Source organism: Lathyrus oleraceus, chromosome 7 (genome assembly GCF_024323335.1).
Source record: "Lathyrus oleraceus cultivar Zhongwan6 chromosome 7, CAAS_Psat_ZW6_1.0, whole genome shotgun sequence".
Classification (NCBI taxonomy): Eukaryota; Viridiplantae; Streptophyta; class Magnoliopsida; order Fabales; family Fabaceae; genus Lathyrus; species Lathyrus oleraceus.
In genome coordinates, this window is record NC_066585.1 from 16,999,445 (window position 1) to 17,071,533 (window position 72,089).

The following is a 72,089-nucleotide window of genomic DNA, read 5'->3' on the forward strand; positions in this document are numbered from 1 at the left end:
ACAATGACTTTAAATGGAAGGTTTGTGATCACATGAAGAAGTTTGTTTTCCTAACTGGTACAACTGTGAAGCCCATTGAGCTTGACAGTATTCCCATGATAACACCGAAAAACATAGTTTACTTTGACTCGATTTGCACATGTTTTATTATTATTTTATTTCATTTTATAGTGTTATGTTGGTAATTTATGCATATTTCAGGTTCTTTACGAGTAAGAGTCAGTTTATGAAGAAACCGGGCGAAAATGGCGAAAATAGAGAAAACTGGCAAAATACACATGTGGCCACCTACATGGTGTCCGCCATGACTAGGAAGGAGTGGAACCCATCAGAGAGGAAAAAGGAAGGTTGAAGACGAAATCCAAGGCTTGTGGTGACCGCCAAATGCCTCATGGCGTTCGCCATGCACATCAGAAAAGGCCAGAAGCATGTTTTGCACTTGTGGTGACCGCCACAAGCTTCATAGAGACCGCCATGAAGTTTGGTTCCTGAAAAAATGCCACAGAAGGAATCAGTCCTTCCCCATTCCCCCACATTTCTATCCCACGAAGTCTACACGACCTAGACTCAGTTCAGTACTTATTTTTACTATAAAATGTTAGTTTTTAGCAGTTTTTGGCATCCAAGTTTGTACGCATACATTTTAGTTCTTAGTTTTAAGTAGAAAATACATTGAAAATGATAGAGTTCTCGCATTAGGGAACTATCACACCTAACTTTTAGGATATATTATTGTAATCTTGGATCAAAGTTGTCGGCATTTAAACTTATTTCCATTCAGTTCAGTTTACTCGAAGTATTCCCGCGTTTAATTCTTGTTACAGGTTATTTATAATTGCTTTAATTTAATTTTATTTGTTTGCCATTTATTTACATACAATGATGTTGTCAATTTCTGCTATATGCTAGATCAGGCCTTGTGTGACAAAGGTATCGAAGTGATCCAATGAGACTTCTGCATTGCGTTGGATCCACGTCATTTTCATTTGTGTCTTTCGACAGTTGCAATCTGGGCTCAGCTAGAGTCGAAGTTGGGTTGCAATCTTGCATCTCAAATCTCTTGAGTATTTCGCCTGCATATCTTCTTTAATGCATCATTAATCCTCTATTACTCTTGTAGAATTCGATGTCAAGGAAGTATGAGAGATTTCTTAAGTCTTGCATTTCAAATTCATCACTTAGGTCATATTTAAAGTCTTCGATCTCCTTCTTGCAACTTCCTGTTATCTACAGGTCGTCGACATAGAGACATAGTAAAGAAACCCACTATTATTTTTCTTACATACACTTCGTGCTCAATTGTTCCCTTCACAAATCTCTTCTCCTTTAGGAAACTGTTTATCTTCTTATTTCAAACTCTTGGGACTTGCTTAAGTCAATACATGACTTTATGCCTCATATATACCTTACTTTCTTCACTATGTTTCACAAATCCAACTGGTTGTGAAACATAAACTTCTTCATCTAAGAGGTCATTCAAGAATGCATATTTCACATCCATCATATATTTGTTCCAGTTGTTCATGTTTGCTAGACCAACAACCAACCTGATTGTTTCGATTCTAGCATCAGGTGTAAAAACATCATCGAAGTCGATTCCTTCCTTCTGAAGAAATCCTTCCACCACAAGTCTTGCCATATTTCGAGTTACTTCCCCTTTGGGATTTAACTTCACCTTGTATACCAACTTCACATCGATTGCCTTCTTTCCTTAAGGCAATTCAACAATTCAATAATATATATTCCCTCATATATTGAATATAACCGAGGGGAAAAGTATTCCTTAACATGCTCTATATCACAACAAAAGCAGTTTAAGTGTTATTTCTTTTATTTTATTTTTTATTTTTTAATTAATTGATATATTCCTTCATTTTCTTTAATAATCGAGGGATTAGCTACTCAGTTAACCAACAACGAATATATGTCATACGTTCATAAAGTGACAACGCCTAACATATTTTCAACACATCAATGCACCATAAATCCTCTATATCCAATAAGAACGCGAACATCGCCACTATATATCTTGGACGTTATCTTATGAAACTCAAATACTTATAATGAAAGTGTTTTCCATTAAACATTATTAATGAAAGCTTGGAATAGATCTTGAGGATTGATTGCAAGTGTAGGAAAAAAAACTGTCACAAAGTTGGTGTTGTTACATAATATCTTATCTTTTTACTTGACTTTTATGTTATGTATCTAATTTTTTTATGTTATATCAGAAATTGGAAGCGGTCAAACCATTAAGTTTGAAAAACATTGGGTAAATTTGGATTTATTCAAAGTGATGATGATGTATCAAATTTGTCAAAAATGTATACTTCCAGATTGAAACCAAAACAATGTAACATTAGAAACTTTGAAATTAATATTGTGTGTAATTTAATTATTTTGAGTAAACAATATAATTTAATATTTATTGTAAACGGTACAATTTAATATTTAGTGTAAACAATTGAATTTGTATTTAAAAAAATTCTCTTTGATTTTTGACAAAAATCGAGAGGTATGTGGAAGTGGTTTTGAAAATATAAATATGTTGATGTTGGGAATCGAACCCTTGATCATTTCAACTACCCTCTCAATTATTCTGAAATTGAGGAGTATAATGGAAAGTTTTCATGATGTCCTTCGTTAACTCATTTGTGTAATTAAGGTTATATCCTCTTTGTGTTCCGAGGTGAAATACGGGTTTATTTGTAGTAGTGATGTATGTTTTTATATATTATTCATATAATTAGTCCAAAATGTTGTCCTGCTTGCTACTATCCCACTATCTCATTTTTGGGGTTGGTCGCTCAACTTTAATATTTGAGATTAATAACTCTGGTATGAGCCTAGGTTTCGAATGCTCACTCTCTACTGTGATCGACTCATCCTATTTTTTGACATGCATGCACATTTATCACTCCTAAGTAGAATCACCTTAAATATGAAGAAAAAAAATGCTTCTTCAAGATATGACACACTCAAAATACCTCATTGATGGTAGCTGACTTGCAACTTATGCCAAATCTCAGTTAAGAATTCCAAATAAAGAACGTTTGGAGTAGCTTTGTGGTCGGATGAATTATTTAGTTAAGATACCACCATGTTATTAGATCGGTCTCATACAAGATATAAATAGACCTTAATTGTTAGGGAGTTATACGATTCTAAGAGTAAAATTCACTTTATTCTTAGATCAGAGTGTAACTAGCATAGATCTTGACCAAAAATGAAAATAAAAATTATCAAGAGAGAATTAACACACAAAAAAAAAACAATTTTGAGATATTTACTAGAATGCATGACATAACGATCCAACACGTTATGTTGATAATTTTGATTAGGGTTGATAGAAGAAAAATCAAGATGGTTAGAATCGGAAGAATTGTTCTCAAAATCCAACTAGAAATATGAAGAAAATAGAAATTTAAAAAAAAAAACAAGAAAAAAGAATGGAACTAAAGATATAAAAAAAAAACACATTAAAAATAAAGTGTTATGTGTTTAATATATAATAAACATTAGCAATATTTTTCTTTGCGCTAAATATGACACAAAACACTGCAAATTTTTACACCCAATATCTTTTTGAAAAAACGATAACAAATCACACTTATTTCAGACACTAATAGTATTATATTCGAGATGAACACAAAGACTATCAACACACTTGTCTCAATAACAACTACATATACATATGATATAAGTCTTGAGTCACTTCAACGACTCATGCCCAATTCGACCGTTGGGGCAGTAGTCGTAGCTGCAGCTGAAGCCATCACTATTCCTCGAGTCCGTTGCTCCACATTTCCATGCCACCCTAACCATTCCAACATCCATCAAACACGTAAACATAAGAAATCAAAAAGACAACAAAGATTTATGGTTCAAATGATATTTCGTAACATACCGATAACCATGTTAAATCCACGGTGTTCGAGCTCACGATATTCTTGACACAAGGCGCAAGCCTCGCAGAAACAATGAATGATACAATCCGTACAATCATTTCCTTTCAAGCCATATTGTTGTCTCATCTTTGAACGGTAGAAGCAAGAATACAAACAACCACACCCAATCACACAACATATCAACGTGTACAATGCCCCACTAGCACCACATGCTGCAAACAAAATCACACAAGTTAATGTTTTAGTAGATCTAACTTCTTCAAAGTAAACAATTCATTTTATATTCTCATTTTAGTCAACTCATCCATTTATCATTATTTATTGAATTTGTTATGAAAAGTGAAAGGTTGACTTACAAGTGGATCCCTTGTCAATGATTTCCGCAACTTGCCCAAAAGTAATACATGGACACCAGAATGTTATGCAACCTGAAACAAATTAATAGATATAATAGATATTTATTGTATCGTCGACACCAATAATAATTAAAAATTAATTAATTAATTAAACGTAATCACATACATACGTCAGTATTAAGATCGGAGACACAGGGAATTGGGAGACTTACTTTTTCCGGGGTCAGAACAGCAATCACAAAGACCGGTGGACCACTCAACTATTGGCTTGGGTGGAGGAGGAGGTGGCGGCTGGTAGTTGGAGGATGGGTTGTCGGAGTATATGGATGGATCGCTGTCGAAGATGACCGGGAAACCTGTGGCAGCGGCTGGTTGTGGCTTATTGTAGGATGGCTTTCCTTGCTGTGGTGGATGCATTTTTGGAAAGTCAGGTGTTGTCAATATGTGAATGAATGAATTTTGGTCGCATTTATAATTGTGGAAAATTTGTGTGAGTGGGAATGGTTCAATGTTGGAGGATTCTATAAGCGCGTCTTCTTCTTCTACAACTTGTTCGTTCGTTACTTCCACTATTATTATTTTTATTAAACAAAAGAAAAACAAAATGTTTCTAATACACCACCTATTTTATACACCTCATTAATCGGATACAATAATAATTAATTTAGTTGATAAGTTACTTAATTTTATTCGGATAGAATTAAAATAGATTAATTTATAAAATTAAATTAATTAAATTAATTATATCTTTTACACGTGATTAAATCATGTATTTGTATAGGGGTGTTAATGGATACAGGTCGATCCACGATCCTGTTGACCCAATCTAACTCAACCCATAAATTATCCGAACTCATTTGTTTACGAGTATTAGGGCTGGAAATGAGTCGAGTCGAGTCGAACTCGTCGTCAGCTCGACTCGACTCGATAAGAATTGGTTTGTCTCGAAACTCGACTCGAGTTCGACACGAACTTTTTTTTAAGCTCGAACTCGACTCGTTTTAAGTTCTTGAACAACTCGGTTCAACTCGTTAGGTTCAGTTCGTTAGATTCAGTTTGTTTACTTCACGGACTAAAAAGTCATTTTTTAAAGTTTAAATTCTTTTATTATATTTGACATTTTAAATTATTCTTTTTAAAGGAAAAATATTAAAACAAAATAAAGCTTTCAAGAGATAAATTTAAAAGTTTAATTCAAAAACTATTCTTTTTGAGTTTAAGTTTGTCTCAAAAACTATTACAAATATAATAAAATAGTACAACAAAAACTATTAGAAATTGATACATTCTCATCCCAAAATGATTATTCAACTTCAATCTTCATTACACCAACTGTCAACTGATTTACTGTCATAGCTAGTAAGGAAAGGATAACCTGCAAGATGGAAGAGGATAATTTTTAAGCAAATTAAATTCATATATCAGAATACTAACGCAACATGATCATGGTATTCACTTTTTTGAAGTGATCCCAAACTAGAGAAGTTTTCTTCCTCTTGGACTTTTGAATAACAATGTCACTGCTCTCAACATTTTCTTCATTCACAACTTCATTTGTCGGTGTTGATTCATTTGTTAGTGGTTCTTCATTAGTATTTGCATTTAAATCAATGATATGATTCAATACAGTTAAACACTATTCTCCATCTTTTGATGGTGATTGTGAATCTCCCAATTATTCAAGTGAGGTACTTTATGACATATCTACAATAGAAAAATAAATAAAACCACAAGTTTCATTAAAAAATCATTAAAATTTTTAAATAGAACATAATAAAAAAAATTCTCATAACAGAGTTATATATTTAGTTCAAAGAACATATACAAAACAAAGAAAATAAATAAAATCCTCATAACAGAGTTATAATTCATTATATACAGGAAGAACATATTCAACATATTCAGAACACAGTAAAAAATGACAAAGCTACTAAAACAATCAGATGATGAGAATAATAATATTTACCTCTATTGAAAAAAATTGTTGAATCTAAAAAGGAATACTAAAGATTTTGCTTTTGGAAAATGCAATACTAATAAATGGGCATATTTAAAATCTTAAAAATAGTTAATAATAATAAAGTCAAAAATAATATAAAAGGATACAAATTAAATCATATAAATGGTACAATATTTAAAAAACGTTATTTTTAAAGTGGTAGTTTAAAAAACAAATTTAAAAGTAGTTTAAAATGCACTTTAAAATTAAAAGTCATGGTGCATTATGTTTTGTTTTAGTTAGAAGTATTTTACTTTGTATAAAAAAATATCACAAGTATTTTTTAAAATATTTAATTTGATAAATTAAAAGGTTAAAATCTATACATTATTTTTTTAAATGATACTATTGAGATATATGATTTAATATATATAAATATATATATATGAACCTAACGAGTCGAACTATACATAGCTCAAGTTCAGCTCATTTATTTTACGAACTTAGTTTTGAGCTCAAGTTCGACTCATTTGGTTCATGAACCAAGTCCAACGAATTAATTATCGAATCGAGTTTCGAACTATTTTCGAGTTGGTTTGGTTCATTTCCAGCCCTAACAGGTATACTCAATCCAACCCAACTCAATCCGTATAGTTTTGGTTCGGGTATCAGATTTGAGTTTTATATGGATTTGAGTTTTATAACCCACAGATCCATTGACACAATCCATTGACGTGACTTTAATAATTTTTTATTATTTTTATTATTATTTTAAATAAAAATATAAAATTAATATCTCACTAATAACTACTACCTCCGTTTTTTATTATACGTCACTTTAGAAAAATATTTTGTACCACAATATAAGTCGTTTTATAATATTAATGAATCATTAATGTTATTTTTTCTATTTTACCCTTAAATATTTATTATTCTCTCTTCTTTCAATTATATCAATTTGTCTTTCCAATACAATTAATGAAGGATAATTTTGTAAAATCATTCATAATTTATCTTTTTCATACCATAATTATTACATTTCTTAATACGTGTGAAAAGTCAAAAACGACTTATAATAAAAAACGGAAGGAGTATAATTTTTTCAAAAAAAATTATTTTCCATTAATAATACTATTAGACCAATGAATTTATGTAATTATAAAATTAAATATTTTTTCTTATTTTCTTTTGTATCATTTTCAACTTATGTATTTTATGAAAATAACGTATCTTTTGAACTTTATACTATTATAAACTATTATGTCGTGTTTATGAATTTTATTAGATATTATATGACGTTTTTCATTGAATTTGAGTGTTATAAATTATTATGATTGTATTGAGTTGTGTTATATTTTTTTAAAACCGACAAAAAGAATTATGAAAAAAATATATTTTTTATTTAAAACACAACCCACGAACTCAACTCAACCCAACCCAACTCATTAATGAACGGATCGGTTCGGGTCAATTTTGACAATAAAATTACGGATTGGACGCGGACCCAACCCATTAAAATTTGAATGGATTGGATAACGGATTAGGTTGAACTCGATACAACTTAACCCGGATGCCCTCTTATATATCTTATATATGTACAAGTTAGTTGTGTGTTTGTATATATCGCTATCCAAAATAAAATGGTTTCTTCCTATAAGTGGGTAGGGTATTTATAACTTTGTATCACATGGTGCCACTCTGGATTGAAAGAAAATATCATAACTGCATATACATTTTTGTAACCAACATTACATTGTTGTCGTATCTCATTAAAGGTAGTCATCTAAATCTTTTGATGTAAAACAGTTATTGATGAATTCGGTTAATACTTCACAAAATTTAATAAAATGTGAAGAAAAAAAAAGGAATACAATTATTCATTTCAAAAGCTTTGTAAAATTATTAAGACAGCAAAAGATAGAAAATGTGAAATCAAAAAACTTTTTCACAAAAACGAGCTTTATTTGATCACTTTTAGATTTTATTTAATATAAGTTGACACGCCATAATTATTAGAAAATGTATACAGACTGTATTACTTAATTTATATAAGCGTTGATAACGATAGTTGTATTGACCGCACGACTCTGGCTTGATGAGAAGTGTAACTTACAAACGCGCGCGTTGTAGAATTAACAAAATTAGTGAAAGGTTTATCTTGCATTCTTGTGGATTGACTTTGGAAGTTGGCACAACATATAAAACTAACAAACAAAAGACTTTTGGGTTGGCTCCTTTCGGGTATTGTCTCACTTACACGATACTAAAATAAATCAAAACTAATATTCATTAAAATTAGTTATCTAGATTTTATTGATTTACACCGTTTACTAATATTCATTAAAATTAGTTATCTAGATTTTATTGATTTACACCGTTTACGTAAGAGTTTATACACTATCAAGGGTTTAAGGATTCAAAGAAAAAAAATTATTTGTTTAATAGTTTCTTTGTCTCTATAAGTATCAGATCAATTGGCGTTTACCCTTAATTTTAAAGAATGAGCGTCAATTGAATTGACTACAGCACATGGTGCTGTCAATCTGATTGTCGCACATGTGTATAAAGTAAGAGGAGGCGCCAATTGGTCTGACGCCTCTGTGTATCGTGTAATTCTTTTTTTTTTATAAATAGATGTGTTGGATGATTCAGTTTTCCACATCTCTTTTCATTATATTGCAAATATGTTTCGTCTTCGTCGTCACTATGGAAAAATGATTTATTCGAGAGACAAGCCTCCGATGGAGATGATGTTTTGGAACATCTGTCGTTTCGAACAACTAAAGAGGGAGTGGGTTTGTTGGTTAGATGGAAACATACCTGAAGGGGGAAAATTAGAAGTATTGAGAGAGTCGATGGCGTAAGTGGTTGGATGCGAGTAAAAAATGATAAGGATACTAGGGAAGTGATGTTTGGACCAAATGACATCAGTTTGATTGTTGTAATCAGTTAGAAATGTTGTTTTTAAATGTTGTCGTTAAGTATTTTCATCTATTTTGATAATTGTTGTTTGTGTTATTTATTTAGACTTGTTCGGTTTTAAGTGTATTTAAGTTGGAGTGATGTTTGTTAACCTTGTTGTAACAGAAAATTATTAATATATCAAAATCAAAGGTTACAAAAATTGAAAGGAGGTACTAAATTATGATGTAGAGGTTGCTACTAGATCGGGACTTTTTTTATTGTGTCCGGGTTGACGACATATACAACATAATCTTATCATTTTATCAACCGTATCCATTTCTGTTCTAATACGTGTGTTATTTGGCAGTCATTTTTTCTTTCTTCGTATCTCATCGTTGTGCCAAACTATGTCCCCTTCATTTGGAGGTCAGTATTCCTCCATTGCTAGCACTAAGAAGCCTTCGTTATAAGCACTCATGACGGTAATGGTCTTGTAAACATCAGATAGATGGTTGTAAGCGTCCTGACGAGTATGTGCGCATTTCGCAATGACATGGGAGCAAGGAATACGAAAGACCCGAAACTTTCCACAGTCGCACCAACTTCTGTTTAGTCTGACAATATATGATAAATTTTGTCTCCCCTCATTGTGGTCCATTATTTTCCTATACACTGAAATTTTGCCTATGACGGTCAAAGATTGTAACCGCGTGTGTGCTACCTTTGATAGTTTCCTCTTTCATCACCTTCATACAACATTCACTGAATAATTGACCTGGCATTAACACTGCACTTCATCTTTCACCTCTGGTTGCAAAGGTAGACGCCAACCTAAAATAGGTTGTTCTGACCAATGCAGTTATTGATAGATTTTTAATACCTTTGAATACGTCGTTCAACCATGGGGTTGGTCCATACTACCGTCCTTAAGGCTTGTCAACCACAACTCGTTCACATTCTCGTACGCACAAAAGTAAATTCTTAATAATGGACTATATTTACTTACTTTAACGATTATTATCTCTAAATAATGTATTTACTTTTATGGTGCAGATGGTCGGCACCTAATATGAGTTACAATAGATGTCCTAGACACTGTATTACTTAGTATCGCAATCTCTTGGATCACCTTCACCAACAGATATATTGCCATTAACCTAATTAATTCGTAATAATTTGTTAATTTTTTCTAACAAATTTATAATCTAATATATGTTCGCATTTCAATTCATTTGGCGTCCATATCTAAACTTGGATCATGACCATGAAATCAACGAACAAGACGCAGCCGTTTGGACTACATGCACACCGATCATAAGATTCACCACTGTGGAGATGCACCATAGTGATCGTGTTAAATTGCAATTCGATATGCTTCAACATATCCCAGATCTCCGACAAACCTCAGAGAATGGCATATACGAAAAGTTAACAACCAATGAAACTTTAACCCTTGACAAAGCTTCGCTAGATCTGAGTGTCGAAAATGGAAGCACCGACAAGACAATGTATTAACCGACGTTGTGATGCCAACCGAAGAAAAACCAACTCGTAATTATATGGCTTGGTACATACCGGTTGGATTTGAGTTCCTCGCCAAGGATATGTACCTATACAACCCACGCCATGTAACTTACACACAAGAAGGTTCAACATGTAACCCCCAACAGCATTGTCAGACCGGTAACTCACAACTCATATCTATCAAAATTTTCGGTCCACAAACACACAAATCTATGACCCTAACATGCCAAACACTCAACCACAATACCAAAATCATACCTCGTACCACCACCAACAAGTAGATCATCATCAAGACACCCAACATCGTTATGCATCCAACACATCGCCCTACCATAGCCACCTTAGCCAAAACACTCAGCGATCATTTAACATGAACTGTCCCTCCTCCTACTATAGCCAAGAAGCTCAAACATCACAAAACCAAAACATGCAACAATCATATGGCTACCAAACACCACAATAATCATTTCAATCTTTTCTCGACGCGTCATTTACACCAATGTCGCCCTTTAATCGTCATAGTTGCCCTCTAATAACTCAAACACGGCTCAACTACTCTGACATGGATCACAAACTCAGCTATGACGGTAACGCTTCATTGCATACATAGAACTACGCGAATTTTTCTGAATATCTTAGGCAATCTCCTGCAGGTGGTGGTGATGTTCCTAAGCCCTCAAATACTCAAACACCTGGGATGAATAATCAATGTGGATTAGGGTCACACGTTCGGGTAGGGGATGTGGGACCGAAAGTAGGTTAGGTCATCCCAAACAACGACAATAGTCTTTTTGATTAACGTATGTAAACGCATATTAATATTAATATCAATTGATGCAATTTTGACTTTTATCTAAAATGTATATTATTTTTCAAAAAAAATTACGAAACACACATAGATGTCAGACCAATTGGAACGTTCTATATAATCTAACACACAAGGGGCAATTGGATTAAAAGCACTAAGTGAACAAGTCAATCCAATTTACGTCACCTCTTTAACTTAGAGAGCAAACGTCAATTCATTTGATGCCACCTCTTCAAAGTTGAATAATTTGATAAATAATCTAAAAAGTGGGTTATTTGGGGGGAAATTGAAAAAGTGGATTATTTGGGTTAAAAATTTCAATAGCAATTTACAAAAAAATCCGAAAAAAACATAGAGATTTTAAATTCAAAAAAAAATTCTCAAGAAACCTACCGATTTTGATTTCAAAGACTAAAACTAAAAATATTTAATATTCAAAGATTATTTAAAAACTAAAAATAAAAATACACAAACTTATAAAAACAAAGAGACTATTTAAGCAAAAAAATATTTTATAGAAAAATTAATTATATCTATTTCAAATGCATTAAGGACGCACGTTTTAAAAAAAACTTATTATTTTAATACCTTAAAGAGTGCCACCGGAGCATTCACTTGTCAATTGTTAAACTATGAGTCAATGTTACATTCTGACCATATAAAAATTTTACATTATCAGTGTAAAAATTTATTTCTAATACATATAAACAAGCTCACAACTTTGAATAATTGAATCATTTGGACAGGACTTGCAAGATCAAGTTCTGTTGCAACATATGCATCTGCAGATTAACTAGCATAAGCTTTTATTCGTAAGGACTAGATAAAAGTTTGTATTCAAAACCATCTCAATTTCAAGCCGCACTGGAGAGTAGTTATGGGAATGTGATTAAGATGACGATCATACTAAGAAAACACTAGTAAGTAGTATAACTGCCTGAGGTGAAAGAAGATTAATAAGTTAAGAGTTTATTTTTATTTTTTAAAATCAGTTAAGAATTTCCAAATCAGATCAATAATGACGAGGGTGCACATCATATTTCACTTTCAATGATACTAGTGTGCCACATTTTTGTAGAAAGGAAATTATATCTAGCACGAAAAACATTCAGTTGATTTTCAGATTTTTCATGATATATACTTGAATGAACTTTTTCAACACAACGGGCTCAAAACCACGGAGAGCGCAAAAGGAAAACAGCAACAACCAAAATTGTCATCACATTATAATTACATTACAAACAAATGGAGGGGTGGGAGTGTGAATGTTATTGCCGTCATCAAGGGCTGAATCTAGCCATACTTCAACTGCTAGCAGTCTAATCAGTTGAAACTTGTGGTAAAATTGAGCATCTGCACCGGCTTGTTGCATCATCATTTTTCAGAAACAAGAATCAGAAATCTAATTATAGCGAGCACCCCAATTGTCCAAAACAAACTCTGGCATATTAACATGGAACACACTACAAGGATAATATTTCAGACACTCGTTCATGTGCATCGGGAGGAATCTCCCTACCAGGAACGAGAACATTCAGAAGGTTGGTATACCTGTGCAAATAAAATGTCAATATCATTCCATAAAAGGGTATTAATAACTAAAATTTGTGTATTAACTCACTCTGCAGCAGTAAACAAGTCTACATGTTCTGTAATGAAGGCAAGCAAGGCCTGTGACAGGAATAGGAATACCAAGATAAGATGACTTGAGAAAAGTTACATAAAACACAAAGTAGTTAGGTCAGTTGACTTACCTCGAATGGCATGTTTAAGAGTTCATAGTAGGTGCGGACTCGATCCAATCTTTGTTGCACTATTTCGCTGTTTATGGATGGAATAGCAGCCAACGCCTGTAACACAATCCAAAATTGTTATGCTTCTAAAATTTCATCAAGCACTTTTTTATCTTCATTCTTAATATTCTCTAATTATTCAAAATTATATGCAACAGGCAAAATCCACACACACGGGGGTGTATCTAGTTAGATTAGCTTTTTTATGAAAATAAGAAAAGCAAATAGTAAACATACTCTTAGAATTTGAGTTGGACCTAACCCAATCTTTCGAAACCAGCTTGTAACCTTGTAAGTTGTAAGGTAAGGATTCCCTCCATTTATAAACATATATTCAGGACATTATGTCATAGAACGTGGGAATCTTAGAACACACTCTCACGCCCAGCACTATTGGACTTGATGCATGGACATAAATGGTGGGCGGCAAGATAGTGGAAACCTAATTGTGGGTGACCCGGCAGATTCTGGAAAGGCTCTGAAACCATCTTAGAATTTGGATTGGCCTAACTTCAATCTTCCAAAGCCGGCTTATAAGTTGAGGATTCTTAACACATACAACCATGGCATATGGTCAAAATTTAAAACTATTTGTCATGCATAATTTAATCTAAACCATTATTGGTTGGATCTAGTGGTTAAAATCAAATCCTTAAGTTGTGTTTGGAGTTCAGAGCAGAGGGGAGGGCAGTCTCAACTTGTTTTGGATGTATTAGAAATGGATGATGAGAGGGAGCCCAAAGGGGCGAGTGGGGAGGAGCTCTAATCAATGGGTCGAACGGGACGACAACTAACCTGGATGATATCACGCCCTAACCAAAAACGTATAAGCTTTCAGATATATCGGTATCCACACTTATATTATATTTTACTTAACCTCTTCAGCTTGAGAGAAACTTTCACAACTCCAAATTTCATTTTACAACAAAGCTCCCTTCAAGTGTCTTCATGTTGCTATGCTCCCCATCAAGCAGAAGTCTTGCCGAGTTTACAGGATTACTAACAAACAGATGGAGCAAGCCCGAACATTTATCACCGCTCACAAAGGGAGAGCTTATCATAAACCCTCCCTTCCCCTCCACTCCCAAACCCCCTTCAAAACTAAGTCTTACAGACAGATAAAATATAAATGGACCTCTCACTAGATACATCTCCTACGGACATACACAATATTAGTTACCTGTTCCAATGCAATAGTGTTTCGACATATTTGCTGAACACCAAAAAGATTGATAGACTTCATATCTGCCAAAGCCTGTAAGCAAAATGACCCCCTCTTGTTAGCAGTGAAGAAAAAGGAAAGTACACCTTCAAACATATACAACTAAGGGTCTTGCTAACGAGTGCCCCAGAGGCACTCTTAAAGGATTCCAAATAAAGAAAATATTTTATAGAAAAGTTAACCATTTCAATTTCCAATGCATTCAATACGCACTTTTTCAAAAAAAAACTTGCTATTTTAAGGCCTTAAAGAGTGTCCCCGGGACACTCTTAGCATTTCCCAATAATTAAAAGCCTTTCTATAAAAACAAAACTGTAAAGAAATGTAGACATTCGCACCTTAACAGACACCTTTGCTGCAACCCCACAAATTCCACCAAATATGTAATTCCGCTTTGCATTTGAAATAAAAGGGGCCATTTCCTCATCTCTTCGAGTTATCTGGAGATTTCATTAAAATAGTAAACATAAATAGTCTGACTTACATAAGCTTATTATACATCTGAGACACTAAACAGGAAGATCCAACTTTTTTGAAATTCATCATTTTGGCCATCGGCTGTTTACTTTCAATATTGTGGTTGATAGAAGCATTACATTGTTTTTATCAAATCAGATAACTCGGAATCGTTTGACTGGGAAGTTTTTACTAAGATGCCATTCAATTTACAATTTAATTTAGTTTGACTGGTAAGTTTACTCGGAATCTTGATGAGTGTATGGTGCTTTTTAGTTTAGTATTAGAAGTCTAATCCTATAGAATCTCATAAGGAAAACCTCACAGGACAATTTTGCAAAGTCTGCATATGGTAAAGCATTTTTAATAGTGATTACTGATTACATTTATAAATCCATTCACCAAAAATACAATTGTCTTTATCACATGCACAGTCAAACCCTCCTGAGCATGATTCCTTTGGCTAGTTTTATCTCCATAATCCAAAGTTTCTAAGAGAGCATCCGAATAAATAGCATAATTAAACAATGGTCATATAGTACATATTTAAGAATAAGCTATGTCTGCCATAAAAAAAATGATGGAACTGTGCACAAGCTCTTTATGTACTATTCTTGGGAAATTCTGAAAATAGCTTCTAAATACACATACAAATGAGATCTTATAAATGCCCCCAAAATAGTATTTCCTTTTAATTAATAGCTTGGCCAGACCACAATCTAATTCCAAAGATGGATCTTAAACAACCACATCAATATTAATATTACATCAAATCATCAATAAATTCAGAAAGACGGGTCTTATGAAACCCCAATCTACGAATTGGACCTGGATAGAGGCTGAAATTGAAAGCACCAGTTTATGAACTAGGTTGGATTATTGAAGGTGTTGCAGCCAAATTAGGTGATCTATGCCTCTAACCAAAGTTTATATTCCAAGCTTCCATTAATAATGTAAATCGTCCTAAGCTTCTCTAACATAGAAAGGGATATCACAAGTTCTGCGTATGTGCGGAGTATAATCTTTACGAAGGATCCAACTAGGAATCTTTACAAAGATAACATACAAAGAAAGAATGACACACCTGTGCAGTGAGAGAAATGACGAAGTCATCTGGTTCTTCAGCATCTTGGTCATCTATGTATTCTGTATTTGTCATTTCCTGCACAAAATAGTGTTTCTCGGATAAGTTTGGCGACAATTAAATTATCAAATTCTTATTCCTTCAACAACCTGATAAAAATAACACCACATTAGACAAACCTGCATATGAAATAGTGTCTCCAACTGCATTTCTATACGTAAAACCTTAAGGCAATCGATTGCTAATTTCCTATAATCTTGAGAAAATGATGCTAGACTCCTTGTAGGTGCACTGTCTGAATGACTATGATGCTTTCCTCCAGTATGATTTGATGGTCTTTGAGTAGTCTGTCCAAGCCTGCCAATTTTCACAAGAATTTTTTATGAACCAAAAACCCAAACCCAACACTGTACTGCTCACCAACATCATTGGGATGTCAGTCCCATTAACGTTAGAAGTTATGAAAATATCCCATTAATCATAGGGTAATTTCGATCATCTATTAGGGATGGTTTCAATATTTCCTTATGTATCGAAGTTTGTTTCCACTTTAATTAGACTTATTATAGGCTCATCAGGAAGGTGTATAAAAGGAAAGGGAAGAAAGGAAAGGGAGATGGAGAATGAGAAAAAGGGAGTAATAGGCCTCAAGAGCAAGGTAGGAGAAGGAAGCAAGTGGGGCCAGGAAGGAAGGAAAGAGATAGCGGATGTGGTAATCACTGTGAGGGTGGGTATCAGACGTGTGAAATGAGAACTATGGGGTGCTGGGAATAGGAGCTGGTCCTAACTCAGAAAGGAGAACTTTCTATTCTGTTTCTTTCAAATATACTACCATCACAGATTGTAAGAGGCTTGCTCCAGCCATTGTTCTAGCTCATTTAATAGTTTCCTTCATTTTCACATTGTAACAGAACACTACTTCTGATTTTACTTGACTTACACCATAAATACCAATTCTAATTCATGTTTTTGTTGATACTGTGATTTTTGTAATATCATATCATCCAGCATATTATTCAAATAAATATATCCATAAAATTTTATTGAGCATTTGTTTTCCTGACACTAGACCTTTACCAAAAACTTTCAGATGATTTTAAGGTATACAATAACCTCATTTATAGGGTCAGGGTCGTATATGATACACAAGCTTTAGTCGAAGAATACTGTCCTAGAAGAGTACGCAAGGTTTATCAGGAGAGTACCCTACAAAGAGGAGCACTCTAGGATATTCGCCCTACATCATAAGCACTCTGCTCTGCTATATCACTCAAAAACCAGACAAGGTTTGTTGTTAAAGTTATTGATTCTGCCACCCAATAAGGGAGATACACATATGTAAAATCTGAGGGAGATTGTAACAACAATATTTTACCTACAATATAAATTGTACTGAAGAATACAGGCATAATATACACAAACACATAAAATAAAACAAGTTAACGTAATAATATTAATAATGTGGAGATCTCTTCCCTGATTTACTTTGTATATATCTTCCCAATTGTAATCATAATTAGATATACACGGGCTTTTGTTCTTATAGTTATAATCAAGGGATGCTGTTTGTAACCCTATAGTAATCTATTTAGATAGATATATATTTTGGTAATCTCTATAAAGGGTTAATCTATCAAGCAATTCAAATCAATCTTGATCCCAATGTCAATTTGGTATCAGAGCTCACATCACGAGGGCATGATAAAACCCTAAAAGGTCCCAATAAATCCAAAGCAGGGTAACCGAATAAAAGAAACAGCTGAGTCCTAGCTCAAATCCAGGTCTATCACCAAACCCTCACAAACAACTCAGACACTGTCAAACTAAACCAGTCGGCACAGAGGCCACTGACATGGGTTATAGACTCGCAGCAAGCAGAGTTGCATGAACCAATCTCACCCAAGGGAAACATAGACCTAAGAAGACGAGCACGAAACAAGTTTCACCCAAAGGAATCTCGTGCAAATATATTCACACTTGGGAAGAAGCAATGATGAGTGATTGCTAGGTGGGAAACTCCATATTTTTTCCCTCACGCCATCAGATTCTCAATACCCAAAAATTATGGTTTGTGAATGATTGGTGGTATTGCACACATTCTACTGATCTTACGAAATCCCATCAAAACAAGTTTCTTTCAGGGGGATGGGGATGCAATTGCCACGGCCTGCAATTTAAAGAGTCGTGAACTCTACAATTTGAATTGCAATTCTGGCAGTATCACGTTTTTACTTGCTTTATATACAGTATGTATGTAATGCAACATAACTAGACTGCACAGCATGGGCATATAGGAAACACACCTTTCAATAGAGTCTGCAACGTACTCCAATGAGTCACTAAGGGATGCCAACAAAATAAGTTTATTTTCATCGTGGATTAGGTTTTCCTGAAAAAGAAAAAAAATACAATTAAGTCACAGGAAAAGCATAATAAATAAGTGAGAGCCGTGGGATTTTAGCAAGAATGCATAAAATCGAAAAGTTAATTATTGTAGGTCAGTACTATTAAACACTCAAAGAAAAATACATCAATAATGAAGCATAGTAACTCATAAGCATAAACAGATATGAAAACCTGTTTAATAGGACGCAAGTTTAGCAATAATTCGCTTAGTTCTAGTTCAGCCTCAACTGTTTCAGCATCATAGGAATTGCTTTCTAAATTAAAAGGATCTTGCAGATTTGGTAAATATGCACTTGAGGGGTCAAGTCTCATCAATTTCTCAATATCATGCCTCCCAATAAGCATGTAGCTCTGCTTTTCTAGAACAGCCTGAAATATAATTAACAAAAATATCAAAAAACAGTAACACTGGAAGGATACTATTCAAGAAAACTATTTATAGGAATGTCAACCACGGAACCACCAAGGCATCTAAATGGCCCATGGAGTAATCAACAGGTCCATCAGCAGCAATAGCGCATGTGGTCTATATACTTTTTGCTGAAACTTGATTGAATTAATAAATAAAAGGACTGAAGCAGCAGCAAGAATCTAATTCATGTGCAATATGTGCTTCTTTATGGTCTATGATGCACCGATTTGCATAAATGGCCACCGGTATGGCAGCAACATGGCTGCGAGCTTATGCTCTTCATGAATTTACATGTCCCCCACTGAGATGCATATATGGCTCAATCTTTCTCAATTGAGTCTCAATAATCAATCAACACAACAGTTATGGCATAACCCATTCATCTCAGATACATGTATCATGCCCACTCTATATGATTGAATCATTCAAACTTACCCACTCAGTCAATCTTCTGATGATTTCTCACCCACCTATTAAATTGGACCCTTCATGTGCATAATATCCTTCACCAAGTCTCTCGGCCTTTACCCATTTACTTTGGAAATTTTGAATTAAAATAATATATTTCAATTTTTTGTATATATTTACCATATCCTATTTTTCAAAAATGTTGTATCACCGCATCGTATCCGGTACTCATATTGTGTCCATGCATAGTAGTTATGGTGGTTAACCAGGGGTTGCGTCAAATAAATGACCTTTTCAGGTACCTTAAGGATTTGGCAATCTATATTTCCTGTTTTTATTTACTGGAAGTTATTTATAGAAAAAAAAAATACCTCCATGTACGAAGTCCGGCATCTTTCATATGTCCTCTCCAGAAAAGTTTGCACATACTTCACAAGATCATTAGCGAATTTTGGCATTGCTTGTGCCCAGCCAAGCACCTGCAGTAAATTTGATGCAAAAGTCTCAAAGGGAAAACAACCATGTTCTTTAACTATCAAACAAACTAAATGTCAAGTATAGTGAATGGAATAATGTCTAAACTCCAATAATTACTAGTCCAGGTATCATATCATCTTATGTACAATATAGAAAAGTAAAAATAAAAAAATAAAAAAAAATTGAACCTGACGAATTGTATTGAGATTATTATTGAAGCTAAAATTTACCTCCTTAGTCAAGTAATCAATAGCCAATAAGCCTTGTAATACAGGTCGACCCTTCTCAATTGACGGGGTATAAGTAGTGACCACATGTGCTCTTGGACGAAATGCAGCCGGACCTAAAAATTTGTAAGAGAACAACAACATTCACTTCCATTTTTCAATACAATAGAATTATTATTGACCCAAAATTATAATATTTTTCCAGTGCATTATATGCCCATAAGCCTAATAAGCTATGCTTTCGCATCATGTTGGTGCAACTTCTTTAGCTTATATTTGCAGATTGAAATGTTCTGTAAACGTTATGAACAGTGATCATACAAATTAGGATCAAACTATGCATTTTATTTTACAAAAGAAGGGATCTAAGATCATTTGATTACTTACGCTGCAACACGTTTATCTATTCCTATTTTGTAAAGAAGTTTACAAATTGATCCCTTGTTTAAAATCCCAATGAGTAAACGTGTATGAGCAGGTACACTTTCAAGAATATGAACACTATGAACAACTCTAACAATTGAAAAACTCCAAAAACACAGAAATGCATGCTCTGTTTTCTGTGGAACTGTAAAGGATACCTTAGTGAGGGAATGAGTCTTGGGTTACTGACTCCCAGAACTATGGCCAGTACAAATTCAAAATTACGTAACTCCCATAGTACCAACTACTTTAAACTATGATATATATATATATATATATATATATATATATATATATATATATATATATATATATATATATATATATATAAATTTTCATGGAAACCAAATTTACTTCAGACCATTGTGTTTTGGGGTGACCGGTAGTCATCACTCAAGTACTTGTCAGTAAGACCTCCGATAAAGAATGGGACTTGCATCGAACATTTCAGACAAAGCTAACTTAAAAATTCTTTACTCAGATGTTTCAAAACAAATTAAGGTTCACAAAAGATCAGACTGAGCGCCAAGCAGGGATTTTAAAATAAGAGATACTAAGAGAAATGGCGATAACAGTTTAAAAGACTTGCTTGATATGGCTTGTTGTACGCCTTTTCGGTAGTCCACAAACATAGTTGGTAAAAAGTGATCCTTTACAAAATTCTCCACAAAAGCTAGCAACCCGTCATTGCTGCAATTCACAAAGTTGACAACACCATAAGCTAATATTAATGAGCTAGAAAAGCCACAAAAATTGTGCGTGAAAATAAATTTTGCTATATTTTAGGAATCAATAAGAGATTGTCTTAAAAATATATATTATACAATTATGATTAGTCAAAACCATATAAAATTGAACAAAAACTAGCTGAAAAGAGTGACAAGCAATCAAACTTATAGCTTACATTTTCATTGTGTTTTCTTGTATTCCTTACTATACAAAGCATAGACGTAAGTTACTTTGTATTTTACACACATTAGGTAAGTCCAATGTCACATTATTCACAGCCTCCACTCTAAGGGTATGTTTCGATTAATGCTATGAGATGGAATAGAGTTGAAAGAATTTGATATAAGCTAGGTTCCATTGTTTTGGTTTTAAAAATAAGGATGGATTGAATGAGATCTAAGGGTATCTGTTCCATTCAATTCCATTACTTACCAGTTACCACTATTTTTCACTCTCCCCGAATTGGATGGAATGGGATATAATCACATCTGGACATACTTTTATAATTTAAAACTACTGTTTCATCCAAGTAAAATTAAATGAAGAGTATCATGTAGGACAAGAACGTTGTGCTTGCCATACAGCTGGGACTGATGACTTTTCTCTGGCCAGTGCAGGCAAACAATTGCAGAGCCGAAAGAGGCATAATTTTATCCATATCAATGGCTGAACACTGGGTATAGGATTAACGCTATTAAATTGGGAATTGAGCCCACTTCACTTTTATTTTTATTTTGTTATTGAAATCGTGAGGTTACAGAAAAACCAACTACCAAACTAGTAATGTTTGACTTATTTTGTATTTTACTTTACATCGATATTAGGATTTTATTAACATACAAGTTTTTGACTTTTTGTACTTTTATCTTGTGACTCATTGTATTTTTGTTAACGCTGTTATTTTTACATTTCATGTGCTTCACAAATCTAGCATCTGATTGTTAAATTTTAACCAGTATTTATTTTCTAGATTGTATAAAAATAAAATATTTTTTAAACCAAGAGTAAAAGGGGAATAAAAAATCAATAGCCCATTCCCTTTCGCTCACTTCACAAACACATACAATAGGGAGGAAATTACATTTGAGGTTTAAAGGACATTCCATGCCCTAGTCCCTCTAAAGATTTTTGTTGGAATTATAAAATTTAGAGTAAGAAAAGAGATTGAACAAAGACGGCTAACAATGCATTCAGTACATAATCAATAGAACCTAACCTAATAGCCCTATTTATGTTGAGTTCTATAATCAACATACTTGAACAATTTGTGTTTTACTTTGACATTGATAAGAAAAATGACTTGTTACATTTTAACACATTCTTGGTTCATGTTCTGCGTCACTTACAAAAAAGTAATGTTCAGAAAACTAGACTAGCCAATTAAATCGATTAGCTGGGAACAAGACCATGTAATAAATTAACAGTTTGCTTAACATTAACATCTCTGCCCCACATCTACCTACACTCTTCATCGTTAAAAGCTACTCTAAAAACAATAAGTTTCTTCAAAATTTTACCTCAACAAATACTCGATTCATTATACTCTTAGAACCTGGTTTTTCAAGCATACTTAGCAGTAAATACATTATACATATTAGCACTAAATATTCAATGCAGAATGACAATGTGTCCTGATATCAATATGTAAGTTAAAGTAAAAGGAACATATGTGCTTAACTCAGCACTAAATACTGAAAGCCACGTTTTATTCACATTTTTTTCCATAACAAAAAAAGTGAACAATAATGTAGCATTTTATTTTACATGTAAGAAATCAAAGAATCATTTTAAAAAATATTGAGGAAAAAAAAACTGTGCAATGTTTTTAAGCTCACCTAAGTTGAGAATACTTTGTTGGTAGCATTGAAGCAATTTTATCTGTGAACTGCACAAAGAACCAGGTCAGGAACAAAACATATTGAACATGATCAAAACTTTACAGCAGGTATATAGTAGTTCTAGAAGCAACACCTGTAGCACAGGTCGGTATATTGATGCTGCTAAATATATGCCCTCCTCGGGTAAAACCGCCGCAGAACCATAACCTTCCTGCAGCACATTGGGACCCTTCCTATTCCATCCTTGGCGAACAATATCAACTCCTGAATATTAATACAACCAGCAATAAATGTTGTAATTGGGAAAAGAAATTAGAAGCTTGATAAACAAGAAAACGATAAAGACAAAATGCTATAAACTAAGATGTTCAGCAGTAAGATATTGTTCAGAATCAAGTAAAACTACTAGTATTTATAAAGAATCAAGTAAAAGGATGACATTATCAGCACAGCATGCTAACAGCTACCAGATATGCAGTGTCTAATATCAATTAAGTATCTAATACACTACATAAAGTGGCCAACTGGTTCTTTTTCTATGCTAGCCACACACTCTTCCCATGACAAGCTCTCATATTGGATGAAATTCAAACGCATATAAGTTTACGTTTACTCCTTTATTAGAAATTCTTATGTGTGAAATTTTCACGAGTTATGCAAGGTTCATCAAAATTTCATAAGCATATCTTAACAGCGTCCCATGTATTCCAACAGCAACATGATTTTAAAATGTATAAGCAGAAAAGTTTAACTCCACTCCTTCAATTTGATAGAATTTATCATACCTTGATTAGGAAGAGATATTGTAGCATCAGTAAAGCGAAATGCAAAGGTGAGACCATTTTCTGATCCATCCCTGTAATCAATAAGAAACATTAATCATTAATTAATTTAATATTGTATTGGCATAGAAAATTAAAATTCCTTAATTATTTTCTCCTGGCAGTTGTGAACCTGAATCATCTTTTTATCTGTATCTATTATGTAAATATCATCTTGTTATCCTAATTTTCTTAATTTTTAATATTCAATTCTATTTTGATTTGTCATACAGTAAATTATGAAAGACACTTGTATTTTTGTTTGTTAAATATTATTATAGTTAAGAACGACATTGCTTTATATATTTTTAATGTACTTGTACCTTTGTTTTTTCTTAAAGTTACATATCCCGTACCCGTATCCATGCAACTTAGAATGTTGTATAAAAGAGCCAAATAAATACAACTCACTTGCCTTTTCTCTTTCGAAGGGGTTTTGTTTGCAAGTCTAGCTGTTTGCACAGCAGCATCAGCAGATGCAGCTTCTGGAGTAGCCCGCAGAATTTCACATATCAGTTGTTGGCATTCACTCTAAAAATAAAGGGTGAAAAGATATTATAAGCTGAAAGAAAAAATAAAAGGGATTACAACCAACATGCACATTCTGAGTACATATTTTAGGATAACTTTCCTCCGTAACACAGTTTCTCCATGTTTACACAGATTAAACAATATACATCAGGCCCCGTCAGCTTCATATAAACTAGATTTCTTTGCCATTAACTTAAAATAAACTGTGTATCACAAATGGGCAAGTGAAACACGACAACACAGGATGCTACAAACCTTACATTCCAGTCAACAACAAAATCATCTTTTAATATAATCAAATAAAACATCACAGAAAGATTGACTGTCTTTGATTTATTTAAAGTAGAGAGAAAATATAAGTGTACTTCTATCTATATCCAATAACCAAAGACTCATGCATATCATCAAGACACGGTGTGTATCCTAGACCGAGACACTAACCATATCTTAGCATATTAAAATAAGTACAGGTTATGTCTTTAAATTCTATTAACAAATTTCTTTGAGAAAAGTTGGTAATTGAAAGCATTTGATTTATTTAAAGAATATATGAAAATATAAGTGTACTACAATACAACTTCTATTTAGTATTCAATAACAAAAACTTTTATGTATGTCAACATTAGGTTCGTATCCTAGACCAGAGATATGTCCTCAAATTCTATTATTAAATATCTTGCAACTGAATGACCCTTGGATATAGATTACCTGTAACACTGTCAAGGAGAAACCTATGCTGTAACCTCCTGTGACCTGAGATGTTTCTGAATCAGGGTTCCAACTCACATCTCCTGGAACTGATTTTGGTGTGTTCATGTCAACATGCAGACTGACTTTTGCTTCCAACAACTCCCCAACAACAACATGGTTCTCTATAGAGTGACACATAAGATGACAAATTTATTAGGAAGAAAAATAACCAACATAGAAAGCAGACAACAACAACAACAAAAACATCTTGTCGCTAGGTGGGGTTGACTACATGGATCAAACAATGCAATATTATCTTATAATAAACCATGTCTGATGATACACAGCATAGTCACATAATTCGCTACTGTAGCTAACGAACCGCGAATTGGTTCGCACGTGCCAATTTGCGGTACTTCTTTGAATTGGTTCATACAAATTCGAAAGAATTTCGCAGCAGTAAGCATACCCATTTTTAATTCAAAATATTAAACTGCGTTGAATATTGGATCATACTGACTGACAATGCTTAAAAGCTCATCCCTTAATTACGGATGTCAAAGCCTTTAAAAAGTGCGTGGTCAGTAAACCCCTGCAAGTTTCTAATGGGATGCCTAGACATTTATTTATAATGACTTCACTTCTTCATATTTGTTATATTCATATTTGTTATACCCAACGATGTGGGACTTCAAGTATATTTTTCTCAGTGTCAAACCTTATTTATTAAGTTGTCTTCTTTTCTTTTTTCTTCTGAGTTTTCTTTAAATTTGTATTTTTATTAACAATATTAATATAACTAAATAATTATTTTTATTCCTAACGTACCCACTAATATAATAGTACATACCACAAATCGAAATGACGTACCGACTATGTATACCCCCTAATCGCGTACTCGAATTCGCACCACGTACCGAAGCGAATTGCGAACTCGGTGACTATGATACACTGTTTAAATCAAATCTCTGATAAGGTTTGGTCTACAATTTTCCTTGGCCTCTTATAACATAACTTAGAAGTGAGAGTTATCTAGTCTCCCTAGTTTTAATTGGTGTGTGATAATTGAGTGATTAGTCTTAGTTTGAAGTAATAGTGGTCATAAGGCTAGTTCGGGTCAAGCACATAATGTGCTCTCATTTGTTAGATTTCTTCATTTCTACCCAGAGAAGACTAAAGCAAAGTGTTGCATCACTTTGAAGCACAGGTGGCTGAGGGATCACTTGTTCTATTGGTAATTTTTTCTTAGGTTATTTATCTTTCACTCATTATTGTAGGTTATTTATCTTTCTTAGGTTATTTTTTCTTAAGTTCATTGCTCGTGTTTCCTATCCTGCTCACTATGAGCTAAATCATGTGTTGGATTATGTGACATTTTATTATAACCTAGTTAGGTGCCAATGTGATTGTCTAGTGGTGTTTATGCATCTTTAGCACTTGCATGTTTATTGTCATATATTTATTGAGTTTGATAAACTTATGTAGTGGAACCGTTTAAATTTAATGGATGGAACTCAAGTTGCTGATATGATAGTTTAGTTAATGGACACATTGAACAAACCTAAATGCTCAGACATAAGATTTTGAACCATAAAGTGAATGAACTTATTTTAGCATCAGTAGAATGGATTATAGGAATAAGGAACCTTATTTCCATTCTATTTACTAATGTTTCTGAAAAAGCACAATAGGTTACTTTTGCACTTTAGTATTGCAGCACCACGAAGCATCACTAAGTAACTAAGAAGTTTCAAAGGAAGCATAGTTCAACTTCTTCTCCAATCAGAACTCAACTTTTTTACTTAACACTTGTTAAATCTTTTTTTTTGTTACATGATATATTTGTTACTTGTTTCTTCTCACTAACTAAAACGATTAATGTAAGATTTATGGAAATTGCTAAACCAATCCTCATGAAAACGATCTCTATTTACCACTCTATAACTTGTTTTTGACTGTGTAGGCCTGCATCCCATTTTGCACAACAGTCTCTCTTTACCTTCAATTATTTGACTGTCCTCTATCTGGTTTATTAGTATTACCCTCCTCACCCTTGCTTTTACGTGTTCAAAAATATAGGAAGTGCATGAAAGTGGGGAGAGTAATTTGATTGATGTGTATTAGAGTATATCAAATAGCAACCGATTACGTTCTTGCGCTGCCAGCTGTCCATAACAGCTAGTTTTCAATTAGGCCTAACTGGTTCACCTGCGCACAGGATTAGTGTCAGTTGAGGATTGTAGACTGTTCTAGAATATGTTAGTTAGAGTCAAATGAGAATTGTTCTAGAATCTGTTAGTTTTAACATGTGCACTGTAGCACAGGATTAGAGTTAGTCAGAGGGAAATTCCAAATTCTATTACACTTAACCTGTGCATAGTGCAAAGAATTAGGTCCCTATATAAACTGTAATCATTTCTCTATGAAATTAATGAAAACCGAACATTCCAAAATAGTTTTTAAATATGAATTCTCTGAAATTCAACAACGCGTCTCAACAGAGTTGATTACAGTGTAGCAATGTGTTTACTGTTTATTCATAGTTAGCTGTAGCAATTCTGTTACAACAGAAACTAATGGGTTTGAAGCCCAAGTAGGATTGGGAACTAGCCCACACTAAAGGCAGTGCAAATACTGAAGATGTAACCATATATCTCTAATACTATGGCTCTTCTCTATCATGCATTATCAAACCACCAACACAAGCCTCTAACTCAACTGTCTTGTCTACATTAGGTGCTTACCCAACTTTCTCCCTAGCACTTTTATTCATAACCCAATCATATTTTGTGTGACCATTTATTTATATGAACATTCTCTTCGCTGTAACATTAAGCGCCCCATTAACCTAGAAAGAAGAATGAATAATAAAATTATTGTGGCTCACCAAATATTCGAACAACAGCATCCAAAATTGAATCAAGAAGCTCCTTTGCAGCAACTTGTGCTTTCCCGCCAGGAGCCATGAGAGGGGAAACGGGGCTCACAGCCAACACAGTCCCAGCAATAGATATTCCATTCTTACGTTTCTGTTTTGGCAACTGGTAGCTTTCCAGTTGACCTTTAATGAAGTGTAGATCACTTGTTCCAGTTCGGGAACCCTGACCAATGCTAGACCTTGATGAATTCAAAAGGTCTGCATGGGCTTTAATCTTGGAAGTAATGGTTTCATGAATTGTTGGCCGTAACCTTTGACTGGTAAACAATAAAGCCAGTATAACTTACAAATTATCATCAAAATCAAATATATAAAAAATTGATAATAATGAAATGTGGTAAGACCTACACGACAACCACACCTGGAAAACACAAATGATAATAACGAGAAAGAAATTATAGAAGAAAAAAAGTATCACATTTCAAATATCATGATTCATTTTGGCAACATGATAATCACAACAATATTTAGAATATATCACTAACAGTCAGTTCAAGTTGTCATTACAACATGCATTTAGAATACATCACTAATAGTTAGTTCAAGTTGTCATTACAACATGCTTTTCTTGTTCAGGAGGATTCACTTCCAGAGTTCACTACACTACAGAAAAATAAGGCCACCTCCAACAGGAGGTTCGTGGGCAGATTTTCAAGCGGCTAACTGAAATTCTGGTCAGTTTATTATTGGAGTATTCCGCACTGGAGTACCATTACATGCTGAAGCAAAGTTTCTGGTCAACACTTACCATTTGTTTTATAAAACTGTCCACAATAAAGTATTTGATCATTTAAAATATATATTCAATTTTTATCTCACAATTTCATCTCTTTAATCACCTAAAATTTACACTATTTTATCCCATAATTTCATCTTTTTAAGCTTCAATAGCCAATATTTTAATTCAATTTTTCATCTTAATACTTAAAAATCATTTCTTGTGTGTCAAATTGATCCCAATTAGTATAATTTTCAACTAAATTTATTTTATGCAAAATTATCAACATCATAATTAGAAAAAAAAAATACTCAATTTATTCTTGAGAGTCAAGATCAAGCTAGCAACCGTGTGTGAAAGTTATTGTAAAGAGAAGAAGCTTATTGAAAAAAAGAAAATCAAAACCTTCAAAGAGATAAAGAAGCATAGAGTTTTATCAAAAAGAATAAAATATTATTAAGATAACTTACCAAATCACAGCACCAGCAGCTGACACTTTTCCGAGCATACAAAGACACTCAACCATGGTCTGAAGATACTTCACATGAAGTGGAGAATCACTCTTTCTAATTATTTCCTGCACAAGAAACTCGGAACTTCAGTTGGAAGACTGAAAATCGACAAAAGTTTGAGAAGGATTATGAATATGAATTTAATACAAACTATACAACTAAGTGGTTCATACAAGAAATTCATCAGGTGTCGAATTCGAAAGCCATGTTGGCATTTGACGAAGAGCACCACTGGCATCCTTTGTGACATCACTGCCATTGACTTTCGTGTTTGCCATATTCCCGTCTAAAGTGGCTTCTTCACTTGAATCCAGAGTGCCTTCCTCATCATGGCCATCAAAAGAACTGAAACACACATTTGATGGTATTTAATATACTATATTCCGCAAGCACAATCCAAACTACAGCAAATATGTACCGAAACAATCAAGCTTTATCACACGTAGGGGGGAGGTCGACTACATGGATCAAACGACACACTAATATGACACTGGAAAAGATTGGAGATTGCTTTTTCAAATCTGTTATATCCTTAGATTAATCAATACTAGTGAAGAGGCACAATCCAAAATACACATTAGGAAAAAGGGAAGCTACATCACATCAACCTAAGAAAGCAACGAACTAGGAAAAAAAACATCACCAAAGCTAGCATGGAGTAGTATTACCGTTGCTCCAAATAACAATTAATAAAATCACACTATCAAATATTCTCATCATCACACTATAAACAACATAGTCCATGGTCCATTCTTTACAAAGAAAACAATACGAGAGGAATTTGCTAATTTTGAATATCTAGTTATCTTCTATGAAAGCAATCCTCCCCCAGTCATCAATGAAACAATGTGTAACAGTAAAACTGTATGAAACTTCAATAGGAGATAAGAAATTATTTATGCAGTTTAGAACTAGGAGGAAAATAGCAGAAACAGTCAAAAGTTCAATTGACCAGTATTACCCATCAATCTGGAGGCTTGTCTGATTGTCACCTTTGAGTGACTTTGTTCTTCGAGACCGAGATTGAGAACTATGTGCAGTAAGTGCAACATAAGTGGTGGTGGGAACGTCGTCATCATTCTCCAGCATCATTGAGCCTGCAAAGCTGCACGCATGACAGTTCAAATACATATTCATCAGTTCACAAATTAAATAAACTTCACAACTTCATAAAACTGGCAGACAGATCAAAAGTTTGCTGTACATTTAACTTCCTTGATACTAAGTCACGTAGAAACAAATGCAAACAGAATAGAAGATAAATTAACAAAAAAAGCAAAGTAGAGTTTCAAAGTTTGCATGAGAATAGTGTGACCAGGGAAATATATGAAGCACGGATAAGCCACAGCTGAAATTGCATTTCAGAAGCATATACTCTAAATGCCTTTGCAAAAACAAAACATACTCCAATATCTTACAGTATGATGTTCTAAGTAAGAGATAGGAATGTAAAAAACAAATACCTATATTCACCTTTGTTGTATAAATGTGCATGTAAATCCTCCAAAATCTTATAAAAGAGGACTCCACGCAACTTCGTTAACTCAGAACGGACATCTTGAAGTGCCCCAACCTGGGTCATACATCAAACATAATTATAACATACAAAAAACACAGAAATGTTCAGAGATGATTAAAAGAAATGGAAAAATATGAAAAATGATGAAGAGGGTGCTTTCTCAAGAAATAATAACCTAGAGAAGGGATGTAGATTAGTGCAATACTATACAAGTTCAATACAAACTAAACAAGTGGAAATTTTATAACAGTCTATTTCCACTCCCATATGCTAGAGCATGGTTAAGATTACTGACTCTCATTAGTGTTTCGCTCTCAAATTCATGGTAATTTTAAGAGAAAATACATTTCTAATATGCAGAGAGATGCAAAAATTTTGTTATACACTTGTGAGTATTAGCCTTTTGGACTCTTTTCTTTGGATTCAAGATACAGCATCCTTATCCTCCCCATACATGCACATTCCTATTTTCTCTGTACAAAAAATTGTTCATACCAAAGGATAATGATATAGTAAGTTGAAAACTTACAGTTTGGAGACCTCGCTCAAGCATCATGATGGATTGCACATGCAATTGAACTGCCGCATAATATTGCTTCTCTGCAATGAGTTTCTCAATACGAGCTGGAACCTGCAACTTAGATGATAAAAATCAAAACCTTCTATAAAATAGTAATGGTTTTAAACAGAGTAAGTTAAAAGAAAGCATGTGCTAAATTGATGATCATCAGAAAAAATGTTCAACATAAACGGTACACACACAAATGTATGCATTTATGCAGATAATATGTTGTCAAGAGTATTTTTTTACCCATATTGTAGGGTCTTATTACAGTGCTCGAGCATTCAGGTCATCATCATTCACCACCAGTCTTAAAATTAGAATTTCAATAATACTTAGTTTCAGAAGCAGATAATAATTGGCCTCTATTTTATCTACACTCCAATCCCAATGTGCTTTTACACCAGTTGTCATGTTTAAAGCAAACAACTCTTGTTCTTTGACTGAACAAATTAAGTTTTAAGATCAAGTGGTTCTTTGACAGTAGAAAACCACTAAAAAATCAAATAGATGGCAAAGTCTACATGACTACTTCTGCTTTTGTAATTGAAGGATCATTCAGCATGATGAAACTGCAAATGCAATTATGAAAATCCATATAACTGTTTAATCTAGAATACAAAATGCCTAAGTAGCCTAAACGAAATCCAACTCAGGGGCATATAAAGCCAGACCAACTAGCATGGTTTTAAGTGCTGGTTGAGAGACTCCTTAACTCCAATCAACTGACCAAAGTCATACAATTAGATAAAGCAATGTCTAAACAAAAAAAACAGACCTTAGCGATGTCTTCGATTTGATCCAATAAGGAGATTATGTGTCGCAATGTGACTGATCGATACCATAGTTGATGTAACTGCTTATTGCGGGCACTAAGATGCTTCTTAGCCTCTGCTAAATCTACCTTTAAGACGCCTATACTTTCAGTGGATTCACTAAAAAGCCTCAAGATCTGGAGATAATTAAACAAAATATTTAGAAAACTGCAACTTATATAGAAGGGACAGTTCTAATTCAGCAATGCCCAAGATTTAAACAAGACGAAAGGGGGAAGTGGCTTCTGAATCCAGCTATCATTGTAATTTGGAACCAATTAAAGTTCTAACAGATAACAGTAACCAAAAACAGCTTTGATTATAGTTCAATTAGATTCTGTTACATTAAATATCGACATAAAATATACATCACAACTTTAATTTTGTAAAAGGCAAGAACACCAAACTAATATTGTTTATTTGTTTCCTATATGCTAGCCTTGTATTTCATCATATAAAGATTACACAAAATCAATAAAAGGTTAGATTAAATATTCAGAAAAAAAAGGCAATAAAAGAAAAATGCAATAGTATTACATAATATAATACATTTGGGGAGATATTAGAGTTTGACCTAACTCATCCTTCCAAAACCAGCTTGTAAGGTGAGGGGTGTTACTCTATATAAAGCATTTTCAAACTCTATCTCTAACCAATGTGGGACATGGGATCTTCCGAATACAACCCCCCCCCCCCCCCCTCACACTCAGCACGTTATTGGGCTTGGTGCATGGATATAAATGGTGGGCAGTCCATGGTCCGATCGCTAGGCTCTAATATCATATTAGAGGTTAGTCTAATTCATCCTTACAAAACCGGCTTGTAAAGTATTTGAGATGTATTAGAGATAGCTTAGCTAAGGCCATTCTGTCCTAGCAAAACTAACAACTGTCAGTAGTTAACCTGTATACTACCTGCTATAGCAGGTCACCTGGTTTGGTTGTCACTATAAGAACAACCAGGTGTCACCTCATGTAACTAACTTTTCATTCAATACAATTCAGTTAATACTGAAAATGAATATATATATATATATATATATATATATATATATATATATATATATATATATATATATATATATATATATATATATATATAATATGTCTTTTCAAGCTCTATCTTTAATCAATATGAAACTTCGGAAGATCCCAATAGGGGAGAAGATACATGAGCAGCAAAACTAAGATTAAAAAATGCATAAGCATAACCACAAATGCCTGAAACAGAAACAAGGCCCCGTGTTTCCTATATGCTAGCCTAGTAATTTACTATTTTGAACAAGAAAAGAACTTATTTTTTCCTTGTGTTATAACTATATAATTGAAGAAAAAGAGAGATGGTGAGAAAGTGTAAAAATATGGCAGAGTAGGCAGCTTCTATGACAACGATTTAATCTTGACCGCACAATAATAAGGAGAGCAAAAAAAAACCAATACTGTAACAATAAATCTACACGTGAACACGAAATCAAATACCCCGTGTTACAAATTTACAATAGAAAATGACCCAATTGTCCCTGGTCCAATGCTATTTATTAATCACAGAAAATGAAGTTTTAAGCAACCTGGGAATAGTTTTGGATAGCTCTGTTGAAACCACTATGATAAGATTGTACGACTTCATCCACAACCTCCTCAATAACATCACTCTGCTCCTTCAAAAACTCGGCAGCAGCTTCGCGGTCTTTTGATGTCAAAATATGAACAACATGAGGTAAAGAATCAAAACGAGCAGCAGTCCAAGTCTCATCTATCTTAGATATTTCTTCTCTCAGATACTGCATTCAAATGGAGAACAAAGACTCAAATTGTCATGAATGAGTAGTCAGTGCAACAGATCTAGAATGCTTAAAATAAGAAACACAATTAGCACATGTACAGATGTACATATATATAATCAAACCACTTTCAACATAATGATTCCATTCTCAATTTGCAAGTTATGTATCCTGATTAACCTTTTAGACTTGGGTCAAGCCTAACTCAAGCTCTTTGCAAAAATATCTATAGAATGCTTAAAATAAGACACACAGTTAACATAAACTTATAATCATAAATAGGATCATTCTCTCCAATTATTATTGTTGCTATAGTTTTTCTAGTTTTCTATTTTTTTTAATTATTTTGACAGGATTTCTCTTGTATATAAATTCGTACTCCCTCTGTACCGATTTATAAACAAAAAACACACATTTTTCTTGTTACAAATTATAAGCAAAAAACATCAAACTTTATTTCATTTCAGCATTTTATTCTTTAAAAAAATGCATTTAATGTGCTTTATCTCATTTTTTCCATAAACAACAACCAATTGATATTCTTTTTACATAAAACATATTTCAAGAAAGACACAAAAATATAAATTTTCTTAATAAGTGTGAAAATATTGACTTTTGCTTATAAATTGATATGGAGGGAGTATAATTTTGTTATGCAATGAAAGTCATTCATCCTAAAATATTCAACTTGATACCACAGCTGTTAGGTCCATTCCCTATTTTCTTGTTTTTTTTCACCCGTTTTGTTATAGGGCTTCAGTTGTGTAAGCTTTGACCCGATAACTACCTAATTATGTTCAAGCTAGGTTAGTAGTTAACACCCATGTAAAATTTTCCCACAAGTTGTTCACAAATTTCAACCTTTTATGAGCACCACTACAGAAGTAAAGCCCAGAAGACAATAAAATTGAAGAGCATGAAACAATTGTAAAGAACCCTACATCCAAAAAGTTTACTAATCTATCGTCAAAAAAACAAAATTACAATTCTAACCATAGCTTACCGCTTTTTCAGGGGGCAAAGGTAACTCGTCAAAAACTCCCATATTGAGCCTTCAATGTGTCCACACACCATGAAGATATAAGATTAACTTGTATTAGCAAACCGGCGACTATAACTGCAATGCATAAATACAGATAAAAGATAAATTAAAACCCAATTGCATATAAATGAATATAAAGGACTCACTTGATTGTAACTGGAAATGAGTCATCCGAATTCTTTAGGAAAAATTGCAAGATATTAAAAAATAATAAGGTGTCATTATATGCATTAAGCTATAGGCAATAAAACAGTTTAAAACAAAAAACTAATAAGCAAAATCACATTTTTGTTCCTCACATTTTGCCTCATCCGTGATTTTAGTCCCTAACTTTTTTTAAATGTGGCATTTTGCTCACTTGTAAAATTTGGGCAGAATTTTGACCTTGTGGCAAGTGAGATGCTTATGTGGGAGGACATGAATAAGATATATGGATGGATATCTATGTAAGCTTCTCATAAATTAAACTAACCAAAAAAAAACCTTTTAATTTTTTTTTAAATAGCTAAAATAAATTTAATTTAAATGGTTTTAGTTAGTTAAATTTAGGAGAAGTTGACATGGACATGAAATATATCCCCCTATCATCTTAAACATGTACCACATAAGCACCTCATTTGCCACATCACCAAAATTCTAACTCAATTACACGGGTACGGAAAATGTTGTGTTTGCATAAAATGGAGGGGCCAAATTAGTCGATTTAGAAAAAGGGGGGTCAAAATTGTATACAAAACAAAATAGAGGGATCAAATGTGCAACTAACCCAATGGAATAACAAAAACAGAAAGCTCAAAAGAAAGCTATAAGAATTGTCAGAATCATTTCCTACAAATGGCTTCTTTTGTAGCTAATTAGGTCTTAAAATCCAAAAAAAATATACAAACCATGTTCCCTAAATAGAATAATCACCATTCTACTCAACTCATACAGTTGAGACTGAAACCAAAATAATAACCAAAACAGAACACTGTCATTCCCCTAACCAACAGATTGTGCATGCAACAACATCCAAATCTTATCTCACAGTGGAGTCCGCTACTGAATCAAATAACGCCATAATACTCTATCATAGAACATATCTTTATCCATATCATTGACCTGTTCGCTTTTCAAGATAGTTTCTTTCTCCTATTGCGTTTAGTAAGTAGGCCACCCTCCATTTGATCTACTATTCTCTTACAACATAATCTATAGGTCTACTCCACACATATCCAAACCACCTAAGTGAGATTCAATCATCTTTTCTTCAATATGACTGCCACCCAACTCTCTCTCTCTCTCATATAATTCCTAACCATTACCCCGACTCTGACACGTCCGACACCAGTAATAATTTTTAAAAATGAATAAATTAAACGTAATCACAAATGTTCTGTCAGTTTCATACACCAACACTGACACGTCTTTTTCCAGAGGTGTCGGTGTTATGGCTTATAGGTCTACACAACTAGCACAATTATACATATGAAAGAAAAACCTATCTCTCATATAATTCCTAATCATATCTATATCTAGTCTAATAATATATCTAGTTTAATAAGTCTGCACAGTTAGCACAATTATACATATAAAAGAAGAAGAAAAACAAGAGTAGCATTACCAATCTATAAACTGTTTAAGAAATATAACAGGTTGAAACCTAGGTAGTTAATTGCTGCCAATAGCGGCGCGATTACGCAAGTAGCTTCCGCAGCAGAGTTTCACCCCGCTCAATGGAGTTTTTTTCAGGAAAAAAAATCTGGACAAAGAATCCTGAAGAATCGAAGTAGAAGGAGGAAGGATGGCGAAGAAGAAATGAAAAAACAACAATACGGATACCAAACGAAATGGAAGAAGTCAAAAATTGCTAGGTTAACGCAATTCAGAACAATTAGAACGGTGTTTGGATCTCCGCTACAACTGATTGTTCCTCTTCAAATCGATTCCAACCAAAGCAAATTCTTCTTCGTCTGGTCAAAATCGATTATACAAAAAAGCTATTCGTAAACAAAAGATCAAAGAGATGCATACTAAGTTCTCAGATTTGCACTTCCAAAAGCAACTTTAACTCTAAAAGTGAAATTGAAAGAAGAGGAGGGAAAAAAGCGTAACGAAGAAATTAAACTTAGATCAAAGAATTGTAGAAAGTGAATCGGAGATGATTGAACATACCTCTTGACCTTGTCGTTATTCCCTTGCAGCGGTCACTCTCGTTGTTTCTCTGTGTTGCAGGAGACTACCAATTCGCAATGTTAGAGAAGACTAAAAATAATGAACTACTTTTTTTTTGTTGACAAAAGAAATAATGGACAAAAAAAATAATGGAGTCTTTGTTTTGAAAAGTAAAATAAAATAAAATAAAGAAAATTCATGCACACTTTTTTACTATTTCTATTGTATTTTAGATATTATACAGATTATTTTATTATTTTTAGTATTTTAGTGTATTTTTATATTTAAGTTTATTTTTATCTTTATTTTATTTTTTATTTTATTTTTAGTTTAAATGGTTAATTGATATTTATTTATTTTGTGTAGACTATATTTTGAACTATTAGATTGGCGCGTTATAATATATGTTAGAAAGTTAAGAGAAAGAGCTACAAGTTTCATGCTGAAGTCAAAGACTAATTCGGAGTGAAAGAGTGTCTCGAATGATTCGTTGAGGTTACATATTGAATAAAAACAATTAGTTTTTTTTACTGTTGCGGATCGGGTGCTATTAGGGTCCGACTTTCCTTGTAATATTTAAATTAAAAAGTGAGTTTATCGAGGGTATTATGCATTCACGAAAATTAAAGACTATTATATGAATTTCATGGAAAACTAAGTTTCACATGGTTGATATGTTGTATTCGATTTTCGCTGATACTTTGAGGTTCTATAATTTTCAATCAAATTTATTTTTCCTTTCAATATTTTGCTCTATGTCTTGTGTGATTTATTCAAGTTCTATAGAATATGTATTGATTAATTTTGATTGATTTATATTCACTAATCTTTATCGCGTGTTAGCATCGTTTTTATGTTAATTCGTGTAAATCTTTATTCGGTTTGTTTAACTCGGAAAATAGGAGTGTAAATCGCTTAGTGTCAATTACACTTATTGATTGATGTTGTATTCGAATAGGGATTAGAATCTACTTAAGACATGAAAATTATATTAACCAATAATAAGTTAGGAAATTGAAACAGTAGATCAGTCTGTTTATCATATTCGTAATCAATTTTTATTAATCAGTAGCATAATCGAATATCAAAACTCCCTTTTTTTGTTCTAATCGGTTGGTTAATTCAATACGAGAGTCCTTGCGATATGACTCGATTGTCGCTTCCGTTTTATTACACGTTTATACTCATTTTTTACTCGTTTCTTTGTGTTGCATGAGAGTACTAATTCCCAATATTATAGAAGACTAGAAATAATAGACTATCTTTTTTTGTTGACAAAAAAAATAATAGAGTCTTTATTCTAAAAAATAAAATAAAATAAAATAAAGAGAATCATTAATTTTATCTTAATGAAGTGGAATAGCATCCTTCGAAGATTAAAAAATATATTTCAGAATTGGAATATGTATTTTTAGACGCTTTCTTTACTCTACTGAAACATAATTTAATTGAGTTACACCTTTTTTTTCATTTCGGAGATACATCTTCGGAACAACCCTATCATTTTATTCATACAGGCATTTTCAATGTATTGGACTTGTTTTTTTAAAAAATCTACGCTCTGATATCGACACATATCTTTTCAGACTACGACCAGTACTTGAGAACATTTTACTTTCGTACAAGGGTTGGAATGCATGAACTCGAGTATTAAGATAAATTTATACAAAATAGTCTCATAATCAATATGTGACAGATCATATAAATGAGGTTTCCAAATGGATAATGGGCTACCAAAGCAAATGGGTTTGTGGCGCCCATTACCCAAAGAGTGTAGCGCCCGCCACATTGGCCCAAGAGGGAGGTGGCGTCCACCATCAACCCTTGAGAAGTGGAAAACGGTTGCTACAAGAGTGACGCTCGCCACTCATCATGAAGCTAGGATTGTGGCAACTGCCACAACCTAGTCTTCCTATTTTTCCTCCACTTTTTTAGTCACGATTTCCACTACTTTTGCTACAAATGAGAAATATGGAAATGATATAAAAAAGCTCTCTCAGACTCGCACAAGCTCTCTCTCTCTTCTTCTAGTTTTCAAGTCTACGTTTAATATTGTTCAGCACTATTTTTCTTTTAGTTTTTTTAGGTAGTTTTCTTACCATTGTAAAAGTGATAGTTTCTCCGCATCGGGGACTAGTACGGTTTATTATTTTTTACGCATTTGGGATTCAATTGTAAGGGGTATTCATTGCCAAAGCCTGCCGGAATTATTTAATCAAAGATTCAAGTATCAGTTACAATTCTTAAATTGCAATCCATGTTTATTATTGATTACTGTTTCATTTATTTATGCCTTACTATATGTTTAATTCCCCAATTGCCATGTCTGTCACCGGATCTATGTCTGGTTAAACCCTTAGGTGTCGGTATGTAATGACCGTCGAAACGACGGGATTCAATAAATAATTGGTGTTAGTTTTTATAAAACTTATTTTTCCAGTTTTAGTTTCTTATTTTAATCAAACTTTTTTTCGTACGAGAGTACAAAACAAACTAAGGTTACGGTCAACAAGAACGAGAGTTTGAGATTTTAACCAGATAGCTGAAATTACGCATTAATCCTAAACACAGCGAGAGCGCTTTAGGATTAATTAGCAATTATCTATATTCAAAAAATACTTTTAAATTCAAAATGAGACCACTAGAGCCAAGCATTCTGGTTTAGGAGTATGGTCAGAGTCAATAAAAACGAGAGTGTGAGACTAAGTCCTTTTTATAAATAATTTCTACTGAAAAATATTTTAACCAATAAGATTACACCAACTATCTATCGAATCCCTTAAGTTTGATGTATTACATACCCATATCCGTATATCTCATATCTTTATTCTATTTACATTATAGTTATTTCTCTTCATCCCTCCAATCTTAGAACAATCATCAGCCTTAGATTTACATAGCAACATTAGACCACGATATGTTCGATTATTAGTCTTTGTGGGTTCAATAATCTTTAAAACTACACGATAGGACTGTGCACTTGTAGTCACGATTCACATAGACTTACTAAGTCGCGTTAATTATAAGATGATTCTTATAACCCCCTAGTCCCTAATGGATTACTTACTCATGATGAGGGCAAACAAAATCAAATCAATGTTCACAGATGAATTCATAATGCACAATTGAATTAGAGAAGCAATTGTAATGAAAATAAATAATAAAACTTAAATTGATAAAAACTTGAATCCAATGCTCCAATGGAGACTTAAGTACATAGACAATTGAAAATAAGTAGAAACTCTTGCAGAATAAAAACTAGGAACCCTGAACTCATAACCAACTATGAGTTTTGTAGAGAAAACTAAACTTTGATCAATATCTTCTTGTTTAATGGTCATTATGTAACGCCCTAAAACCTGAAACTTATATGAAAAGGTTTACTCGATAATTTAAGGTGTCGCCAATGAAAACCCTATAAAAACACATTAAAACACTTGAATATTACGCAGCAGAAAAACATTTCATAGCAACTTCATAAATAAAATGATAACTTCAAAACAACAAAATTAACATCAAGTAAAAAATATGATAACTTTCATCCCCGATGTTACACAATCAGAGCACTAAAACCCACTAATGAACGGCAAAACAAATAAATAAAAGTGAAAACTAGCTCCGACAAGCCACTTTCCACATAAAATAACAATGTTTACTCCTCAGCATCTGCAAGATGTCAATGGTGGACAACATGAATCAAAGGGGGTGAGAAATAACATTCAAAATAAACAGTGTAAAGAATGATGAGATAGAGAACATACAATAACACATATATTCAATACCCAATCAACAACACTATAGTCTCACACCCGTTTATAATAACATGCTTATTCATCAGGTATACACATTAGTCACAACAATTCATTAACTACGTCAAGTATTCCTAACCAATCAACAACCTCATGACCAATCAATTATATATGCAAACATGTACGCAATATACTCCATAACTTACTCATTATGCATGTGGTACCATTCATTAACAACACATGTCCATCTCGCTTTTGAATCCCCACCATAGGATCATAGTACACCAAATCACTACTAATCACCATATATTAACGCTTCACTAATTCCTCGTTAGAATTGGCTACTTGTTTATGAATCCACACCATCGGACCAGAGCACACCAAATCGTTACTATCACCATAAATAACCTTTGACTTATTCCCATCTGAAACTAGTTACTCACTCCTAAATCTATATCATCGGACCAGAGCACACCAAAACTGAACTGAAACTCGTACACCACGATGCATGACTCTTAACAACATGCTTTATCACCAAAATAATCACCATGTATTTATCACCATTATGGACAACAACATTCTCAATAAGTAACAATTAATAAATGTTATGATAATTAACAAACAACAACACCTCATCAAATGCATATTCGCACAACATTCAATCAAGTTAATTCATTATAACATCAACTCATCATTAAGAAAACGCAATGATTCACTAATTAAACATACATGTCATCACATACATTCCTATTATTAAACGATAGGCTTTGATCAATAGGGGGTGAATAGAGAACTTAGTCACAAACTAGAACAAAAAAGAGTTTTGAAAAGTTTATGGCAAGCAGAAGCAACCCAGATCACATCGTCTAGCCGAACCCACTATCAAAAACTCAGATATGCATAATTGTAATCACGATATGATAATGGATTTGTTGGCTAATATTTTCTATGCCAAGGTTGGATTAAATATCGTAGGCAAAAAGAGTGTTCTTTATGTCAACTTCTACAAGAACAAGGAGTTGTTGTCAAAGAAAGAGATCTTGTAAAATAGGTTTTTGATGTACGGGAAATGCTGGTTTTGAGACTTAGAAGTATTTGTGGGTTTAGACCATAATTTCGACAGAAGCAATACTAACGTTACTTTCGATGAAAGATTTTGAACTTTGAAGAAGGATTATAATCATCTTCTATCCTTATCCATTCATCTGAGAAGGACGCGTGTACAGTTACGGCGAAGTGAAGACATGCAAGCAAAACATGTCGTTTTCTAGAGGAAAGATCGTTGATAGCGGTTATCTTCGACTTAGTATAAATATGGGTCTTAATGTATAGGATTTTCGTGTGTTCAAACATTGTACAATTACTCATAAATTCCTCAAATTATCTAAGTATATATGAGAAACGATATTATTGAGAATGTACGTGTGAATCACCGTCTTTGCATTTTAATTGAAATTGTTCGCAGTTTATCAATTATTTCTACTTACTGCAATTTACTTTAAAGTTCTTTTATTGTAATTCTTTTACACCTTTCACATTCTACTTTTTAAATTTTAAAATAATATTCTCAAATTATGAACATTGTCGAAGTGTTCATGAACTTTCAAAAGAAATATTTAACAAAAGCACATATCCTAGGATTCACTAGTTGATCCTGTTAAGTAAACCAGTTTTTTTTAGAGACCAGGGATTGTTTACCAATTTTCACGGTAAACAAATTGGTAGGCCCAGTGGGACCTTGCTAAAAAACTTTTTCTTTTAGATATTTTTTTTGCATTTGGTCTTTATTTTACTATCTCTCTAACTTCGTTGCATGAGACTTAGAAGTGGCAAAATAGCCATAAACAACGATGAAATACTAGAAAGATGATACGTAAGGAGGATGGTGAATTAAAATCCACCAAATAGTCAAAATCTGCCAAATAATGGAGAACCACCCCCGTCATCTTCGACAGGGGGAACTACGATCGCAGGATCTGTAACTGAACATGTATCATCCACGACAAATATGACTCATGCGCAGTCGATTGCCCAAAGTGGACCCGTCTTGTCTTATGTAGGAACACATGGTTCATCAATGACTCCCTCTCCAGTGGAGAATAACGTGTTCAAGCCGTTTATGCTTGGATTCTCGATGTCGTTAAATAGTCGCGAACAGCCTTATGGCATGACAACTTCGATGATGGCAAGTTTGCACAATACATCATCAACATTTACAGAACCAGTGGGGAACGCGACTTCGCCGCTACAAGGATTTGGTTCAGCCGTTAATAACATGGTTAGAATTAGTCAACCATTATGGATGGGATTTCCCATCCAAACGTCCAACATCACCAACCATTATGCGGCAGTAATAAGGCAACAGATGGACGAAAGTAACCATGAGATGATCCAAATGTTGGTGAACCAAATGAATACAATATTTAACCCTTTGATCCAAAATACTACCCAAACAAACTAACAGATGGCAACACAGATGACGCGCATTACTGACTTCTTTGGTGTTCTACAACCTCCTCGACATCCCCACAGGGAGTGGATAATAGAAAATCAAGGGATAACCTTCAATGAAGATCCCACCATTAACCAAGTCTAACAAAACCAAAGAAACGTACCACATGTGAACGTGGTAAATCAGAGAGTATGAGTCGAACCCCCTAAAGTTGAACCCCGGGGCCTGAGCCACCAATCCCAAGGGAAATATAACCAAGGGTAGTGATGGTGAATAAAAACCGAGATGCTGATGAAGTCATACATCAGATTTGACGTGATGATATGGCGGCAGATAACAATCTAGCAGCCATGGTCGAAAGAATCATGGTATGAAATGGGGTGAATGTTGGCCCTCATAGGCAAAATTACACATCATCATTGTCTGAATATATTCTGCAGTCAGAATTACCCCCTAGGTGGAAAGTCCCCAAGTTTACTAAGTTTTCTAGGGACACTAACAAGTCCATCATCGAACACGTGGCTAAGTACCTAATAGAAACGAGGGAATTTGCTAATAACGAGAACCTAAGGATGAAATATTTCCCAAGTCCCCTTACGAAGAATGCCTTTACGTGGTTCACCATGTTACCAGTAAATTCAGTCCATGATTGGACTCGACTGGAAAGGTTGTTCCATGAACAATTCTACACGGGACAGTCAAAGACCAGTTTGAAGGAATTGGCCAGTTTTAAACGAAGATTCTCTAAGCCAATAGATGATTATTTGAATAGATTTTATTTGCTTAAGGCCAAATGTTTTACATAAGTTTCTGAGCATGAATTGTTCGAAATGACCGCTGGTGACCTCGATTATTCTATTAGGAAGAAACTAGATACCCAATATTTAAGGGACATGGCCCAGTTGGCTGACAGGGTTCGACAAGTAGAGCGCCTGAAGGCTGAAACAGCTAGAGCAAATAAGAATAACATGAAGGAAAGGGTAACCTACGTCGAATTGGATAAAGTTGATCTAGAAATATACAGTGATTCCCTAAATTTCGACGAAAGCGTGAAGCTAGCAGAAATATGCCCAGATGCGTCGCACATTCAAATATACCACAGAGTCGCCATCGAACTTTATTTATTCCCGAAGGAAAGGGAAAACATCTATAAAACCCGGGGGAAAGAGATATGTTGGTGTCGTTACCGGGATTTCACGATAACAAAACCGGAACTAAAGAGAATGCCAAAGAAAGGCAAAGTCAGAAGAGTCACCACCGAATTTTATTTAGTTTACCTCTATCGGAGAGGAGAGGGGAAATAGTCGATAAAACCCTCGGAGAAGATACGCGCACGGGAAGCGCTAAAAGAGAATAAGGAATCGGTCTCGCGACCGAGATTCGGGTTCGGAAGTCGGTTACGTAAGGGGAAGGTATTAGCACCCCTTACGTCCATGGTACTCCATGGGAACCATTTGGGTTGTTTTACATACATGGGATTTATCTATTATTGTTTTATTTTCAAAAGAATGTGTGAAAAAGAAGGGGGTGTTTTTGTTATTATAGTGCTCGCCAAGGATTGTAGCCCTTGTGCCTACGTATCACTCATTCGGTGATGAGGAATCAAAGCTCCGTAGTTCGGAGTAGAAAATGTTTTTGTGTTGGTTGATTTTATCTTTGAGAAAAGGGTTTTCAGGATGATGCCCCAAGGCACAAAAATGAGTTTGATGAGTTGTATTATTTTTACCTTGAATAAGGGTTTTATGAAAGAATGTTTGTGATTATATTGTACTAAAGTCTATCGGCGGAGGTGATTATTCTAGACAAAAAGCCAAGCGTCATGCGTCCAAAATAATCAGAGTAAGGGTAAGAATGCTTCATTCTCACTCATTCTCCACCACTTAAGGCTCGTGACGCACAATAATAATCGTAATTATTAAGTATTTTGAATTTAATTATAAAAAATGTCACTTGACGTTGAATTAAGGGTTTATTTTATTTTGATTATGAAATTTGGCTTATGCAACATGAATGTAAAGTAACCAACAAGAAATTAAAGAGTCTCATTGTAAGGTAGCCCAAGAGAAAGCCTTTTGTGTGCAAAAGTGACCTAAGCTAAACAAAGAATAATGGTCTTACAAACATGTCCCCCTAAGGTGGTGCCATGATGCCATTCTTACAACATGCATGTAAGTTACGGATGAAAATCCAAGTGCTTATAAAGTATCACAAAGAGTAATGAAAAGGCCTCCAACCAAAGGTCCGAAGATGAAATCCTCTAAGTCCAAGTTGATTAAGAGTGGAATGAATATTTTTGGTCTTGATCATTTTATCATGTTTTTGTTATTTTTAATGTATGATAACAATAAAATAAATAACAAGTAAATAAACATGCATGATGAGTTTGTACAATGATGACGATAATGAGTACTGGAATGTAAATTACAAGGTAATGACATAAAATTAAATCACAAGATAAATAATGAAAATATCACAATAATAATGGTTAGTGAATGTAAATGAACAATAAAATAAATTCCAAGTAAAGTGCAATAATGTAAATGTTAGGAGTTAGTAATTAGTGGTTAGTGGTTAGTAGAATAACAATAAGCAAATAGACTAATAAGTTAATATAAAGAAAATGGTTTCATCTATGTATCAAATGACCCAAACATGGTTGAAATAAAGGCAACCTATCAATGTCTCAAAGTATCATGAAGGATCTATTGATCACTCATTAATAGGTTTGAAACATTGAAGGTTTTATCAACTCTAAACAACCATTGCCATGATTTAATAGATCTCATCAACCAAATAAATGTAACAACAAGTCAACAATAAAAATTAAATGATAACAAGAAAAAATGTAAAGGAAATGACTTCATCTACGTATCAAATGACCCAAACATGGTTGAAATAAAGGCAACATATCAATGCCTCAAAGTATCATGAAGGATCTATTGATCAATCATTAATAGGTTTAAAACATTGAAGGTTTTATCAACTCTAAACAACCACAACCATGATCTAATAGATCTCATCAACCAAATAAATGTAAATGATAACAAGAAACAAAGTTTGATTGAAAATGGTGGATAAAAAGTAGTAAGAGCAAAAAATCCCCAAAAGGGTGTAAACCCAACAAAAACCACTTGTCTCAAAGTTGACTCAAATATCTCTCAAAATAAAACCCAAGAGTAAGAATCCATTTTTCAAACACAAAACAAAACCAAAAATATCAAGGAGTTTGAGTCCAAAATATTACCAAGATTGTGGTGCCAAAACTAGGTTGTTGTTGTGTTTAGGTTTGAGAATGAAGCAAAAAAGCTTGGAAGAGGGTGGTTATGGTTGTTGTGGTAGAAAAATGGAAGGGAAGAAAGTTATATGTTTATATGGTGGTGGTGAATGATTATGTAAGTGAAGGTCACAAGTTTGCTATATTTTTTGTTGTGTAGAGATTGTGGATTTTTACATGGTGGTTGGGTGGTTCAAAGAAGAAAAGAGAGTTTGGGTGAGTTAGGGTTTAGGTTTGAAAGAGGGAGCTTGAATGTGATTTGGACGGAGGCTTTGTGACTTTCAAGCTTGAAAAATGAGTGGGGATAATGCTCTATTTATAGGGGAAGCAAAGGGGTTGAAGTGGGTGAAAGAAAAGGTCCCCTGGGTAAAAAACAGAGCTTTTTCTGCTATCTGCGCAGGTGTAATCGGTTACCCTGATTAGGGTAATCAGTTACACAGTCCCAAAATGGCCAAAAAATCAGTTTTTGATCTGGGTAATCGGTTACCCTGATTAGGGTAACCGGTTACCCAAATTTTTTTATTTTTTATTTTAGAAATAATGAATGTATGCATGTGTAGTAGGGTCATGGATCAGATGAAAATTGTATCGGGGTAGGGTGAATTTTGGGGTATGACAACTGCCCCTATTTAATCTTCTCGAACTTGAATGTTTAGATAGCAGCGACTTCCACACATCCAAGGTAAGAGAGGATTAAATAAAAATATCCAAAAATTCACCCTATTGGGAATGAAATGAATATGATATGAAGTGATGGGTATTTGTGAAGGTTGTTCATGGGATGGAAAATAAATTTGATATGAAATCATCTTTTGAGGATAGTTTATGGTATTATGTAGGGAGGACATGGGTCAGCTGTATGATGGTTATGTCATGATGGGTATGATATGCAATGTATGTTATGGTGTGTAACATAAGTATCTCTTCAACTTGAAAATAAAGAGAAAAGCTTCATGACAAAAGGTCAAGAAGAAAGATGAAAGGGAATATGACTTCGTTTGGATAAGTTTCTTATGTAAAAGATAGTGAAAATCCCTAACAACGGCTGAGAAGATTTTAGTTCAGTGACGCTTCCTAGCAATAGCTGGAATACCTGAAATCTAAAGGTGTAGATCCCTAGCAACGACTGGGGAAGTTTTAGTTCAGTGACGCTTCCTAGCAACTGCTGGAATACCTTAAATCTAAAGATGTAGATCCCTAGCAACGACTAGGGAGGTTTTAGTTCAATGACGCTTCCTAGAAACTGCTGGAATACCTGGAATCTAAAGATGCAGATCCCTAGCAACGACTATGGAGGTTTTAGTACAGTGACGCTTCCTAGCAATGGCTGGAATACCTGAAATCTAAAGGTGTAGATCCCTAGCAACGGTTGGGGAGATTTGAATTTTGAAAGTGTCAATCCCTAACAACGGCTGAGAAGGTTTGAATTTGAAAAGTATCAATCCCTATCAACGGCTGGGAAGGTTTGAGTTTGAAAAGTGTCAATCCCTAGCAACGGCTGGGAAGGTTTGATTTTTGAAAGTGTGCAAAAGGCACAGGAGTACTTGCAAAAGGTAGGTGAATAGGTATGGTGGTTATCATACACAAGGTAGAGGAAAAATTACGGTAGGCACGAAAAACTCATTATATCCCTCAGGCACAACGGCAGGGATGAAAATTTTGAAATATGGCTACCACTCAGGACTTGCCAAACCTACATCAGGTGTTTTAAGACAAACATTTAAGAGAATAGGTCAATCGTCCAATCTCTCATTTTTTCTTAACATGCAAAGTTGATAAAGGTAAACTCTCTCGTGCAAAAGGCAATAAGGAGGCTTGCAAAAAAGGCAAAACAGGGTTTTCCCTTGCAAAAAGCAGAGGGGTCTCGCAAAAGGCGAGGTACTGACAAAGGGCCAACAATATTTGCAAAAGGAAAATAAGAAGAGATACTTTGGGGAAACCTGTTGGGGGTTGTTCATGGGGATCCTTGCACTTTCGAGAAAGGCTTGAACCAAACTTATGCTAAACGTACTTGCCCCAATATGAAGAGTATGTTATGATGCAATGTTATGCATGTAAAATGTCGATGTATGCAGAAAGTCGGTGTATGCTCGTGCTGCTGGGGTATGCAAATGCATGGTCTATGGATTGTGCCAAGTATGGTTGGGCTTTAGTGGGACTTTCCGTTTCAGCGGGAAAAATTATGCATGAAGTGATGCATGCAATGCATGTGGGACTGCAACTGGGTATTTGGATTTTTGTAGGGATTTTTGTTTCCAATGAGAGATCATCATCAAAGGGTTGATGGAAAAGGGTGTCATCATCAAAGGGTTTATGGAAAAGGGTGCCATCATCAAAGGGTTGACGGAAAGGTAATTTGTCTTCGTCAAAGGGTTGACGGAAAGGTAATTTGTCTTCGTCAAAGGGTTGACGGAAAGAAACTGTTGTAAAATGTCGGCATCAGAGGGCTGATGGAAAAAAGTTTGTCATCGTCAAAGGGTTGACAGAAAAAAGTTTGTCATCGTCAAAAGGTTGACGGAAAAGAATTTGTCTTCGTCAAAGGGTTGACGGAAAGGTGATTTGTCTTCGTCAAAGGGTTGACAGAAAAAAGTTTGTCATCGTCAAAGGGTTGACGGAAAAGAATTTGTCTTCGTCAAAGGGTTGACGGAAAAAAACTGTTGTAAAATGTCGTCATCAGAGGGCTGATGGAAAAAAAAGTTTGTCATCGTCAAAGGGTTGACGGAAAGGTAATTTGTCTTCGTCAAAGGGTTGACGGAAAAGAATTTGTCATCGTCAAAGGATTGACGGAAAGGTAATTTGTCTTTGTCAAAGGGTTGATGGAAAGGTAATTTGTCTTCGTCAAAGGGTTGACGGAAAGGTAATTTGTCTTCGTAAAAGGGTTGACGGAAAGGTAATTTGTCTTCGTCAAAGGGTTGACGGAAAGGTAATTTGTCTTCGTCAAAGGGTTGACAGAAAGAAACTGTTTTAAAATGTCATCATCAGAGGGCTGATGGAAAAAAGTTTGTCATCGTCAAAGGGTTGACGGAAAGGTAATTTGTCTTCGTCAAAGGGTTGACGGAAAAGAATTAAGGAATGTTATCACCAAAGGGTTGGTGGAAAGGATCATCATCAGAGGGCTGATGGAAAGGTAAATGTCATCGTCAAAGGGTTGACGGAAAGGTAATTTGTCATCGTCAAAGGGTTGACGGAAAGAACTAAGGCAGGTTATGTAACAACCCATTTTTTTAGTATTGAATTATTATACTATTATTATTATAATTTTAATTTAATTATGTGGAGTGCTAATTAATTAATTGGTGTATTAATTCATTATCTAGTGGATACGAGAAATAATTAAATAATTGAATTAATTAATTAACTTGATTGCATAGTGAGTGGTTAATTATTTAAATTTAAATAGAGGTATTTAAATATTAGGTATTATTGGGCCTAGTGATTAAATTAGATGATTTAAGCCCAACTAGAATATTATTATAAATAGTAAGAGTGAAGGAAGTGAGAATTAGAATTCACTTGAGCACTGAAGGCAATAGAGAAAGAGGAGAGGAAAAGCGAGAGGAGTCAAGGTTTCCATCAAATTGACAAGGTAAGGGGGGAAATCCTTATTATTGTGGGTTAGTATGATTGGTCAATGGGTAGGAACATGTTTTAGGTTGAAATCCTTAATTGGCATGGTTTGGAATTATTAGGTCTTGATAAATACTCTTGAATTATGATGATTAAATTATGCTAAAACTGTGAATGAATATATAATTGGATGAGTCATAATTTTCTGAACGTGTAGCTTTTTACGGAATCGAAATCGGAGGTCCGAAAGTCCTCCAACGATGAAAAATGCGGGGAAATCTGCATTCTGTTTCGTGTTAGCGCAGGGACAACATTCTGTCTTGCGTTAACCGGTTAACCCAGGGCGTTAACCGGTTAACACTGTTATAATATTGAAAAAAATTACATTCTGTCTTGCGTTAACCGGTTAACCCAGGGCGTTAACCAGTTAACACTGTTAAAAATTGCCAAGAAGCGCATTCTGTTTTGCGTTAACCGATTAACCCAGGGCGTTAACCAGTTAACACTGTTTGAAAAGTGAAAAACTGATATTTAAATGTTGTGTGCGTTTTGGAATGAAATCTATGTGTACATATTTGTTGATTGGCCTATATTGGTGAATAATATATTGTATGAATGTGTATGTATACCATTATTGAATTGTGAATGATTTATGGTTATGGATGTGTATATGTAATCATGAATGATGTGTGGTGATGGATGTGTATATGTGCCAATTGTGAGTTATGGTGATATGTGAAATGTTAAGACGGTATAGATGGTCTTAATTGCATATGTGTTGGTATGTGTGCATTCATTCATAGCATGGTTGACTTCATTGTGGAAGTGGTGAAACTGTGGGTTCACATGAGCAGACGTTGATTCTCAATTGGAATCAGGCGTAGTATTAAGCGGTGATCCTTCATTGGAAACAGACGTAGCAGACGTTAATCCTTAATTGGGATTAGGCGTAGTATTAAGCGGTGATCCTTCATTGGAAACAGACGTAGGGCTTTGGTCTTGTCCGGATCGGAAGCGTGACTTGGATTCTAGATATTGAATCGGAAAGCGGTGAAACTTTGAGTTCACATTGAGGTACCACATGCATGGAGTCACATTGTCTTGCATTGAGTCGTCTACAGTTATGTGATCATTGAATGCATGTATTGATGTGAATGCGATGTACGTTTGAAATATGTGAGATGATTGTTGGTTAATATTATTGACGTGATTATACCAAGTGTGATGAATTCTTAAATTGTGTTTTAATTCATTGTGCCTTATTATGCTATTTCATAATGATTTGAATTCTCACCCTTTCTGTTTGAATGTTACCTTTACATGGGTATCGTGCAGATACTACAGAGTAGTATTGCTGGAGTAGGTGGACGGTAGCTCGCTCAAGAATAGCTGGAGAGTTTCCGTATTTAGTTTGAAATTAGGTAATGAGTCAATGCTCTGGTCATGTAACACTGGGTAGATTAGTGGTATTGAACTCATATCTTATTTTGATATGCTTTATGTCATTAATTGTTTAATTTTATTTGAAGTGATTATTGAGAGATGATCATGGTATGGGACATGGATCATATTATGAGATACATGAGTTTCTTTATTTTCCGCTGCGAATGCATATTGCTTGAATATTCATGATGAGTGAAATGTGTTATTTTGAATGACCAGGTGTATTGTTGGTTTTTGAAAGTTTTAAGTTTCAAAAACGTCGATGTGACGCCCTTTTCTTTATATGCGTGCTTATTTACTCTGATTATATGCTAAATAATTTGGGGTAGAAAAAGGGGTGTTACATTAGTGGTATCAGAGCCTGGTCGACCAGTTGGTAAATAGTAGTAGGTTTTCCGTGGTATTTGATTTGTGTATCTGACACGATCGATACTGTTTGTTTGATGTTTCGGGTTGTTAGGACAATGGTTGCAGGCAGGAATGACGATGCCATTGCTGAGGCGCTGAGGATGCTGGCTGAATCCATGGGTCAGATCCATCAAGCGAATGCCCATCAAGCGAATGCGAATGCCGGTAACCAAAAGGGAGATGATGATGAGTTCCGTGCTTTGGGGAGATTCCAGCGGAACAATCCTCCTATCTTTGAGGGTGAGCATACACCTGAGAAAGCTCAAGCTTGGCTGAAAGCAATTGAGAAGATCTTCAGAGTCATGAATTGTACTGATGCTCAGAAAGTGCAGTTTGGTACCTGTAACACCTCAAAATTTGCCCTCCTCTCTTGGGACTAGCTTAGCATATTGCATTTCATTTTGTAGGACATTAGGCATTACATTTTTGCATGTCATGTGGAAACAATAAACAAGTCATCCTCTTAGGTCTTGCTCAGAAGATAAAGAGGTTAAAAGATTCAAGCTTGAGGGTCTCATGAATTGATCACTAGTCATCTAAGGTTTGTGCTTCAATTAGGGTTCTGGGTTCCTCAAGGAGATTGATCATTATCTTGGTTGTAATGGTACATCACCATCATCATGGTCTTATCATCACCAAGAGGTTCATTGTTCCTGATCAGATTCCTTGGGATTAGGGTTTTAACCTCTGGTCAACCCTAATCAGTTGAATTATACCAACCAGGGTTTTTCAAGGAGATGATGTCTTTGTTGAGATGGGGATCATCATATGATTTTGTTGAGCTTGTATAAGCTAGCGTTTCATTTTGGAGCCATTTCATCAGGAGATTGAGGTTCAAATTCATCTGTGCATGGCCAAGTCATCTATCAACTGCAAAAGTCAACCACAAGTCAACTGTTGATTTTGGAGGTGGGAAGTGATTAGAAATACTTCATTCATGTTCAAACAAGTCTCATTTGACATTTCAAATATCAACATTGAAGAAAATAAAGTCAGGACAAAACTTTCCAAAAATAGAAAGTGACCTGTAATTTGAAATTGCCAAAAATGGAAAGGTTTTCAACTCAAGATTACATCATCAAAAATGCTTCAAATGAAATTTTGTTGAATATGAAAGTTTTAGATCTTTCTCTCCCATTTCCAAAAAGTCCAAGATCATCAATTTCTCATGTGTGGATTGAAGAGATATGGATCAATCATGGCCAAGTGTGACTTGAACTTCAAACATGCATAACTTTCAAACCATAAGGCCAATTTGAGTGGTTCTTTTTGCAATGTTCATATTTTGACCTATACTTTCCAAAACATACATCACATGCCATGCATTCTCATCACATAATCATTTGCATTTTCACTTGATTTTTGGAGGGAAATCTTGAAATTTAAAATTGGTGAATTATTTGAGCATTTTGCCATTTCCAATGATTTTAAAAATTCATTTTAAGTGAAATTAACTTGAACTCGTGTACTGTTCACATGCCATTTCCATGCATAAGGGTGAAAACCAAAATTTGTCAAAACACCTCCAAACTTAATCCATTTTCATTAGCATTGGTTAATCTTGATTAGAGCATGATTAGGAGGGAGTATATAACATAAAACCCTAACAGAGTTTCATAACAACACACACAAATTTCAGATCTAGAAAATTCTTCAAACTTTTTCTCTCGAATTTTCTTCATATTTCTTCAAACCAAAGCACAATCCACTACTTGATTCATCACTCTGAAGCATCATTGATCATTATTGGACTTGGAATCACATCAATTCTTGCACATTGGAGCAGCTTGAAGCTTAAACTCATCCATGGCAACTCAAAAATTCTGTTGAATCGTGTGCAATAGAGCTTTGATCTTCCTTCCAAACACTTGTACAAGCATTCTAGAAGACACTTGGATCGTTGCAAGGCCTGAAAAACGCGATTTCACAAAGCTGCACTTCGAGAGGTCACGAAATCGTTTCTCTTAATTCTTAAAATTGTTAGGATATACTTGTAGATCTTGTTGTTGTGGTGATTCTGAGCTTTGAACCACTAAAATCCATGCAATATTGAACGAGTTATGGTGATTTGAAGTTTTGTGCATGATACTTGATTGCTTCGATTCTCTTTGGATGTGATGATTTAGGCTTAGTTATTAGTTGATTCATGTTGTACATTGAAGGATCTATCCATTCATATGCTCATTTTAAAAAACTGGAAAATTTGTTCATCATGTTCTTGTTGAGTTCACTGTTCATACGCGTGTGTTTTGGAGAAGATGATTCAGGCTTTTGAGAACGGTTTTTTTGATCCAAGTACCACGCGTTTCCGTTGCTTTAGGTGTTCGTTAGGGCTTCAATTTCATTGGTTGCATGGAGCGCCCATGCGCGTCTCCCATTGGCCAGTTGCCTAGAGCGTATCATTGCTTGCCACCGAATAAATGAAACGGCAACGTTTTGCTGCCTGGCGCCACATTTCAATTTGAATTAATTAATTCATTTCATTTCATATTATCTTGTCACTTTTATTTCATTTCATTTTTTAAACTTCAAAAAATCAAAACAAATTGAAAAATGATCCGAAAATTATGGGATTTTTTGCATCATGATCCTGATCCTTTCTAGTTTTTTATGAATATTATTTTGCAAATTGTGCATGGCTGGTTTATTTTTTGCCCTAGGGTTCTTGTACATGTGTCCTCTTTGGACCTTGCCTTGCTAAATCATTTGTGAAATGCTTGATTCTTCTCCAATGCTCATGAAATTTTTCATGCTATAACTAGACATCTTTCTGGAAATTTTGGTGTTGAGTTTGCATTTTTATCAATTGCCATTGCTGATTTATGATTTTTCTAAGTTAGGTGTGACAATTTGTGTCACACCTTGTGATGTTCAACTTGATTGATGAATTTGCCATTCCAAATGAATTCCAAATGCCTTGATTTTTTGTGTGATGCTTGATGTGAATGTTGTGAATGTTCATGATTTTTGTTGGAATTTTGGGATTGATTTCTGATTTAATTGAGATTTTTCATTCTGGATAGTCATATGAGAGCTTTTGAATTGCCTTGATCTTCATTTGATTGTGAAATGCTTGTTCTTTATCCAATGGATGTGAAATTTCGCACACTATTTCTAGACATGTTGAATGTTGTTTTGGCTTTGGTTTGAGGTTTTTACCATGTTTCATTTCTGTTTTAGGCCTATGCTAAGTTGGTGTACCAAGTTGTGTCACATATGTGCTTGATTGTGCTTGCCTTGGCTTATGCAATTTGATTACCATGCCTAATGTTGCCCAATTGCTCTAATTTTTTGTGTGATGATCATGTTGTATGTCCTGTTTACTCATGAATTTTGCCAAAATTATTTGAATCATTTTTGAATTAATGTGCATTTGTTCATTCTGATGTCACAATGTGCTTACAATTTGCATACCTTGCCATGTTTGGTTCATGAAATGAATTTGGTGAATGATATTGATGTGAGACTTTTTGGATTGTGTTCTTGATTGATTGAGGATGATTCATGTTGAATTTCATGTTCTGTTTTGGATTTTTTCTCCATCTTTGACCCTAGGCCTTGACCTAGTGGTTTGTCTCATCTTTGAGCTTTGATTTCAGGTTGAGCACTCAAGTTCCATAGTTGTTGATGCTCTATCACTTGAGCCTTTGATGTTTACTTGTGACCACTAACCTTGTGTGTTTTGTAGGGTTGTTAACTCATTTGAGTTTGACTTGTTGGCTTATGCCTTTGCTCATTGGGTTTGACTGTTTGATATTCATGATTGTTTGTTGGTCTGTACAGTTGAACTGATTTGTTTGATGTTTCCACAGGTGCATAAGTTGCTTAAGTTCATTTTGAACTTGCTTTTGCTTGGTTGCTTAACCAGTGAGGTATAACTCTTGACTTCATGTAGTCTGGAAGACCTGTCCTGTTACTTGGGCAGACACCTGTCTGAAGCCCTCCTTAAGAGGCAATGCTTGTGAATGTTTACTTTTGTGCCAAGCAGGAAAAGTCCTTTGATAAGGCAATTGGCAGATAAAAGAGATGTGTAGTCCATCTCCTGCTATTCAGTGTGTCATCCACTTTGCTCACACACCTTGTGTTGATGCATTGTGGATATTAACCCAAGATCTTTGTTGTGTCAGTCATATGTGGAGAGGAGTTCCAACTTTCTGAACTCCCACTTTCATTTGTCTGAAGCTCTCCCAGGCCAGGGATAAGAGCTGTGAGGTCTTACCCTCACTTCCCATTTCATCTGCTTCACCCTAACTCTCAATGTTAGGGTTAAGAGCTAACTACACCCGATTCCAGTTGGCTTGTGTTTCACAGCCTAACCTTATGTGAGCCCACTTTGTTTGTATATAGTGTGTGCTAATTGTGTGTATGTTTTCTTTGCCTGTGCTGTTTAGGATAGCTTGCTGCCTGTGCAAGTTAGATAGAAACCTCAACCTAGGACCATGGTGGATTACATGATAACTATTAGGCTCGAGTCAGTCTCCCTTTTAGTTTATCATTTCCCAGTCTCTGGTTAGGAGAAAGTTTCTCCCCTGTTAAGGGGAACTATGTTGCCCTGATCCTCATACCAGATGAGGTACGTAGGCAGGAGATCGTGCGAGATCTCTCCGGGCACCCTTTTTCTTTTGTGTGTGTTTGCTTGACAATTATTAGGCTCGAGTTCCAGACTCCCTATTAACTTGTTTGGTTGTTATTCGTCTTGTGTGTGATAGGAGATGGATGTAAGACCAGCGATTGGCATTCCGTATCCTATTGGTGTTTGTTTGTATGGAGTCTGACGTAAGTCCAGCGATTGGCAGTTGGTTTCCTGTGTGTGTTTGTTGGTTCGGAGTCTGATGTAAGTCCAGCGATTGGCATTCGGTTTCCATGTTTGCCTATGTGTATGGAGTCTGACGTAAGCCCAGCGATTGGCAGTCGGTTTCTTATGTGTGTTTTATTTGGCGTGCGTGAGCCGAACTACGGTAGCTCTGATTCTCATTCCAAATGAGATACGTAGGCATAGGATGCGATATCCTAGCGAGCCCGTTCCCCCTTTTCCCATCTGTGTGGTTTCCAGTGTGTGTGTGCATTCTTTTGAGCAGTGTTTAGCAACCTTTCTTCTATTCTTTTGAGCGTGGATCCCGTCGAGTACGACGGATGCGTAGGGGTGCTAATACCTTCCCTTCGCATAACCGACTCCCGATCCCATCTCTCTTTGGTCACGAGACCATGTCTTTTCCAGGTTTACTTCGAGCGTTTCCTTTCCCTCTTTTGGGATAAATAACGCACGGTGGCGGCTCTGTTTGTTTTGTTTTGCCCGCCGGTTGTTTTTCGCGGATGCGACAACTGGCGACTCTGCTGGGGAATAAGAAGTTGACCTCTTGCTGGTCCATCTTCCCTAAGCGAGTCTCTCCTAGCGTTCTCTAGGATAACTTAGGTTGCTTGTGCTGTTATTTATTGCATTTATGATCATTATGTTGTGTATATATTTGCATAAATGTTTGCATGCATCATACTATCATTGTGATGTCCTCTGTACAGGTGGTTCCTCTGATTTTGGGGTGGGTGTTCTGAGTGGGGCTAAAACCCAGGCCCGAGTATACACCTAGGAGTAGCGTGGTCTCATGTTGCCTCTCATGTTAGGTCAACATGATCTTGGCGACGTGACATACCACAAGCCGGACGAGGTTCTTTTGAGGGAGCTCTTCCTTTGTGGAGTATCCACTTTGGTTGAGTTTACTTCATCTGAGCTATTGACTTCGGTGACCGATCTTTCTCGGATCTTTGGTTTAGACGATTTCAAGAGAGCTACAACGGAACACCCGAAAGGGCAAACCCGTTGAGTATCTTTGCCCGATTGTCGAGACCATTATCCGCCTTAGGATGACCTGATTAGAATTCACCTGTGAGGGGAGGGTTGATTCTTACAGATGCATGTGCTGATGGTGACTAATGGTTCAGTTATTGATCAGAGTCCTATTTATAAGTTTGATTTATGGATTTATTTCCGAGACGCCGGAGTGTTGTCCGTGGTATTTATCAGTGGGGATCCGTTTATTTCAGGATTCCCTGGGCTAGTTCAGAGGATCTCTGGTGATGATGGTGATGTATCCTTCAGTTTTGTTTACTTCGGAACCCTAAGTCTGATTTGTGGGTTGCTCAGTACCTCAGATGGTTGTGATCAGTTCAGAGGCCGTAATTCAGTGCAGTGGTTGATCAGATGACTTGGAGGATGGCACAGTGCATTACATTCATACATCAGCATCATTCATATTTTGCATTTATCTGCATCTAACACATGTTTATCCATATGCAGGGGACATTTCTCGATTGAGATCCTGGTTGAGAGACTTCTTCGTTTCAGACATGAGGACCAGTTTGAAGGACGATGTTGTCTACAGTTTATTCGATCCAGAGATTGGCGTGCTGAGAGATATGATAGCATTGATTACACCTGACCATGTGGGGATGTTCCGTGAGGCATACGGTGGTATTCTGAAGTTGGTTTTCAGGCTCACAGACAGTGATAGAAGCGCCATTCATACTCTTCTCCAATTCTGTGACCCGGGATTGAGATGTTTCGTGTTCCCGGATTACTTGTTGGGACCCTTGATAGAGGATTATGCCAGCATCCTGGGTATTCCGATCCGAGATCAGATTCCTTTCTTTGCCACTAAGTGGGAGCCTGATGTTGCTGAGATTTCTCGTGCTCTTTATTTGAGCCCAGAGGTGACCAAGGGGGGTTTGAAGGATAAGGGAAAATTACCTGGTTTTCATCTGAGTTTCTTAGAGGTTAAAGCCAAGGAGTATGCTGATTTGGGTGACTGGAAAGTTGTCTGTGCTCTGATTGCTGTGAGCGTCTATGGAATCATCTTGTTCCCTAACCAGAAGAACTTTGTGGACGTTAACGCCATCAGGTTGTTTATGCAGAGGAATCCCATTCCTACCTTGGTTGGAGATGTCTATTACTCGGTCCATAATCGGAACGAGAAGCGGCGTGGGGGACTGATCCAGTGTTGTGCTCAGCTGCTGTACAAGTGGTTTATGGGGTATTTGCCTTCCAGAGGTGCCTTTGCTTCTCTTGACCCTACTGTCAAGTGGTCAGTCAGGTTGATGGGTTTGCGGGCCAAGGATATAGCTTGGACTCACAACGGTATGGTTGGACGAGATTTCATATGCAGTTGTGGGAGTCTTCCCAATGTGCCTCTTATAGGAGTCCAAGGTTGCATTAATTACAACCCGATGCTTCTTAGGAGGCAGATGGGATTTGCCGTGGAGGGTCCTCCTCTCGGACGAGAGATTCAGGAGTCCTTATACTTCCCAATTGAGGGCAATCAGCCAAAGTTGAGGCAAGCGTTGAATCAGTGGCGTAACATTCAGAGGAAGGGCAAAGTTCCTTTTGGCAAGGTTAATAGCAGGTCTTTTCCTCCATTTGATGATTGGCTTAGGAAGAGGATTGAGCTCACATATCTACCATTTCCTGGAGGTGATCCTTGGTGTCCTTTGATTGAGGGGCCACGTTCTTCTGTCAGTATGGAAGAGTTCCTTGAGATGAAGAAATCCAGAGATCAGCTGCAAGCAGAGAAGACTGAATTGGAGATGAGTGTTGCTAGAGTTCAGATAGCTAATCAAGAGATCAAAGGGAGAATGGAAGATCAGGATAGGAGACATGCCATGGAAGCGAAGCGCTTTGAGATAGACACTGCCTATTACCGCAAGATCAACCAAGCATTGGAGTCGTCTACAAAGGAGCACGACATCACCAAGGAGAAGCTAGCTAGAGCCTTGAGGAATATTGAAGATGAGAAGAGGAGACAAATCCTTGTGAGGGATCAGAGAGATGCCAGAGCCAAAATCATTGCTACAGAATGGGAAGCTGAGAAAGCGAAGATCGTTGTCGAGAGAGATCATTATCTTGCGGAGAGGGATCATTACTTCAGACAGATGAAGATTCACCAGAAGGAGATAGGGAGATTGCAGCAGGAGAACACCGAGCTCAGGTTTGCCGTGAAGTTTACCAAGATGGTGGATGATGCAGAGCCGTCCGTGGGACCTTCATCAGTGTAGACCTTTCTCATTTGTGTGGATTACCGTTAGGCCTGTTGACGAAATTCACTTGCTTGTATTTTCTTTCTGATTCTGGAGAATTGTATTTGATTTGTATCAGCTTGATGTATGACTCTCGCACATATGGTGCCCTTTTGGTATGCAATGGTTGTTTTCATTCAGTGATCCATCTTCAAGCTTTATTTGCTTTCCTGTATGCACTCACATAGCACACACGTGGTTGGGTGATATCTTTGCTAAATCATATATCTCTGATTTGTATGATGAAATCAAATGGTGAATGTCAGAATGTTGCTGCCAGATTATTATCTGTCTCGATGAAACCAGGATCGAAAGACAGAATGTTCCTCATGTGGATAGACATTGCATTCATGCATAATCATGATAACTTGTCTTCTATTTTGCAGGTGTCAGTCTCTGACGTGCTTGGTTGTTTCAGGAATCATTGCTCGTGCGCGTAGAGTCATTCCCTTGCACACAACCCGTCCGCACCGATATTTTACTAGACGCAACACACCAAGGCTGATGGATCTACCCAGTACAGATTTTCTCGAGCTGACGGAGAAGATGAACGAATTGATCAATATCATGCAGGGGTTTGCCGTCGGGCAGAAAGCACTTGCTGATAAAGTGGAGAAGCTCGAGCGGGCTTCAGCTGCCAACAGTGGTGTCAATCTAGAAGGTGTCTCTAACCATGGCCTTGGTGGTTCCAGGGATGGAGGAGATCTTGGGAAGAGGACAACTGTTGGTGTAGTGACTAATAATGCTGGGGGTTTTGGTGTTGCCACAAGCGGAAGACCAGGTCCGATGGGCAATAATATGAAGGACAATCTGTTTCCTCCTTTCTTTGGGGCTGAGGAGGATAGAGAGGAGGACAGGGAAGCAGATCAATTCTCTATGCTGAATGAACCATTTGGTCAATATGGTGTCCAACCGCCAAATAAGGAGATTCAGTTGCTGGCAGAGAAGATTAGAGCTTTAGAGAGTCACGCTACTCCAGGATTCGTTAACATGTCTAATATGGGGCTGGTTGAGGGGATTGTGATCCCGCAAAAGTTCAAGGCGCCTGCGTTTGATAGATACAATGGGAGTTCCTGCCCGGAAACTCATCTTCAGGCCTTCGTTCGTAAGATCTCTGCTTATACGATGGATCAGAAGTTGTGGATGTACTTCTTCCTAGACAGTCTGTCTGGAGGATCCTTGGAATGGTACACCAAGCTGAAATCTTCTGACATCAAGAGCTGGCAGGATCTTGGCGATGCATTCTTTAAACAGTACCAGTTCAACGCTGATATGGCTCCTAGTCGTACCCAGCTGCAGGGTATGTCTCAGAAGCCTAATGAGGGGTTTAAAAAGTATGCGCAGAGGTGGAGAGAGCTGGCTGCCAGGGTCTAACCACCGTTGGTGGATCGAGAAATGTCAGATCTGTTTATGGGTACCCTTCAGGGGACATTTGTAGAAAGGATGGTTGGTTGCCCGTTTACTAACTTTGCTGATATAGTGGTGGCCGGGGAGAGAATTGAAAGTTGGTTGAAGCTGGGGAAAATCCAGGGTAATGCTTCGTCATCTGGATCGAAGAAGCCCTTTGGAAATGGTCAGAGGAAGAAGGAGGGTGACACCAGCGTTGTGTATACCCAGAGAGGACAGAGTAGGGATCGTTACTACCAGCACACTGCTGCGGTAACCATTCCTGCTGATAGTCAGCCTGCACAACAACAGCAACAACAACTGCAACAGCAACGCCAGCCGTTTCAGCAGAGACCACAGAGAGTCGGGTACCAGGTGCGAGGGCGAATGAATGATCGTCAATTTGATAGACCACCTGTGACCTATTCTTTCTTGTTGAAGAAGCTGAAGGACTTGGGGTTAGTCCAGCTGAGGACTTTGGCACCTTTGAGACCTGATCAGAGGCCAGTCAGTTTTGATGAAAACGCCAAATGTGAATTTCACTCAGGTGCTCCTGGACACAATGTAGAAAATTGCAAAGCTTTTAAGCATGTGGTCCAGGACTTGGTGGATTCTAAAGCGATCAACTTTGCACCGTCTCCAAATGTGAATGCTAATCCCATGCCTGCGCATGGTCAAATGGGGGTGAATGCAATCTCTGATGAGGGTCGAATTGGGCTGATGAGTATAGATCAGTTGAGGACTTCGTTGACTGAGGTCAAGTGCCAGTTGTTGAAGAATGGGGTCTTCCCGGGCTGTGATAATTGTTGTGCTGCGTGCACTGTTGCTGTCAATGGGTGTGTTTTCTTGAGGGAGGCTGTCCAGAGGCTGATGGATGAGGGAAGCCTCAGATTTTAGAAGGTGGATCTGGTGAAGGAAGATGTCTCCACCATAACTATCTATTTCGACCCGGTTGATTTGTCAACGCAGGCCGATGCGGCTCCAATTACTATCACGGTACCTGGGCCAATTCCTTATGACAAAGATGATGCCGTGCCGTGGCATTATGGTTGAGAGGTGTACTGTAATGGGGAAAGATTGGAGGATCAGGCTGCAGGTGAAACCATCGTTTCAAAGGTGGATAATGCCGGACCCAGTGGTTTCACTCGTAGTGGGAGGTTGTTTGCCCCTGATGCTTTGAGAAGTGGGGAAGGAGAAAAAGAAAAGAAAGAAAAGGCCGAGGCTTTAGCCAGGGCGAGAGGGAAACAAGTAATCAATGAAGGTACTCCAGTGGTGACACCGCCGCCTGGTGGGTCGGAGAAAGAACTTGATGATGAAGCTGAAGAATTCCTGAGAATCATCAAGAAGTCTGAGTACAAACTTGTTGACCATCTGCAACAAACCCCATCTAAGATCTCAATCTTGTCGTTGTTGCTGAGCTCCGAGGGGCATAGAGAGGCTTTGCTGAAGATTCTGAAGAGAGCCTATGTTCCTCAGGAGATAACAATTAATCAGTTGGAGACGGTGGTGTCTAATGTCAATGCCAGTCATGGGCTGGGTTTCACTGACCTTGATCTGACTGTGGATGGGAGGAATCATAACCGGGCTTTACACATTGTTATGGAATGTAAAGGGGTCGTGATTTCACATATGTTGGTTGATACCGGCTCCTCTTTAAATGTGTTGCCAAAGAAAGCCTTGGCGAAGCTGGACTGTGAAGGTTTGATTTTGACGCCCACTGACCTGATAGTGAGAGCCTTCGACGGTTCGAAGCGGGCTGTGTTCGGGGAAGTGGAGCTCCCAGTGAAGATCGGGCCCGAGGTGTTCAAGTCGGTATTCTATGTCATGGATATTCAGCCGGCATACAGTTGCCTGTTGGGTCGACCATGGATCCATGCTGCTGGGGCAGTGACTTCGACTTTGCACCAGAAACTGAAGTATATATGGGAGGGGCAGGTCGTCACCGTTTGTGGGGAGGAGGATATCTTTGTCAGCCACCTATCATCGTTCAAATACGTGGAAATGGACGGTGAGATATGGGAGACGCCAAGTCAAGCATTCGAAACCGTCAGGGTGAAGAATGCTCTTTTTGCCAAAGATGAGGAGAAGCCATCCATTTCTTCGTATAAGCAGGCTGCTGAGGTGGTGAAGAGTGAGGAAGCTCCCGGTTGGGGGAAGATGATGGACATCACCGCCAAGAAGGATAGATTTGGAGTGGGTTATCAGCCGGGCCGAGGCTCGTCTGGACAAGGTAGAGGACGTCGTCCGTCATTCACATTCACCAGTGTTGGCATGCTGGATCCAGATCACATCTGTATGGTGGGTGAGGAAGTTGACAACGACTGTGAGATGGATCAATGGATAAAGCCGTGTGTACCAGGGATGGAAGTCCAGAACTGGAAGGCCGAACAGATCATCACTGTCACTCTACTTGAAGAGTAATATTTCCTGTTTTCAATTTTATTTGCATGGAAGCCATACGTTTTGCCCGAAACGTAATGGTTCATTGTAAGGGCCACCTCATGTTTCATTTTGCAATTTCTTGCATCATAAATAAAAGGATGTTTTTCGTTAAAAGCGGTGTTCCCTGTTTTTCATTTATTTTTGCAGTTTAAAAACAAAAATAAAAATGACAATGTTTTCATTTTCCTTTTTCAATTTGTCTCGCTCCGATTCTAAAGCAATGCATGAATCAACATTCATGCAGATGCGATTTCTCGCCGGATCTCATTGATAACAATCCTGTTACACCCTCATATGATTTCGACAATCCGATCTATCATGCCGAAGAAGAAGGCGAAGAAGATTGTGAACTGCCGGAGGAATTAGCCAGGTTGTTGAAACAAGAGGAGAAGGTGATTCAGCCGCACGAAGAGCAGGTTGAGATTGTGAATCTGGGTACAAAAGAGGTCAGAAAGGAAGTGAAGATCGGGGCCGCTTTGGAGGAAAGTGTTAAGAGCAGAATGATAGCCTTGTTGAAAGAGTATGTCGATATCTTTGCCTGGTCTTATCAAGATATGCCAGGGTTGGATATCGATATCGTTGTACACAAGCTACCGTTACGAGCAGATTGTCCTCCAGTGAAGCAGAAGTTGCGCAGAACTCGACCTGAGATGGCCATGAAAATTAAGGAGGAAGTGCAGAAACAATGAGATGTTGGTTTCCTTGCTGTCACTAATTATCCGCCTTGGGTTGCGAATATTGTGCCGGTGCCGAAGAAAGATGGGAAGGTGAGAATGTGTGTGGATTACCGGGATTTGAACAGAGCTAGTCCGAAGGATGATTTCCCATTACCTCACATTTATGTATTGGTAGATAATACAACTCAATTCTCGGTGTTTTCCTTCATGGATGGCTTTTCTAGCTATAACCAAATCAAAATGTCGCCAGATGATATGGAGAAAACAACGTTCATCACACCGTGGGGCACTTTCTGTTATAAGGTGATGCCATTCGGTCTCAAGAACGCTGGTGCTACTTATCAGAGAGCCATGGTGACTTTGTTTCATGATATGATTCATCATGAAATCGAATGCTATGTTGATGACATGATAGCAAAGTCCCAAACAAAAGAGGGGCATTTGGTAGATCTGGCCAAGTTGTTTGACCGGCTGAGACAGTTCAGACTGAGGTTGAATCCGAATAAGTGCACTTTCGGGGTGCGGTCCGGTAAATTGCTGGGGTTTATTGTAAGTGAAAGAGGATTCGAGGTTGATCCTGCTAAAGTAAAAGCAATAAGAGAAATGCCTGAACCGAGAACGGAGAAAGAGGTTTGTGGTTTCTTAGGTAGATTGAACTACATCTCGCGGTTCATATCTCATCTAACAACCACATGTGAACCAATATTCAAGTTATTGAGAAAAGATCAAACGGTCAGGTGGAATAATGATTGCCAAGCGGCATTTGAAAAGATAAAAGAGTATTTGCATGAGCCTCCGATTTTGATGCCTCCTGTGGAGGGACGACCGTTAATTCTGTACTTGACGGTCCTCGAGGGGTCTATGGGGTGTGTACTGGGGCAGCATGACGAGTCTGGTCGAAAAGAGCATGCCATATACTACCTTAGCAAAAAGTTTACCGACTGTGAAACAAGATATTCACTGCTCGAGAAAACTTGATGTGCTTTGGTCTGGGCTGCTCGCCGACTAAGGCAGTATATGTTGGTTCATACCACTTTATTGATTTCCAAGATGGATCCAATCAAGTATATTTTTGAGAAGCCAACATTGACCGGACGGGTTGCGAGGTGGCAAATGATTTTGACTGAATATGATATACAGTATACCTCTCAGAAAGCAATCAAGGGGAGTGTATTGTCTGATTACCTCGCCCAGCAACCTATTGAGGATTATCAACCGATGAAGTTTGAGTTCCCTGATGAGGACATCATGTTTCTCAAATCGAAAGATCGTGAGGAACCGATCCCGGAGGAGGGGCCTGACCCTGAATCCGAATGGATTCTGATGTTTCATGGGATCGTTAACGTGAATGGTAGCGGAGTTGGTGTTGTTTTGGTTACGCCGAAAGGATCCCATATTCCTTTCGCTGCCCGGCTAACATTTGAGTGCACCAACAACGTGGCTGAATACGAAGCTTGTATCTTGGGGATTGAAGAGGCGATTGATTTGAGGATCAAGAACCTTGTTATATATGGAGATTCGGCTTTGGTTGTAAATCAGGTTAACGGAAAATGGTATACGCATCAGTCTCATTTAATTCCATATCGGGATTATACGAGGAGATTGTTGACGTTTTTCACCAAGGTGAAATTGCATCATGTGCCTAGAGAAGAGAATCCGTTGGCGGATGCTTTGGCTACTCTGGCTGCCTTGATTAAGGTGCGGTGGTGGAATCAGTTCCCCAATGTTGAGGTGGGACGTCTGGATAGACCGGCTTATGTGTTTGCTGTTTACACAATGCCTGATGATGAGAAGCCGTGGTATTTCGATATCAAGCGCTATCTGGAGACCCAAGAGTATCCTGAGGGAGCATCCAAGAAGGACCGAAAGACTCTGCGGAGGTTGGCCATGGTGTTCTACTTGAATAAGGATGGGGTTTTGTACAAGAGAAATTTTGATTGGGTCTTGCTTAGATGCGTTGATGATAGAGAAGCAAGCCAATTGATGAAAGAGGTTCATGAGGGGTCGTTCGGTACCCATGCCAGTGGGAATGCAATGGTGAAGAAGCTGCTGAGGGCAAGTTATTACTGGATAACAATGGAGGCCCAATGTTTCAATTTCGTGCGGAAGTGTCATAAATGCCAGATTTATGCTGACAAGGTGCACGTGCCTCCAAATCCGTTGAGTTTGATGTCGTCTCCGTGGCCGTTTGCTATGTGGGGCATCAATATGATTGGGAAGATTGAGCCTACGACTTCGAATGGGCACCGTTTCATATTGATGGCTATTGATTACTTCACCAAGTGGGTGGAAGCAGCTTCTTATACAAATGTGACGAAGCAGGTCGTTGTCAGGTTTCTCAAGAGAGACATCATTTGCAGATATGGGGTTCCCGAGAGAATCATTACTGATAATGGTTCTAATTTGAACAATAAAATGATGGCAGAACTGTGTCGGGAATTCAAGATTGAGCATCACAATTCTTCTCCTTATCGTCCGAAGATGAATGGGGCGGTCGAGGCAGCCAATAAGAATATAAAGAAGATTGTGCAGAAGATGGTCGTGACCTATAAGGATTGGCACGAGATGTTGCCGTTTGCATTGCATGGGTATCGAACTTCGGTGCGTACATCTACTGGGGCAACACCTTTCTCGTTGGTATATGGAATGGAAGCGGTGCTACCGGTTGAGGTTCAAATTCCCTCTTTGAGAGTCCTGATGGACGTGAAATTGCAAGAGGCTGAATGGGTAAGAACCCGGTATGAAGAGTTGAGCCTGATTGAGGAAAAGAGGCTGGCGACCATCTGTCATGGGCAGTTGTACCAGCAGCGGATGAAGCGTGCTTTTGACCGAAAGGTACGACCTCGGGTGTATCACGTAGGTGATATGGTGCTGAAAAGGATTCTTCCTCCTCAAAACGATCGTAGGGGAAAATGGACACCCAATTATGAAGGTTCATTTGTGGTCAAGAAGGTTTTCTCTGGCGGAGCCTTGTTGTTAACGACCATGGATGGCGAGGATTTTCCATCCCCTGTGAATGCGGACGCAGTTAAAAAATACTTCGTATAAGAGACCCGCTGGATGAAAAGAATAAAATAGTCCAGGCAAAAATGGGCATCCCGACGGACCAAAAAAAATGATGAAAAGGTTCGGGCAAAAATTAGGGATAAAAAGAAAAATGTACACCCGGCAAGTCGAAAACCTGAAAAGGCGGCTTGGGCAAAAAAGGGTATCCCGGTGGACTGAAAACCCGAAAGGGCGGTTCAGGCAAAAGAGGGATTGAAACGAACAACTATGTCTGGCATGATCGTTTGCGCTTTGGTTAAGGCACCAGGATAATCCCCGGTAGGGATCAGTCAGAAACGTCTTGTTCAGAAGGCAGAAAGTACGGAGAGTCCGAGGACATATGGGGTGTAACTGAGTTGGAACTCGATGAGATCACAGTTTCACATTGCCATTAGGATAGATTTTCCTTTTAGGCGCAATTACCTCTTTTTAGGAGTTGCTTCCTTTGTATTGCTCAATTACGAGCCACACTTTTTCAATCAATAAAATGCATATTCAGTCAAATAATTTTGTTTTTTGTTTTCATTACCGCTTTGATTGCGAAAACATCCAATTATTTGTGATAAAGAATCTTTGCATTTTAAGACATACAGGTCTCTTCCTATGCATGCTTATAAGATTGAAAATTTGAAATCTTATTCGGAAGGTTGAGTGACCCAAGTGTTGAATCTCGACACGCCTGGGGCACGTTGTTATCTAACGATCTCTGTTGCAGGTGCTGTTAGATATTTTCACTCACTTGCAGGTTGTGATGTGAAGCTTTTTGACGAAGGATCCCCGTGGAGTCCAATCAGGGACGGATGAATCGAGGAATGGCGATAAGACGACGAAAGACGTACGTCGATCCTTGAGAATTAATCAAGAAGACTCTTCAAAGTCTGAAGATTAGAAGGTTTGAACTAATCTAAGGAGTTCGCTCTCCGTAGAAGACGGAGAAGTCGAGAATACAAGGTGATGAATCAGAAAAGTCCAGACGAGTCTGGGAGCTCTCAAAAGTGGAAAGCTGACATTGGGTTTAGATGTGGAATACCAAGGTTCGACGAGTCGACGGGTGTTCAGTGCCAGAACTTCCTGGTTTCCCCAAGCAGGGTGGGGATTGTTATCTCCTCAGCAGATTCAAGGTCTGTGTCTTCCCTAGCAGGGTCGGGATGGTTATCTCCCCAGTAGGTTTTAGATCGGTGTTTCCTCAGCAGCCAGGCCCGAAGGTTGCTATTTCCCCAGTGGAGGTATCTATTGATAGTGGTTTCTCCAAGCAGAATTGGGATTGTTATATCCCCAGCGAGTCAGAGACTGTTGTTTTCCCCACAGAGTGTGTTGGTGGTTTAGTCCCCAGCGAAATCCCCAAGCGGATCGGGTGCAAAGGAGGTTATCCCTGGTGAGGGTGGCCTATTTCCCAGCAACAGCGTTATTCCCCAGCAGGGTGGAGATTGGAGTGTTGTCGAGTTCCTCAGTGGAGTGCCTCGAGCTCCCTAGAAGAGTCCCTTGAGGGGGATACTTTTTTATGCATTCATCATGTAGATAAGCATAGCATATTGCATAATTAATTGCGTAGCATTTCCATGATTATGGAGCATTACGCTAAAAAATATCATGCATCAGCATTGCAAGCATAAGCTAGTCTCAAGCCGTGGTTATTATTTGAGAGGTGGTTTCGCCAGAAGGTGAAGGTGTTACTCTGAAGAGTTTGGCATCGCGATTGTGAATCAACAGTATTCCCCAGTAGTGCGATATTGGAGGAAGGGTTTCTGTCGGCCGGGGACGGAAAAGATAATCCTAGGAAGTTTCGGGGTTCAAAAAAGTAAAGAGAAGAGAAAGAGATAATCCCCAACTAAGTGCGAGGTATTCGTTGGCTAGGGTTGAATAAAGGATAACCTGCTCATGGCTTGTAACCCCCAGCATGGGTCGTTGGCACGCGTGCCGTCTCATGTATCACGGTTCCTTATTCCTGCCGATGCTGACCGGCATGAAAATCTCCCGGTATCCAGACCGAAGTGGCATTCAGGCCAATCTCCCGGTATCCAGACCGAGGTGGCATTCAGGCCAGTTTTCGATTTTCAGATCGAAGAAGTTTCCGACGATCAGGTCGAAGTACTTGTGGCATTCAGGCCAGTTTCTGATTTTCAGATCGAAGAAGCTTCCGAAGTTCAGATCGATGCAGCTTGCGGCACTCAGGCCAGTTTTCCGGTATTCAGACCGATATGGCATTCAGGCCAATCTCTCGGTGTTCAGACCGATATCAACACTCTCATACTGTGATGTTCAGTATTCAGACTGATGAGCAGCGTTCAGGCCATGGTTATCCCTGTGATATCATTTATTTTGGTATCCAGGTCGGTATTCAGGCCGACTTTCTCCGTGCCAGACGGATTCTTTCGACATTGCTTCTTTGCCGATTCTGACAGGCATTGTTAATTATTTCCCATCAGAGTGCAAATTGTTCGTCTGTTCTTGGTATTCAATCACTTTTCACCCTGATCATCTGAAAGCCGAGGCTATTCATATCGACAGGTTCACAGTGGATTGAATAGGGGCAGCTGTAACACCTCAAAATTTGCCCTCCTCTCTTGGGACTAGCTTAGCATATTGCATTTCATTTTGTAGGATATTAGGCGTTACATTTTTTCATGTCATGTGGAAACAATAAACAAGTCATCCTCCTAGGTCTTGCTCAGAAGATAAAGAGGTTAAAAGATTCAAGCTTGAGGGTCTCATGAATTGATCACTAATCATCTGAGGTTTGTGCTTCAATTAGGGTTCTGGGTTCCTCAAGGAGATTGATCATTATCTTGGTTGTAATGGTACATCACCATCATCATGGTCTTATCATCACCAAGAGGTTCATTGTTCCTGATCAGATTCCTTGGGATTAGGGTTTTGACCTCTGGTCAACCCTAATCAGTTGAATTATACCAATCAGGGTTTTTCAAGGAGATGATGTCTTTGTTGAGATGGGGATCATCATATGATTTTGTTGAGCTTGTATAAGCTAGGGTTTCATTTTGGAGCCATTTCATCAGGAGATTGAGGTTCAAATTCATCTGTGCATGGCCAAGTCATCTATCAACTGCAAAAGTCAACCACAAGTCAACTGTTGATTTTGGAGGTGGGAAGTGATTAGAAATACTTCATTCATGTTCAAACAAGTCTCATTTGACATTTCAAATATCAACATTGAAGAAAATAAAGTCAGGATAAAACTTTCCAAAAATAGAAAGTGACCTGTAATTTGAAATTGCCAAAAATGGAAAGGTTTTCAACTCAAGATTACATCATCAAAAATGCTTCAAATGAAATTTTGTTGAATATGAAAGTTTTAGATCTTTCTCTCCCATTTCCAAAAAGTCCAAGATCATCAATTTCTCATGTGTGGATTGAAGAGATATGGATCAATCATGGCCAAGTGTGACTTGAACTTCAAACATGCATAACTTTCAAACCATAAGGCCAATTTGAGTGGTTCTTTTTGCAATGTTCATATTTTGACCTATACTTTCCAAAACATACATCACATGCCATGCATTCTCATCACATAATCATTTGCATTTTCACTTGATTTTTGGAGGGAAATCTTGAAATTTAAAATTGGTGAATTATTTGAGCATTTTGCCATTTCCAATGATTTTAAAAATTCATTTTAAGTGAAATTAACTTGAACTCGTGTACTGTTCACATGCCATTTCCATGCATAAGGGTGAAAACCAAAATTTGTCAAAACACCTCCAAACTTAATCCATTTTCATTAGCATTGGTTAATCTTGATTAGAGCATGATTAGGAGGGAGTATATAACATAAAACCCTAACAGAGTTTCATAACAACACACACAAATTTCAGATCTAGAAAATTCTTCAAACTTTTTCTCTCGAATTTTCTTCATATTTCTTCAAACCAAAGCACAATCCACTACTTGATTCATCACTCTGAAGCATCATTGATCATTATTGGACTTGGAATCACATCAATTCTTGCACATTGGAGCAGCTTGAAGCTTAAACTCATCCATGGCAACTCAAAAATTCTGTTGAATCGTGTGCAATAGAGCTTTGATCTTCCTTCCAAACACTTGTACAAGCATTCTAGAAGACACTTGGATCGTTGCAAGGCCTGAAAAACGCGATTTCACAAAGCTGCACTTCGAGAGGTCACGAAATCGTTTCTCTTAATTCTTAAAATTGTTAGGATATACTTGTAGATCTTGTTGTTGTGGTGATTCTGAGCTTTGAACCACTAAAATCCATGCAATATTGAACGAGTTATGGTGATTTGAAGTTTTGTGCATGATACTTGATTGCTTCGATTCTCTTTGGATGTGATGATTTAGGCTTAGTTATTAGTTGATTCATGTTGTACATTGAAGGATCTATCCATTCATATGCTCATTTTAAAAAACTGGAAAATTTGTTCATCATGTTCTTCTTGAGTTCACTGTTCATACGCGTGTGTTTTGGAGAAGATGATTCAGGCTTTTGAGAACGGTTTTTTTGATCCAAGTACCACGCGTTTCCGTTGCTTTAGGTGTTCGTTAGGGCTTCAATTTCATTGGTTGCATGGAGCGCCCATGCGCGTCTCCCATTGGCCAGTTGCCTA

General features: G+C 36.6%; 2 protein-coding genes across 2 annotated transcripts; both read right to left on the reverse strand.

Annotated features, from left to right (window-relative positions):
• Positions 1-3,479: 3,479 nt before the first annotated feature.
• On the reverse strand, positions 3,480-4,857 carry LOC127100445 (protein PLANT CADMIUM RESISTANCE 2). The gene is made up of 4 exons (XM_051037648.1): positions 4,477-4,857; positions 4,265-4,336; positions 3,908-4,120; positions 3,480-3,817 (listed from the first exon to the last, which is right to left on the reverse strand). Exons 1-4 carry the CDS (start codon positions 4,679-4,681, stop codon positions 3,717-3,719), a joined length of 591 nt encoding a protein of 196 aa, XP_050893605.1. The 5' UTR covers positions 4,682-4,857; the 3' UTR covers positions 3,480-3,716.
• Positions 4,858-12,446: 7,589 nt separating this feature from the next.
• LOC127100446 (exocyst complex component SEC8) lies at positions 12,447-37,150 on the reverse strand. Its single transcript, XM_051037649.1, has 27 exons — positions 36,997-37,150; positions 34,804-34,917; positions 33,588-33,800; positions 31,984-32,157; positions 31,173-31,274; positions 30,588-30,697; positions 30,086-30,229; positions 29,298-29,469; positions 29,083-29,189; positions 27,844-28,151; positions 24,975-25,138; positions 24,151-24,266; positions 23,700-23,770; positions 23,048-23,178; positions 22,912-22,961; positions 20,937-21,037; positions 19,928-20,040; positions 19,592-19,699; positions 18,572-18,769; positions 18,298-18,383; positions 16,174-16,351; positions 15,995-16,072; positions 14,793-14,894; positions 14,413-14,487; positions 13,194-13,289; positions 13,061-13,110; positions 12,447-12,990 (listed from the first exon to the last, which is right to left on the reverse strand). The coding sequence occupies exons 2-27, from the start codon at positions 34,843-34,845 to the stop codon at positions 12,903-12,905; spliced, it is 3,177 nt and encodes a 1,058-aa protein (XP_050893606.1). The 5' UTR covers positions 34,846-34,917; positions 36,997-37,150; the 3' UTR covers positions 12,447-12,902.
• Between the last annotated feature and the right edge of the window lie 34,939 nt (positions 37,151-72,089).

Bases quoted from the DNA above. Each gene is read 5' to 3' on its own strand.
- LOC127100445 (XM_051037648.1), bottom strand. From the start codon at position 4,681: ATGCATCCACCACAGCAAGGAAAGCCATCCTACAATAAGCCACAACCA. The intron at 4,337-4,476 runs GTAAGTCTCCCA...AATTTGTTTCAG, and splicing joins CTGTTCTGACCCCGGAAAAA to GTTGCATAACATTCTGGTGT. The intron at 3,818-3,907 runs GTATGTTACGAA...TGGAATGGTTAG, and splicing joins TGGATTTAACATGGTTATCG to GGTGGCATGGAAATGTGGAG.
- LOC127100446 (XM_051037649.1), bottom strand. From the start codon at position 34,845: ATGGGAGTTTTTGACGAGTTACCTTTGCCCCCTGAAAAAGCG. The intron at 33,801-34,803 runs GTAAGCTATGGT...ATTTGAATGCAG, and splicing joins CTTTGCCCCCTGAAAAAGCG to TATCTGAGAGAAGAAATATC. The intron at 31,275-31,983 runs GTCTGTTTTTTT...TCTAAGTTGCAG, and splicing joins AAATCGAAGACATCGCTAAG to GTTCCAGCTCGTATTGAGAA.